At 39.3% G+C, this 72,089-nt stretch overlaps 2 long non-coding RNA genes across 2 annotated transcripts; one reads left to right on the top strand and one right to left on the bottom strand.

The window, feature by feature from the left end:
- Positions 1–31,588: 31,588 nt before the first annotated feature.
- On the bottom strand, positions 31,589–36,458 carry LOC132659614 (uncharacterized). Its single transcript, XR_009600202.1, has 2 exons — positions 36,203–36,458; positions 31,589–33,605 (listed from the first exon to the last, which is right to left on the bottom strand). It is a non-coding gene; the product is annotated as an uncharacterized LOC132659614 (long non-coding RNA).
- Positions 33,828–49,586, top strand: LOC105610274 (uncharacterized). Its single transcript, XR_001039052.5, has 2 exons — positions 33,828–34,139; positions 49,412–49,586. It is a non-coding gene; the product is annotated as an uncharacterized LOC105610274 (long non-coding RNA).
- Positions 49,587–72,089: the final 22,503 nt, after the last annotated feature.

Below are 72,089 nucleotides of genomic sequence, written 5' to 3'. Positions count from 1 at the left end.
AGGGCAGGGAAGCCTGGCATGCTGCAGTCCATGGGTCGCAAAGAGTCAGACATGACTGAGTGACTGAACAATAACAATGAGGTTTGTCATAACTTTTCTTCCAAGGAGCAAGTGTCTTTTAATTTCATGGCTGCAGTCACCATCTGCAGGGATTTTGGAGTCTAAGAAAATAAAGTAAGTCACTGTTTCCATATCTCTCCCCATCCAGTTGCCATGAAGTGATAGGACTGGATGCCATGATTTTAGTTTTTTAAATGTTGAGTTTTAAGCCAGCTTTTTCACTCTCCTCTTTCTCCCTCATCAAGAGGGTCTTTAGTTCCTCTTGCTTTCTGCTGTTAGGGTAGTGTCATCTGCATATCTGAGGTTATCTAATTATATGTTTCTTGTTCTTAGACAATGAAAGCATTGCTACAGGAGACTTTTTAAAAGTTCGTATACTCAGAATTGTAAATAAATTAGCTTTTTGAATATTACCGTTCTCTCTGAACTTCAATCCTGATAGTCTGTGTTATGGCTTTTGCAGATTTGACTTTGTTTTTCATCTTAAACCCATTTTGATGACAGGGGTGCCAATCAATAGTCAAAATGCTTCTGAGGAATTTCTTCTCAGATGTAACCTGGAAGAGAATGTGTCATACTATTGCCAAATAAATATTTTGGAGTTTGTTTTGGCAATAGAATTTTCATGACATCATTACATACATCAGAATTATAACAATTAAAAAAATAGCAAATTCGCTTAGTGTCTTTCTATATTTTTGTTTATCTGCATTCTGTTATCTGCTTACTTGTTGGCCCCTATTTGTGTGTCTGTTTTTCACCAACTACCTTTGAAGTATCCTCACCGCTGCTATTGGGAATGTACTTAGTAAGTGGATGTGATGCTCACAGAGATAGAAGTGAAGCTCTTAAAAGTCCCTTTGTTCACCAGCATGTTAAAACTGAGATATATTTGAACATTTCACTCCTCTCAGCGTGTCCCTGTGTCTCACAATAAACCTCACATGGATATTTGTTGAGTGGTCATATGCCAATGCATATTTTCAGCTTTGTCTCTGTAATTAAGGGAAGACTGGCTTCACCTCCTTCCTATATTTCATCCTTTGGAGGAGCTTCTCAGAGGGTGAGAAGCTCATCTTTCTCAAAGCTTCGCAAACAGCTTCTCTCTGTTTCTTGTATCTTCAAATCTTTTTCCTTACTGTTTTCAACCAATGAGTCACTAAGTTCTGTCTTTCAACCTCTTAAACATCTCATGGGGCATAACCCCTCTCGCGTGACCTATACCCAGTTCACGGCGAAGTCCGCCATGAGGATGGAGCCCTAGTCAGGAGGCTCTCTCACTGCCTTGGATAGGGAGTCTCCCCATCTGCCTGTCTCTATGATAGGTCCTGGTGCACTGAAAGTGAAAAGTGAAGAGGTTAGGTGCTCAGTCTTGTCTGGTATTTCGCGACCCTATGGACTGTAGCCTGCCTGGCTCCTCTGTCCATGGACTTCTTCAGGAAAGAATACTGGAGTGGGTAGCCATTCCTTTCTCCAAGGGATCTTCCCAACTCAGGGACTGAACCCGGGTTTCCTGCATTGCAGGCAGACTCCTTACCATCTGAGCCACCAGGGAAGCCCATGTAATAAGCAACTGAGTAATGCTTGTACTTTTATGAAAAGTGAGATACTCGCCTCAAACCATATTGACAAATAGTCATTGAACATTTATGCTGTGTGGAGTTCTGGGCAAGATATTATGGGTACTATGAGGAGGTCTTAGACACTAGAGATTCTTAAAATGTAAACGATGAAGCAAGTTAACAATGAGATCAGTTAAGTTCAGTTCAGTCTCAGTCATGTCCGACTCTTTGGGACCCCGTGAATTACAGCATGCCAGGCCTCCCTGTCCATCACCAACTCCCGGAGTTCACCCAAACTCATGGGCATCGAGTCGGTGATGCCATCCAGCCATCTCATCTTCTGTCATCCCTTTCTCCTCCTGCCCCCAATCCCTTCCAGCATCAGGGTCTTTTCCAATTAGACAGAGTTACCTAATAACCAGATACACAAAAATCCAAGCAATGCCACCAGGGTGATATATTATTAATTACTATATTTGTTACATAGGACATGAGCGCTAACAGTTTAGAGGAGAATTTGGTTTTTAATGATCTACAAAAACTGTGTAGAGGAAGAGAGATTGGGAGCTGGTATTGAGAGAAAGTTTAACTTTGTGTGAGTGAAATATTGGAGGCAGAGAAGGAGCAGAGTGGGAGAGAGTAAGTAGTCTGATTCTAGAGCTGGGTTTTCCTAGAGAGTAGTGTTCTTTTAAGAATTTGATAAATAATTGGAATTCTCCCCCATCCGCAAATGACCATATAAAAATACAACATTTTGTATATGTGTTTAGAGGTTTATGTACAAGCAACCTACCTATGGATACCAGGAGAGGTTCCAGTGGAGTTCATAAACCCCTCTACTTAAGAACCACATTTCCAGAGAGATGAATGGGAAGACAGCTTTGGAGTGTGTAGTTTTTAAAGTTCCTTTGATAATAACCTAAACAGAAGTAAGGGGGAAAAGTGGAAAGACACTCAGTTTTGATTCAGGAAATTTTTCCCCTTTGGTCTTGTTCCCTGCAGAACAGGGACAATGATTAAACTCTCTAGATTGTTGAGATAATTAGTGGGGATAATGAGGTAGGAAGTAGACTACACAGCATGCATGTTTTTATTTCATGAGGAAGAAAAATTGGCTGAAGGGTTTTGATTAATGAATAATACAAGCAAAATAGGATTTTAGAAGAGAAACTTGGCAGCATGAATGGCGGAAGGAAAAGGAAAAGAAACTTTAACTGTTGAATGCAGAAGTGGGGGAAATACTGACGTACAGGCCTGAGATTAGACCATAAACAGCACACACAGTATGGGTGAGAGAAAGACTTTTTTTTTTTTTATAGGGAAGAAGTGTCGCACGAGGAGGAGTTAGCATTTAAAAATATTTCTTCTTTTAAGAGGTCACTTTTCACAGGAACTTACTCCCACTAAGTAATTTGGAAATGTGTGATTGCATTCATCATAAATGTTCACTTAAAATAGTCAAGAAGTAGCTGTGACTGCAGTGGGTAGACAGCATGATAAATTTGTTGAGGTAACAGAAACCTGTTTTGGAGAGTTTCTCAGTAGATTATGTAGAAAGGGGAGTTGGGATGACGTTCTCAAGGGTAACACCATATGTTTGATTTCTATGCAGAGCAACTGGCTTCTTACTGTTCCTCTCCCTCATGGCTCATAGGGAAGGTGAGTCCCCATTGGACTACACATCCTATACAACTCAAGGATCCATCTTCTTCCTGTTTCTACTATACTTATTTCAGACCTTCTGTCTTCCTACATGACTTCCATCAGCTTCTTAAAAGGACTCTGCCTCCAGGATGGTCTCTGTTTCATGTATCCTTTGTAGTACAGCCAGAATGCTCTCTAAAATTCAAGAATCGTGTTTCTTTCCTGTTAACTCTCCTCTAACTCCTGCCGGATCTGTTTCAGAGTCTTTAGCATGCCTTATAATCGAGTCCAACCTACATCCCCAGACTTATCTCCAATCATTTCCATCCACGCCCTCAACCTCTACATACCTGGCTGTCCCAGAGGCTGGCATCTCTGCTGCGAGGCCATTGCTCTTTTTCTTTGCATGTAAGATTTTCAATCTATGTATATTACATGTATTATAACGTATACATAAACATAGGTTAATCATGCAAACCATACTACAAGTTCATTTCTGCTTTGCCCCTCATGGCAAGCTCCAGGGACCACCAGATTCAACTTTTAGTATCTCTGGTGCTCCTCTTTGCTTATTTATCTATAGCTAGCTAGTAAGGTATCACTTTTCTGATTTTAAAAATTTAGATATTATCTCAAAGTACTATTGTTGAAAGTTCGTATTTCATGCCCTTGGCCTCCCTTTCTCCAATGTTGATTTATTTAGCCTCTGTATTGAGTATAGGTCTTATCTGGCTCCTCAGTTACCCCTGATGCTGTCCACCTCCCAAAGTGCAGTGCTGCTCCCGGGAGATAACCAGTCATTTGCTCTGGGAATCTTGGGCTGTTCCTCTTGGCTGCCAGCAGCACAGCTGGGCCGACTAACTAATGCTCAACATTGCTAGCTCTTGTTGCCACATATGGATTTTGATGCAGCTCCAATCTACAGAATATGAGATTCAGTATCTCTACCGGCTGCTGGAGGGGCCAGATGACCCAACTCAGAAATGAAGGAGAGGACTTCCCTGGGGGTTCAGGGGTTTAGAATCTGCCTGCCAATGCAGGGGACATGGGTTTGATCCCTGGTCTGGGAAGATCCCACATGCTGTGGGGAGAAACTGAGCCTGAGTGCCGCAATTACCGAAGCCTGTGTGCCTACGCTCAAACTGCCGCACGACTGCACTCATCTCACACGCTAGTAAGGAATGCTCAGAATTCTCCAAGCCAGGCTTCAGCAGTATGTGAACCGTGAACTTCCAGATGTTCAAGCTGGTTTTAGAAAAGGCAGAGGAACCAGAGATCAAATTGCGATATCTGTTGGATTATCAAAAAAGCAAGAGAGTTCCAGAAAAACATCTATTTCTGCTTTATTGACTATGCCAAAGCCTTTGACTGTGTTATCACTACAAACTGTGGGAAATTCTGAAAGAGATGGGAATACAGACCACCTGACCTGCCTCTTGAGAAATCTGTATGCAGGTCAGGAAGCAACAGTTAGAACTGGACATGGAAAAACAGACGGGTTCCATATTGGAAAAGGAGTACGTCAAGGCTGTATATTGTCACCCTGCTTATTTAACTTATATGCAGAGTACATCATGAGAAATGTGAGCTGGAAGAAGCACAAGCTGGAATCAATATTGCCGGGGGAAATATCAAGAACCTCAGATATGCAGATGACACCACCCTTATGGCAGAAAGTGAAGAGGAACTAAAAAGCCTCTTGATGAAAGTGAAAGAGGAGAGTGAAAAAGTTGGCTTAAAATTCAACATTCAGAAAACTAAGATCATGGCATCTGGTCCCATCACTTCATGGGAAATAGATGGGAAACAGTGGAAACAGTAACAGACTTCATTTTTTTGGGCTCCAAAATCACTGCAGATGGTAAGTGCAGCCATGAAATTAAAAGATGCTTGCTCCTTGGAAGGAAAGTTATGACCAATCTAGACAGCATATTAAAAGGCAGAGACATTACTTTGCCAACAAAGGTCCATCTAGTCAAGGCTATGGTTTTTCCAGTAGTCATGTATGGATGTGAGAGTTGGACTATAAAGTAAGCTGAGTGCCGAAGAATTGATGCTTTTGAACTGTCGTGTTGGAGAAGACTCTTGAGAGTCCCTTGGCCTGCAAGGAGATCCAACCAGTCCATCCTAAAGGAAACTAGTCCTGAATATTCATTGGAAGAACTGATGCTGAAGCTGAAACTCCAATACTTTGGCCACCTGATGTGAAGAACTGACTCACTGGAAAAGACCCTGATGCTGGGAAAGTTTGAAGGCAGGAGGAGAAGGGAATAACAGAGGATGAGATGGCTGGATGGCATTTCACCAACTTCAGGAGCTGGTAATGGACAGGGAGGCCTGGCGTGCTGCAGTCCATGGGGTCACAGAGTCTGACATGACTGAGCGACTGAACTGAACTGTGAGCCTAGATTCTGCTCCACAACAAAAGAAGCCACCACAATGATAAGCCCATGCCCTAGAATGAAGAGTAGCACCCACTCGCTGCAACTAGAGAAAGTTTGCAGAGCAAGGACGACTCAGTGCAATGAAGAAGAAAGAAAGAGGGGAAGAAAGAGATAAAGGAGGATCATATCTATGAGTGACTTTGATCAACGATGAGACAGCATGTAACATAATGTTATTTGTTATTCTTACTGCTTTCCTTTATTTATGTCTCTCATTGACCTGGATTTATACCTCCCCAATAAAGCCTCAGTATTTTAATCTTTTTTATCAGACCCTATTTTTCTAGAGTGCTTAGAGCTAGATACTTCCCCTCTCTAGTGTATATGTGACAAGTTTTGGTTAATTCAATAATCAGAATTTAAATGATCATGATTCTATAAATGCTACATGTCCCAGCAAGATTAGTAAGAATGATGTTCTCTTCTCCCTCTGAAAGCTTTTTGTTTTTCCTGGAATTTCAAATTGGATGAATTTGTTATTGTTCACTTAATTTCCGATGCCAAGATGGAAATCTTCTCAAAGTATGAGAAGTTCTCATAATATGAGAAAAAAGTGTTAGGAAATCTAACAGTTCTCCTTTTCCTTTGAGATTCCTATTGCAGCCTTGTGTTCTCTTTTCCAATGTGAACTAGCTGTCTCTTAGATCTGATATTAAACACTATTCTCTGAATTCTCTCTGTGTGTTTCCTATTCACATTCTCCATATCCTGGAACCAATTCCTTCCTTTCTCTTGCTGCAAAACCTGATGTGGGTAAAGCACATTCTCCAGTAGCTTCCTGAGAAAAAGTACAGGAAGGTACTTTATTTTTAAACCTTAAATGTCTGAGAGGTTTTTTATTTAAACTTCATGTTTAAAGGAGAACTTATTTGGTTATGGAATTTTTGATTGGAAACAACATTTTATCAGAATTTGAAAAGCATTCCACCTTTTTTATTTCTAGTATATTGCATTGTTATTGAGAAGTTTAACAGCAATCTAATTCCCAGTTCTTTGTACAGATTTTTTTGGATCACAGTGGGATTGTACAGTGATGTAAATAAAAAATAACAAGTCAAAAAATGCATTTAATAAGCCTAACCTACTGAACATTATAGTTTAGCCTAGCCTACCTTAAACATACTCAGAATAACTTGCATTAGCTTATGGTCAGGCAAAATCATGTAACTCAAAGCTTATTTTATAATAAAGTGTTGATATATTATGTAATTAATTGAATACTACACTGATAGTGTAACACAGACTATTTGTATGGATACAGTATGGTTATAAGCGTATTGCTTGTTTATGTTCAGAACCACATGGCTGACTGGGAGCTCCGTTCTACTTCTGTTGCCCAGCATCACAAGAGAGAATTGTACCAAACGTCCTCAGCCCAGGAAAAGATCAAAATTCAAACTTTGAAGTATGACTTATACTGAATGTATATTGCTTTTGCACCATTGTAAAGTCAAAAAATTGTCAGTTGAACATCATAACATAGGCACAGCTATTTTCTCACACAAAGCTTTTATGTCTTTTTCTAAATCCCTAACATTTTGGATTTCAACATGTGTCCTATTTGGGTCTTATTTTATTTATCAACAAGATATCAGGTGGCAATTTGTAAATTGAGGTTCTTAAGTTCTAATAAATTTTCTTGAATTATTTTTTTGACTACTTCATGCTTACTATTTTTTTTTCATTATTTCATTCATCAATAAGCATCTTTGTTATGTTTGTGAGTTTTTCTAAGTTTGGGGGCTATAGTGGTATACACAACGACTGAAAATCTTATTTTCATGGATTGTACATTATAATGATGGAGATGCTGCTAAGTCGCTTCAGTTGTGTCCGACTCTGTGCGACCCCATAGACGGCAGCCCACTAGGCTCCTCTGTCTCTGGGACTCTCCAGGCAAGAACACTGGAGTGGGTTGCCATTTCCTTCTCCAATGCATGAAAGTGAAAAGGGAAAGTGAAGTCATTCAGTTGTGCCCGACTCTTTAGCGATCCCCTGGACTGCAGCCTACCAGGCTCCTCCATCGATGGGATTTTCCAGGCAAGAGTACAGGAGTGGGGTGCCATTGCCTTCTCCGAATGATGGAGATAGATAAGTTAAATAAGTGAAATAAAAATTATGTTAGGTAGTGATAAATGCTAGAGGAAAAAATTAAGTTTCTTTTTACCTTTTCTTTTTTTGGGGGAAGAAAGGATAGTGTAAGTTAGAAGTATGGACTGAGCACTGGAAAAATAAGATGCCTGTTACACATACAAATTGAGATGTAAAGTGTCAGTGAGGAGAGCTATGATTTCAGGCATGTGTGTGTGAGAGAGAGAGAGGGAAAGAGAGAGAGGGAAAGAGAGAGAGAGATGTGATTTTAGATGTAGTGAGCAGAAAAGAGTTCATTGAGAGAGAGCTTTGAGTAAAGACTATTAGTTCAGTTCAGTTCAGTAGCTCAGTCGTGTCCAACTCTTTGCGACCCTATGAATCGCAGCACACCAGGCCTCCCTGTCCATCACCATCTCCTGGAGTTCACTCAAACTCACATCCATTGAGTCTGCGATGCCATCCAGCCATCTCATCCTCTGTCGTCCCCTTCTCCTCTTGCCCCCAATCCCTCCAAGCATCAGAGTCTTTTCCAATGAGTCAACTCTTCCCATGAGGTGGCCAAAGTACTGGAGCTTCAGCTTTAGTATCATTCCTTCCAAAGAAATCCCCGGGCTGATCTCCTTCAGAATGGACTGGTTGGATCTCCATGCAGCCCAAGGGACTCTCAAGCGTCTTCTCCAACACCACAGTTCAAAAGCATAGGACTTAAAAGAATTAACCCAGTAGATCTCTAGCAGGACAACATTTCAGGTTTAAAGTTCAGATGCATTTAAAGAACAGTGAGAAAGCTAGAGTGACTCTAGTGAAGCAAGCAAATAGGAAAAGTAGGGAAGGGGTAGCAACTGGGGCTTAAAACCTGGCAGAACCTTGTGGGTAGAAAGAGGGTCACTGAAGTGTTTGGAGCAGAGGAGTAATATGATCTGACATAGGTCTTCACAGGATCACTTTGGCATGCTGAGATAATCTGAAGGAGGGCAAAGGCAGAAGTGAGCATAACATTTAGGAGGCTGATTAACAGATCAGGAGAGAAGAAACAGTGGCTTCTACTGGAGTAGGGGCAGTGAGGATCATGAGATGTGGCTGATTCTTTCTATGTTTTGAAGGTAGAGGTGTCATGATTTGCTGACAGACCATATCTGAGGTGTGAGATAAAAAGGAAGGAAGATGACTCAGGGTTTTGGCATGAGCCTAAAAAAAGAAGTTGCCAAGGACTGAAAAGGGGAAAAAGTACAGGAGGAGAAGTTCGTTTTTTCTCTTTGTATTTTGGGAGAGAGAGCAGCGTGCAAGTTAGAAGTCTGGATTGAACATGGGAACTATGAGATGCCTATTATACATCCAAGTCGAGATGTAAACTGGCAATTTGATATTTAGGTCTTCATGTTGAGGTGAGGTCCATGGGCTGGAGGTACAGATGTAGATGACAGCAGCATCTTGATGGTCCCTGTGACTGTGAGACTGGACAGACTAGGGGGTGAGTACAGATTATAAAGGGAAGAGATCAAAGGATTGAGTCTCGAGGCACTGCCTATGCTTAGAGATCAGCAAGATGAGTGAAAAACAGCAGCAGAGATTGAGAAGAAGGGGCCAGAAACACTGGAGGAAAAGCAGGTTTACACGGAATTCCACAAGCCAAGCAAAGACAGTTTTCCAAGGAGAAGATGCTCTCTGGTCTAGCTGTTGCTAAGGAAACCCTATGCGGACTGAAAAATGACCTTCTTTGGGGGTGATCTTGTGAAGAACAGTTTTAGTTAGCAGTTGGAGTGAAATAATTTCAGAGTAGGTTAAGACGAGAGAGAAGGAATTGATAATACAGGATTCCTCGCTGTTTGAAAGTTTCACTTTTTTTGCTATTTGGCTTCTATGAAAGACATGCATTAGTACATGTTTTCACCAACGGAAAGAATCAGAAGGGAATTTTTGCTTTTACCAGAAAAAAGGTGAAAAGTGGAAAACAGCTTGGCATCTGTTTTGCAGTGAGCAGTTTTAGAGGCAGTTGGCCCTAAGCAGACAGTGGCACCAACAAATTTTTTCCCAGGAATTGCACTCAGTGTCTCGGCATCAAGCTGCAGTGGCTTTGACCTGGGTCTGTGAGCATCTGTGCTCCATCTTAGTGTATTCTGTACATCCGTTAGTAAGATGTGTCCTAAGATAATTGCTTCTTCACTTTATATCATTTCAGCTTACAAAAGTTTTCACAGGAATGCTCTGCTTTAAGGAGCTTTGCTTAAAAGGAAAGAAGAAAAATAATGTTGTGGTTTGGCTGCTAAGTCACGTCCAACTCTTTGTGACCCCGTGGACTGCAACAAGCCAGGCTTCTTTGTTTTTCACCATCTCCCAGAGTTTGCTCAAACGCATGTCCATTGAGTCAGTCAGTGATGCCATCCAACCATCTGTCGTCCCCTTCTCCTGCCTTCAGTCTTTCCCAGCACCAGGGTCTTCTTCAATGAGTTGGCTCAGGTGGCCAAAATATTGGAGTTTAAGCTTCAGCTCAGTCCTTCCAATGAATATTCAGGGTTGGTTTCCTTTAGGATTGACTGGTTTGATCTCCTTGTTGTCCAAGGGACTCTCAAGAGTCTTCTCCAGCACTATAGTTCTAGCTGGAACTTGTCTGTATTTTGGAAACTCATTCAGGTGTTGAATATTATTGATTCTTTTCTTTTCCATTTTCCAATTCTTCATTTTCTTGTTCTACCTACAGGGAGAGTCTTTAATTTTGTCTTAAAACACTTCTGTTGACTTTTTTCTATTAACATTTTAATTTGAAGAACTCTTCTGTATTTTCTGATGGTTCATTTTTTTCATTTGAATTATGAACTCGGCTTATCCTCATTCTTAATTTATCATAAGTTCTGTTGAAGAATATAAAAAATAATATCTATTTTGCTAATAATAAAGTTTTCAAGTTAGTCATTTGCTTTTCTCACTCTCTTTTCTTAAAAATTAAAGAGTATGTAAATATGATAGAAAGTATACTACAACAAAATCCTTGTGCTTAAAGTACAAATTTTTTTAGGTTTTCAGTGTTGTTTCATATTATCTTTCCATTTTCCTAAAATTAAAGTCCCCCCACCTCCCGAAGTTTTTTCCTGCTCACTGCATTGATCTCTATTTCTCCTAAGTTTAAACCATTCTCCCACATTTTTTTTGTCTTCTTCGGTTTGTTTTTCTTGTTAGAAGTCTGCATGAAATACTTGGAGATCCTTGACTGCATGGATAGTGAAGAGGGCAGGCCACAGAAGCTCCTTAGAAGCGTGGTGTGCCAGAGCAACACTGCCCTTCCTTAGGCTAGAAACTCCCTCTTCCTTTGCAGACCTTCCTTTGTAGACAACATCTATATATCTCTTCTCTTGGACCATCCTGCTTTCCTCAAGAAAAATCTTGCAGTTCCCAGCCTGTGATTGGTAACTCTGGACTTAGAAAAAGGGCTCAAAAGCCTCACCACACAGTATATTGATTTTCACTTAACCTCTCATTTCCTATATGGTACCTTGCCACTGCCATTAGCTGTGCTTGGGGCTTGACAGAAGAGCCCATCAGGTTCAGCTTTTTCTGGGAGTAAAAACTCTCTTTTGCTTGGAGATGGGAAGGAATAGTTCACTGGCTCTCCAGACTGTTAGGGGGCATCTAAAAGCTCCATATAGATTTTTTTTTTTCATTTAAAACTTTTGTTTTTTCCTCCATATATATTTTCACAGAATTTTTAAAGGTTGCACTCTATTTATAGTTACTATAAAATATTAGCTGTATTCTCTGTGTTCTATAATAGAGTCTTGTAACTTACCTTACACCAATAGTTTGTACCTCCCACTACCGGCATTTAGCCAGCCCTGCTCTCATCTCCAGTCTGTCCATTGGCTCTGAGAGATGCATGGTGGTTCCAGTATCTGAGGCTTTTTGGTGTTGTCTGGAGCAGATCCTCCCAACTCACACTGGTGTACCCCTGCTATAGACTTCAGCCTTCTTCAGGCTTCTTCCCTCTGCTCATCACCTCTGCAGCTTCCTTTTTACCTCTCATTTCCTCACCAATTCTCTTTGTACTGTGGGTTTCAAATTTGGGAGCTAAATATTTACTTTATGTAATGTTAAAGGGGTTACTCAGTGGTGAATATGTGTAGTCAAATATGTATGCTTCATATTTACCCATGATGTCATTTATTAATCACTACATTGCTCACCATTCAGATGGGACTTTCCCTGAAAAGATGTCCCCAGACTGAGGGTGAGTTTCTCCTTGGAGCTCTGATACAATTCAGAATAAGTCTGCTATGTGTTATCTATTGCTTTTTTTAAATATATATATTATAAGCTCTAAGTCGGCAAGGACAATGATTTATTTATCCTTGAATCGCCAAAGCCCAGCATAGTGTTGAATGAAGGAATATTTGCAAAATTTACCCAATTCGTCTTCCTGAAAACATCTGATGTGGATTACAAGGGCAACATGGTACAAGAGTGGATAAGTAAAATTTTATTATAGAAAAATAGCTGTATTTATTAACACTTCTACGAGGCTAAACAAGCTCTTTACCTTCTTTGGGCTTCATTTCCTCAGACTCGAGAGAGTGGTAATCCCTGGTGGCTCAGTGGTAAAGAATTTACCTGCAATGTAGGTGACGCAGGAAATAAGGGTTTGGTCCCTAGGCTGATCCCAGGGATCAACCCTTTGAGAAGGAAATGGCAACCCACTCCAGCATTCTTGCCTGGAGAATCCCCTGGACAGAGGACCCTGGCAGACTACTGCCTATAGGCTCACAAAGGGCTGGCTATGACGACTGACTGAGTACATGAGAGTAACAATGACTACCGCTTAGGGCTTATGATGAAGAATTGAATTCTTTAATATATGTTAAGCACGTAGCAAAATGACTAGTTCATTTTAAGCACTCAATTCATTACTATTATTTTAATTAAAAAATAATCTTGGGGTACATTTTTAGAGAAGGTACAAGGTTTTTCTTGCTTATTTGTCCAACGGAATTGTTATAACCTGTGGATATTTTGATAAAATATTGAATTAGCCTGGGAGAGGGAAGAGCCTACATTTGCAGCCTTGGGAATAGGGGCCACTCTGGAGGCCAGACTCAACGTCCGAAGTGGGATGCCTATTCCCAAGACTCCTTGATCGGTTAAAAGGGAGATGTGGCTCTGTGGGAGAGGGAGAGGGTGGGATGATTTGGGAGAATGGCATTGAAACATGTATACTATCATGTAAGAAATGAATCGCTAGTCTAGGTTCGATACAGGATACAGGATGCTTGGGGCTGGTGTGCTGAGATGACCCAGAGAGATGATATGGAGAGAGTGGTGGGAGGGGGGTTTCAGGGTTGGGAACTCATGTACACCTGTGGCGGATTCATGTCAATGTATGGCAAAACCAATCCAGTACTGTAAAGGAGAAAAAAAAAAAAGGGGGAGGTGTGAAATGCCGGGCTGGATGAAGCACAAGCTGGAATCAAGACTGATGGGAGAAATATCAATAACCTCAGATATGCAGATAACACCACTCTTATGGAAAAAAGTGAAGAGGAACTAAAGAGCCTTTTAATGAAGCTGAAAGAGAAGAACGAAAAAGTTGGCTTAAAACTCAACATTCAAAAAACTAAGATCATGGCATCCAGTCCCATTACTTCATAGCATCTAGATGAGGAAACAATGGAAACAGTGACAGATTTATTTTCTTGGGCTCCAAAATCACTATGGACAGTGACTGCAACCATGAAATTAAAATGTGTTTGCCCCTTGGAAGAAAAGCTATGACAAACCTAAGCAGCATATTAAAAATCAGAGACATTACTTTGCTACAAAGGTCTGCATAATCAAAGCTATACTTTTTCCAGTAGTCATGTGTGGATGTGAGAGTTGGACTATGAAGAAGGCTGTGCACCAAAGAATTGATGCTTTCAAACTATGGTCCTGGAGAAGACTATTGGAAGTCCCTTGGACTGCAAAGAGATCAAACCAGTCAATCCTAAAGGAAATCGACCCTGAATATTCATTGGAAGGACTGATGCTGAAGCTCCAATACTTTGGCCACCTGATGCAAAGAGCCGACTCATTAGAAAAGACCCTTATGCTGCGTAAGATTGAAGGCAGGAAGAGAAGGGGATGACAGAGGATGAGATGGTTGGATGGCATCACTGACTCAATGGACACAAATTGAACAAGCTCTGGGAGATGGTAAAGGACAGGGAAGCCTGGCGTGCTGCAGTCCATGGGGTCACAAAGAGTTGGACAGGACTGAGCGCCTGAAGAACAGTTCTAATAAGCAAAGATGAAGAACATTCAAAATATTTGTTTCTAAGTCCCTGAATTCACTGCCCCTCATATGAATTAGTGATGCTTGTTGCATTTTGAAGAACATGGTGATGGAGGGGGCTGAGAACTTGTGAAAATACACACACGATGTGGTTCCAGGGAGGATATGGAAAGTGCTGCATCCGCAGGGGCCAAAAAACCCTCTCTCAAATGATGTCCATAATAGCACAACCCATAATCTCCACCTTCTAGGCCACATATTAATGGCAAAAGTAGGACAGGGCACGCTAATCCTGTGTCTTTTTGATGGACTCTCTTTCCAACTGTTCTTTCCTTTTGGATGGTTCTCCAAGTAGCGCGTTACAGATTCATTTGCCCACCACCCTTTGGAAAGGTTTAAGTGAGGGTAGGAACGAGAGATTTCACTGCTATCACTTATCTGTAAGTTTCTGCTGCTATTATTAATCACACTTAGCTGCTTGCTAATGTGAGCATTTATGTAGAAATAAAAGACTTATTTATTGAGCTGCCACCCAAGTGCCACAGGGAGCAGATGATAGCTGGGGCACGGGCACCTGGAGTCTCTGTTGGCACCCAGCAGTCCCTGCCCCCTGCTTAGCTGGTAAAGAATCTGCCTGTACTGGAGGAGACCTGGGTTTGATCCCTGGGTTGGGAAGATCCCCTGAAGAAGGGAAAGGTTACCCACTCCAGTATTCTGGCCTGGAGAATTCCATGGACTGTATAGTCCATGGGGTCACAAAGAGTCGGACACGACTGAGCGACTTTCCCTTTCATTTAATGTATGGCAGGATCTGGACTAGGCTGCTTTGAAGACATAGATATGAAAACAAACAAATAAAACCTGTTTCTGAGGAACCTGCAGTGTCAAAATTGGCTGTGTATATAGGCATAGAGCTTTTTATTATGAAAATAGAGATTTTTTTTTTTTTTTTCCCTAAGGAAGGGTTGAATACCTGCGGTTAAGCCTTTAGAATCAGGAAGATCTGGATTAGCAGTTTGGCTTCTCCACATTATAGCTACATGATCTTGGGCAGATACTTAATTTCTCCAAGCCTTATTTGCATTCAGTTCAGTTCAGTCACTTAGTCGTGTCCGACTCTTTGCAACCCCATAAATCACAGCACGCCAGGCCTCCCTATCCATCACCAACTCCCGGAGTTCACTCAGATTCACATCGATCGAGTCAGTGATGCCATCCAGCCATCTCATCCTCTGTCCTCCCCTTCTCCTCCTGCCCCCAATCTCTCCCAGCATCAGAGTCTTTTCCAATGAGTCAACTCTTCACATGAGGTGGCCAAGTACTGAGTTTCAGCTTTAGCAGCTTTCCTTCCAAAGAAATCCCAGGGCTGATCTCCTTCTGAATGGACTGGTTGGATCTCCTTGCAGTGCAAGGGACTCTCAAGAGTCTTCTCCAACACCATAGTTCAAAAGCATCAATTCTTCGGAGCTCAGCCTTCTTCACAGTCCAACTCTCACATCCATACATGACCACAGGAAAAACCATAGCCTTGACTAGACAGACCTTAGTCAGCAAAGTAATGTCTCTGCTTTTGAATATGCTGTCTAGGTTGATCATAGCTTTCCTTCCAAGGAGTAAGCGTCTTTTAATTTCATGGCTGCAATCACCATCTGCAGTGATTTTGGAGCCCCCAAAATAAAGTCTGACACTGTTTCCACTGTTTCCCCATCTATTTCCCATGAAGTGATGGGACCAGATGCCATGATCTTAGTTTTCTGAACGTTGAACTTTAAGCCAACTTTTTCGCTCTCCTCTTTTACTTTCATCAAGAGGCTTTTTAGTTCCTCTTCACTGTCTGCCATAAGGGTGGTGTCATCTGCCCATCTGAGGTTATTGATATTTCTCCCGGCAATCTTGATTCCAGCTTGTGTTTCTTCCAGTCCAGCGTTTCTCATGATGTACTCTGCATATAAGTTAAATAAGTAGGGTGACGATATACAGCCTTGACGTACTCCTTTTCCTATTTGGAACCAGTCTGCTGTTCCATGTCCAGTTCTAACTGTTGCTTCCTGACCTGCATACAGATTTCTCAAGAGGCAGGTCAGCTGGTCTGGTATTCCCATCTCTCACAGAATAGTCCACAGTTTATTGTGATCCACACAGTCAAAGGCTTTGGCATAGTCAATAAAACAGAAATAGATGTTTTTCTGGAACTCTCTTGCTTTTCCATGATCCAGCAGATGTTGGCAATTTGATCTCTGGTTCCTCTGCCTTTTCTAAAACAGCTTAGTACTGAACTAAATATTATGATCCCTAGTAACTCAGATCTTTCCTGGTAGTTCAGATGGTAAAGCGTCTGCCTACAATGTGGGAGACCCAGGTTCGATCCCTGGGTCAGAAAGATCCCCTGGAGAAGGATATGACAACCCACTTCAGTACTCTTGCCTGGAGAATCCCATGGACCGAGGAGCCTGGTGGGCTACAGTCCATGGGGTCGCAGAGTCGCACACGACTAAGTGACTTCACTTTCACTTTCAGTAGCTCAGATGGTGAAGAATCCACCTGCAATGTGGGAGACCTGGGTTCAACCGCTGGGTTGGGAAGACCCTCTGGAGGAAGGTATGGCAACCCACTCCAGTATTCTTGCCTGGAAAATCCCCATGGACAGAGGATCCTGGGGTCTGCGGTCCATGGGGTCACAAAGAGTTGGACACAACTGAGTGACTAAACACAGCACAAAGATAATGGTACCTTTATTCTAGGGTTGTTGTTAAAACTAAATGAGAAAATATATCCAAAGCTCCTAGTATATGTATTATATATTATGAGTATTTCATAAACTATATGCATATATGTAAACCTCAAGATCTGTTCCACTTGTCCAACAAGTGCTTGCATATTCATTTGTGGCTCCAACTTTTCCTTTGCAAAGACAAAGTTGATGATAGTGATCTGTTTCCTGGGGCTGAATCAGACCAGTTGGCCCAAGGACCCACTGTTTTTTCAGAGTCCATGGAGCGTCCTTCCAGGGTTTAGCCTCCCACCCACTCCACCCTTCCCTCTCCCATCCGCCCTCGCAGGACTTTCCCTTTCTCCTACTCCAAAGGATTATGCAAGAGTCAGGTTGCTCTTGAGACGATACACTTATAAAAGCAAACTTAAGAATAAATACTTGGTTATTTCAAAGCGTGGAATGAGGCAACTTGTCTCTCATTTCATTCATGAGTCAAGAAAGGTATAAGCAATGACTTTTGATATCGTCTTCTTTACTGGTTTGAAATAAACCTGACGAGTTGTTCCCTGTTTCTTGGCTTCAGCTTTCGTGTTTGTAAAACATAATTGTGAAATGAGAATGTTGGGTTGCCTTTGATAACTGGAGCTGTGTTATGGTGAAGCATCACTGGGCAAGTGTTTATTGGAAAGATCGCTGTCAGAGAAATCAAGACATCTGGAGTCTTGACCTCTCCAACAGAGTCATTTGGATTGGAGATTAAACTGTGAGAAGTGGAAGAACAGATTCTTCCAAAATATCCTGACCCAATTCTATCTTATACTAGTGATGTTTTCTCTTCTCTCTCATTTGGTCTGAAGATGAGGAAGAATAAAATGATGATCTGGGAGAAAAGTGGGAAGAATGAATATAGAATATTGGGGTGTTCGTGTTGGGGATGGAGTGGTCAGAGTCACCATTCAAATGGGCACCAAAGGACATTGTTTTCCTAGTTTGTCTCCAAGAAAACAATTTTCCAAAGGGAAAAGCATTTATTTAATGATTCACTAGATCTACTGTGAAAGAGTCTAACTAACCATATTCTCAGACAGACTTAAGTTTTCTACTAATATATTTTTAGTGATAATTTTCATAAAGTAGGAATTTTATAAATTTCAAGACAGGATAGAGAACATATGTCTCTGAGAGGAGGTAAATACCACTCTGAAGATGTTCTTCTTCTCAACACGTCCTTCCCACCCAAATGTAATATAAATTACTCAGCATAAGTATCTTAGACTTGAAAATAAGAATGAAGACTCTTCCTTGTACCTTTCTAATCACTGTCGCCAGGAGATAGCACTGCCTTGACACCCAGAACGAGAAGAGGATATTATAAATAACCCCAGGTTCCTTACACTGGCCTCTTTTCTCATAAACAACAATCCATGGTGCTGTAATGCCTCCTACACTGCTATTCCACTCACTTAAAAATAAGCACTGACTTTTTGTCCCTATCACTATGAGAGGCTTAACATAGTTCCTACCTGTAGAAATTAGAAAAAGCATTTCTTGAACATTAAAAGATTTTTCTATAAAATGGTACTCATTAGGCAATCTTCACGTGCATGGAGGAAAATGAAAGGATGATATGACAGTGAGTGAGCATTTGGAGAAGGGAGTCAGAAGAAACCCAGTATTCAGAGGACGTCTGTCTGTGTGGGGAAGCGATTCTTGAGCTGAGAACGAACGGGCAGAGTGACAACCCAAACAATAGTCTCTAATGATTGAGCACTTAATTATATTCTAGTCATTTACATACATGAGTTCACCGTGTCCTGGGATTCCGGCTCCCAACTCTCCACTTTAAAAAGTCCCTGCTTTTGTGGTTAAGTCCTATGAAGAACTGGGGCGGGGGGAAACCATTTCCAAAGAAGGAATGGCAGGTAGGGAGTCTCTAAGCAGGCACAAACTCAAGTATGTTGAAGATCAAGAAGCCCAGAGTGGCTTGTGTGGAATGAGCGAGGGAGAAAAGGTTTTTAAGTGTGAGGAAGTGTGTTGGAGGCCACAGGAAAGAGTTTTGATTTTATTCTTGCCTTAGGACTTGTTATCTAGCTCGCTACAACATTTTACATATCCGAGGGGAAACTTGCTTCCAATTTGTGCTCTGTTTATGCAATGAACTTGAGAATACCTGGTGAACAGACATAGGACAGTTTTTCTAAAAATATGCAGTGTTTTATCCTCAATACTATACAGATAATTACTGAGTGTGACAGAATTTAGCCACCAAATATTTCCGCTTCTTGAAACATCCAAGTCTAAATAATTCACAAGATTGAATAATATCATCCGCCGTAGTTGAAACCAGGTCTATTGACTACTCTGGCAGATTGTTCTATTAGCCGCATTTTCCTCTTTCGACTTCCAAGAAAGTATAAATATTTAACATCTTTGAGCAATCTGAGTGATTGTAGTTTGCTCTGATATTAAAAATGCAGTAGCGATGGAAAAAATATCTTTCTAACAGAATACAGACTTAGATATAGATAAATAAAACTTTCTTGTCTGTAAACTTCTTTCAGGAAACCATGTCTATCTTCTACAGCATTGTTTCAGCTTGGATTTGTCTTTTTAACATGTTAAATCTCCCTAGGAAATTGGATCCAGAGTTTGATCACTGTTAAGAAGTAACGTCTTCTGTGTTCGCGAAGACAAAGTTCTTTGCTGGTACAAAGGAAGTTAACATCCTAAAATACCACAGTGGGTAGAAATGACAGAATGACTTTCCTACTCCTGTGGAGAATTAGAGACTGGGTGCTTTCAGGATGATGGAGTAAATGTATCAAAGTTCCAAATGTTATGAAAATCTTTCCTATGGAACAAAACTAAAGCAAAAATAAAAAAATAGGGAGTAACTTGCAACTACTGATTATCGTACAAAGTGAAGTAAGTCAAAAAGAGAAAGACAAATATCATATGATATCATGTATAGGTGGAATCTAAAATATGACATGAATGAACTTATCTATGAAACACAATCAGATTCACAGACATAGAGAACAGACGAGTGGTTGCCACGGTGGAGGGAGGTAGGGGAGAGATGGAGTGGGTGCTTGGGGTTAACAGATATAAGCTTTTACATATAGAATGAATAAACAACAAGGTCCTATTGTACAGCACAGAGAACTATGTTCCATATCCTATGACAAACCATAATGGGAAAGAATATTACTAAAAGAGTGTATATATATCTAAAGCAGAATCGCTTTGCTCTACAGCAGAAATGAACACAACATTGTAAATTAACCATGCTTCAACAAAAATACTGATTATTAAAAAACAGCAAGGAACTTAGTGCTTAAGGTATTAAGAACACATGAAAAAAAATTGACCCATTAGTTTGGTGAGGATTGTTTTATGGGAGTTACTAAGGAAGAGGACGGAAAATGTTTATTTCAGATGTAAGTGCTAAATGTTTATCATTTGAGTCCAGAAATGGATGGGAATGAGTTAAAGGGGACGTTCCCTCAGAAGGTTGATGTTTTTGGCAACAGTACAACCGATGTTGCAAGAAGGGAAACAGTCTCAAGATGAAAATCTCTTACAGGTTGGCGTTTACCCAGAACTGTAATGTTGACAGGGAAGTGTGGGCACACCCAAAAACATCCTGGCTAAATTGCAGGTGTTGTGCAAAAGCAGCAAGTGGGAAGAGCAAATAATTTATAACTAGTAAGCAAATTCTGGCAGTTGCCTTTTATAGGATGTGTATAGTGTGTGATATTATAAACTCTTAGGACACAAGAGTTGCATTTACTTGTTTTTATTTGTTAGTGTTTATTTCTGTTGTAAAACAGAACTATGCTCTGAAAACCATGCATTATTTGATGTAGAAAAGATTTTTCAGGTCATCTCTTCCAATGGATATTTTTTTTCAGCAGGAAGAATTCCTTTTAAATAAAATCTTAAATGGAACTCTGCTATATAAAATCATGATATTTTATTAGTAAAAAGAACTTTATAAGTTCAAATCAAACATATTTACTCTTTATACAGTAAGTAAGTGAAACTCATGGAGTTGTTTTGATTAATACAAACACTTGGAATCAGAGCTACTATGTGATACTTGTGATCTCATATAATCCTTAGCAGCTCTTTTATTTTGGTATTTTTGTATGTTGGCACATTATTAAAGAAATTCCTGATTATACCAAAAAGTAGTTGCAAATAAGAGGTCTTTAGCAGCTCACCTTGTAATTTCATGATATTCTTGTAGTCGTTATTCCGAGGCCCATTTGAAAATGAGTCAAACCAGAAGCAGGAGTTCATGCACTGGTGGTTTCCTATGTGCTAACATCTGGCATATAACTCCTTGGAGCTTTTTAAATATTATGCTATTTTAAATGTTTCCAAAACCCTGAAAATGCAAATTGAGTCCATTATCTGTTAAACCCTATCCCCAGAAGCTCTTTCACCAAAATTTAGTTTTCTAGTGGTGGTATAGTAACTATTTCAGGCTTCTCGAGAATTGAAGTATGTGCAATCCAGCAAAATAAACAAGTTTAACACTGTTAAATAAAATAATTTACATTCTAGCTGGGAAAGTCACAGTTGGGACAGGATCCTGGGCCTCTTGACTTCTTTCCTGTTTGATTTTCATGGGTAATGACTTCAACACAATATGGTAATGGTTCACTTGCTGTCACTTTGATTCTTTTGGCATGTCCTAATAAAAGGACATGCCTTGTGGGCTCCCATTCTTTTGAATATGTGTATCACCAGCTAGATGTAAAGTCTCTTATCTCAAGGAACAGAGCAATACTTTTTTCTATAGCTTCTAGTACAGTGTGCACACAGTAGGATACTATGGATGCTATATTAGTAACATACTGATTATACTTCTAAAAAATGTGTGAACTTATTCTCATGGAAACATACATTATTGATAGTTTACTTGGTATAAAGTGTTCTGTTGATGCTTCCAACTACATCATTTTCAGGGTGGAGATGATTCTATCCACTCTTTGTTTAAAATTTCATAAAAAGTTTTAATTAAAAGGATATATATTGACCATCCACTATGTCCCTGACATGGGTATAACTCCATGGATACAATGGTAAGCCTTTTGTGTGACCATTTCATGTATTATAAATATTAATACAAGTAGTTATTCAGTAGAAACAGTCATGTCAAAATGGGAAGGCATCATTGCTGAGTTTGTCATTAAGCTGGGCTTTTAATTGGGATGGTTCGTATTTTCTCCTTCCTTCACTTAGAGTGGTAGCATTGTAAAATAAAATACTGTTAGGTCTGCTTTGTGTTGTGGGGAGATTAAAATTCCTTCTTCAGAAATATCCTGGCTTTGCTTAACAATATTTCATGTTCCACTTCTATATGCAAGAGTTTATTACCCATCCAAGTAAAAGACTTGTATAGCTCTTTCACTTTGATAACAAGATTTTAATCTTACTTTTTTTCCTAAAGTGTTAGATTGAACTATATAAAATTGATGTTTTACAGATAAAAATTGAAAATTAACAGTTTCATATGGTTCTGCCTAGTGTATGAATCCAATTCAAATCAACAAGTCATTTTCTATCTAACTCTTATTAAATGCTCCATGGATAAAAGTGATAATAATGGAGATATGGTTTAAAGCAAAGGTCCACAAACTTTTTGTAAAAGGGCTAGATAGTAAATACTTTAGGCTCTGTGGGCCATACTGTCTGTAACAAGTATTCAACTTTCCTGTAGCAGGAAAACAGCCATAGACACTAAGGAAGTGAATGGTCATATTTGTGTTCCAATAAAACTTTATTAACAAGAATAGCCAATGGACTGAATTTGGCTAGAGGTCCATAGTTTGCTCACCTTTGGCTTGAAGGATAGAGAAATATTTCCTGGAACTACATTGTCTTTGTATGAACTGTTAATTAATTGCCTTTGCAATTACCTTGTGAATACCTTGTGGTGTTTAGCTCTGGACTTTCATGGGGCAGAAGTTGAGAAATAACTTCATAAAAATTTTTATTACATTTTCTTTGGGAACACTACTCAGGAAAGTTATTTATATGATTAATCAGTGTTCTATTTAAAGTATTTCTTCCAGAGCTAAGATCTAGGTAAGTATTTGTTTCTTCTCCTGCCTAATTGATTTTTATGAAAATAAAAACTATAACTGTGTCCTTTTTTTTTACTTTTGCTTATGAGAATATCACCAAATCTGAGCTTCACAGCAACTATGTAGCCATTTAATTCCTTTCTTTCTTATAATTATCCTTACTATGACTGTACATTCAAATTAAATTTTCCCTTGCTTCAAACATTTTGAATTGGAATTCACTATTCTATTTCGTGATTCTTGATTGTAAACTAACTGAAATTCTTACAGATCATGTTTGAAAGTAAATATACAAAATAAATAGATGATATATTTTTACATCTGAAAATACAGTTTTTTGCAAATGTCAGTCTCTACGATGCTTTAATCTCAAGTATAGACTATTAACTAATTTTAGTTCAACAAATAACTTATCCATTCTCCTGCCCTCAAAGAGTTTATAGTCTGATAAGGGATATAGACACATAAACAAGTAATGGCAAAACTACAACGTAATTGTTATATTGGAGGTACCTACCCCATGTAGGTAATTGTTATACTGGGGGTACCTACCCCATTCAGCCTGGACCTTTTTGAGGAATGATGCTGTGTATCATCATCCTCATTAGCAAGATGAGATCAACTATGCAGAAACAAATCTTTTGTTAATAGTCATTACCCTCTATGGAAAAGCTTGAAGGTATGTAAGCTAGATGATGCTATGGTTCCTCTATGTTAAGGCTCAGAAACTTTCCTAAGAGATCAATTCATACTTTAAAATCTTCATTCTGGAGACTATGTGTAACTGAAGATCCCTCATGCCACAACAAAGATTGAAGATCCCACATATCACAACAAATACCCAGCACAGCCAAATAGATAAATAAACTTTTTTTTTTAAATCTACATTTTGGAAAAACATGCTAATATCAACTGAGATTTATTATCTAATTGTTAAGGTCATCAGTTTTAGCCTTATGTCTGTTAGTCTGAGCATTTCAAGAGTTTACGTTAGAGTCCACTAGCTTTTTTAATCAGAAAAACCAAGTTGTCCTTTCATGTTATTTAATACATATTAGCAAGATTAGGCTAAATGATTAAAAATTCATAGACACTATTTTAATGATATTAAAATAAATGATAATATAAGGAAAAATGTTAATCATAATTATTCTTCCTCAGTAAATTAAGCTCTAGTAATCATTTAATTAATATGCAAAATATCTTAACAGTAATAATCATAGTTTATATTGTTTATGTTTAAGCAATTGTAACACAAGATTTTTTTCATCAAGCTATGCATTTTTACGTTTATAATTTTTAATATCTGAAATTTATTCACTCAGTAAATATTTATTGAGTACCTATTATGTGACATGTTCTGTCCATATACAAGAGATACTGCAGTGAACAAGATGTATATAGTCCTTGACCTCATAGAAGCCACATTTTGATGGGAGAAGACAGATGATAAACATAGAGACAAATTCTTAACAAGATATATTTAAATGGTGATTCCCCTTCATGATCACAACCTTATCGTGGCAAAGAGGCTTTAGTAACTCAATGAAGCTATGAGCCATGCCATGCATGGCCACTTAAGATGATCACAGTGAAGAGTTCTGACAAAACATTGTCTACGAGAGGAGGAAATGGCAACCCACTGCAGTATTCTTGCTGTGAGGACCCAGTAAGCAGTATGAAAAAGCAAAAAATATGACACTGAAAGATAAGCCAATATGTACATAGCTTATAGAAGTCCAATATGCTACTGGGGAAGAGTGGAAGGCAATTACTAATAGCACCAGAAAGAATGAAGTGGCTGGACAAAAGCAGAAATGATGATCAGTTATGGATGTGTCTGGTGATGAAAGTCTGATGTTGTAAAGAACACTATTGCTTAGGAATATTGTATGTTAGGTCCATGCGTCAAGGTAAATTGTATGTGGTCAAGCAGGAGATGGCAAGACTGAACATCCACATCTTAGGAATCAATGAACTAAAATGAACAGGAATTGGTGATTTTAATTCAGATGATCATTGTATCTACTAATGTGGGCAAGAATCCCTTAGGGGAAAATGAAATAGCCCTCATAGTCAACAAAAGAGTCCAAAATGCAGTACTTGGGTGCAATCTCAGAAAGAACAGAATGATCTCAGTTGGTTTCCAAGGTAAACCATTCAGTATCACAGTAATCCAAGTCTGTGCCCCAACCACTAATGTCAAAGAAGCTGAAGTTGACTGTTTCTATAAAGACCTACCAGATCTTTTAGAACTAACACCAAAAAGAGATGTCCTTTTCATCACAGGGAATTGGAATGCAAAAGAGATACCTGGAGTAATAGGCAAGTTTGGTCTTAGAGTACAAAATGAAGCAGGGCAAAACTTAGCAGAGTTTTGTCAAGAAAACACACTGGTTATAGCAAATACCCTCTTCCAACAACACAAGAGAGAACTCTACACATAGACATCATCAGGTGGTCAATGCCGAAGTCAGATTGGTTATGTTCTTTGCAGCCAAAAATGGAGAAGCTCTCTAGAGTTAGCAGAAACAAGACCTGGAGCTGGCTGTGGCTCAGATCATCAGCTTCTTACAGCAAAATACCAGCTGAAATTGAAGAAAGTAAAGGAAATTGAAGAAAGTAAAGTAAAGAAAACTAGGCCATTCAGGTATGACCTAAATCAAATCCCTTATGATTATTCAGTGGTGGTGATGAATAGATTCAAGGGATTAGATCTGGTAGATAGAGTGACTGAGAACCATGGATGGAGGTTCATAACACTGTACAGGAGCCAGGGACCAAAACCATCCCAAAGAAAAAGAAATGCAAGAATGCAAAGTGGTTGTCTGAGGAGGCTTTACAAATAGCTGAGGAAAGAAGAGAAGCAGAAGGCAAGGGAGAAAGGGAAAGATAAACAGAGTTCCAGAGAAAAGCAAGGAGAGATAAGAAGGCCATCTTGAACGAACAATGCAAAGAAATAGAGGAAAACAATAGAATGGGAAAGACTAGAGATCTCTTCCAGAAAACTGGAGACCTCAAGGGAACATATCATGTGAGGATGGGCCAATAAAGGACAGAAAAGGTCAGGACCTAACAGAAGCAGAAGAAATTAAGAAGTGTGGCAAGAATACACAGAACTATACAAGAAAGTTCTTATTGACCTGGATAAGCATGATCATGTTGTCACTAACCTAGAGCCAGATATCCTGGAGTGTGAAGTCAAGTGGGCCTTAGGGAGCATCACTATGAACAAAGCTAGTGGAAGTGATGGAATTCCAGTTGAGCTATTTCAAATCCTAAAAAATGATCCTGTGAAAGTGAAGCAGTCAATATGCCAGCAAATTTGGAAAACTCAGCAGTGGCCACAGGACTGGAAAAGGTCAGTTTTCATTCCAATCCCAAAGAAAGGCAATGCCAAAGAATGCTCAAACTACTGCACAGCGGCACTCATTTCACATGCTAGTAAGGTTATGCTCAAAATCCTTCAAGCTAGGCTTCAGCAGTTTGTGAGCTGAGAACTTCCAGATGTACAAGCTGGGTTTAGAAAAGACAGAGGAACCAGAGATCAAATTGCCAACTTTGCTGGATCAAAGAGAAAGCAAGGGGGTTCCAGAAAAACATCTGCTTCATTGACTATGCTAAAGCCTTCAACTGTGTTGATCACAACAAACTGTGGAAAATTCTTAAACAGATGGGATTACCTGACCACTTTACCTGTCTCCTGAGAAACCTGTATGCAGGTCAAAAAGCAACATTTAGAACTGAACGTTGAACAACAAACTGCTTCCAAATTTAGAGAAGAGTACAAGGCTCTATATTGTCACCCTGCTTATTTAACTTATATGCAAAATACATCATATGAAAGGCCAGGCTGGATGAATCACAAGTTGGAAAACAAGACTGCCAGACAAATATCAATAACCTCATATAGGCAGGTGATACCACCCTAATTTATTTGAATTGATGCTTTTGAACTGTGGTGTTGGGGAAGACTCTTAAGAGTCCCTTGGACAGTCTGGTGATCCAACCAGTCAATCTTAAAGGAAATCAATCCTGAATATTCACTGGAAAGACTGATGCTGAAGCTCTAATATTTTGGCCACCTGATTTGAAGAACTGACTCATTGGAAAAGACTCTAATGCTGGGAAAGATTGAAAGCAGGAGGAGAAGGGGACAACAGAAGATGAGATGGTTGAATGGCATCACCAACTCGATGGATATGAGTCTGAACAAGCTCCAGGAGTTGGTGATGGATAGGGAAACCTGGCACGCTGCAGTCCATGGGGTCGCAAAGAATTGGACACGACTGAGTGACTGAACTGAACTCAGACACCTTAATGGCAGGAAGCAAAGAGGAACTAAAGAGTCTCTTGAATTTGAGACTGATTATTTAACTGGCCATCTGCTAAGTCTGGATAAAAACACATGGTGAGTACCCTCATGGATGATCCAGTCTAAAACCCACAGTAGACTGGGAGACTTTCTCCCTTGGGGTAGCCCCCTGCCCGTGCGGCTTTTCGGCTAATCTATGGATCCTTTATCTATCATGAAGGCCAGACTCTAGCTCCTAGGTACCATTGACCACTCTCTGGAGACCTTCTCTCTACTATCACTTCCATTGAGCCCTTGATTATTCCCTTGGTGACTGCAGGAGGAAATCTGGAATTAAGAGAGTATCGATTATCTATTGTTATGAGTTACCTAACAACTCAGTGGCTTGAAACAACAAGCACATATTTAACTCATGAGTTAATAGGGGCAGTCATTTAAAATGGATAATTATTCTGGTCTCTGTAAAATTTGTGTCAGTTGGCTATTAGCTGGGGGCATTTGGGCATCTGGGCTAGTTTCAGTTTCTAGCAGGCTACCCCAGGTCTGTTTGCATTGTATGGAATATGTATAGAAAATAAGTGGACCTTCACAAGAACTTTGGTGGCTGGGATAAATGTAACCTGGTATTGAAGACTTTGTATGGTTGATGAACAAAAAGATGTCTCCCGTTTTTTAAGGGGACTTTTTAGTGTGCTCATTAAAAGCCAAGACCTTGACAACAGTCCATGGATTCAAATAGTTCTACTAGTTGCTAACTGTGTGTCCTTGGCCAAGTTACTTAACCTCTCTGTGCTTTAGTTTTATAATCTGTAATGTGGGGATAGTAACAGACTCTCCCATTGGGTTGTTAGGGGTTTCCAGGTGGTGCTAGTGGTAAAGAATCTTCCTGCCGATGCAGGAGACATAAGAGATGTGGGTTTGATCCCTGGATTGGGAAGATTCTCTGGAGGAGGAAACAGCAACCTACTCCAGTATTCTTGCCTGGAGAATCCCATGGACAGAGGAGCCTGATGGACTATAGTCCATAGGGTTGCAAAGAGTCGGACACAACTGAAGTGACTTAGCTTGCCTGCATGGGTTGTTGTGAAGATTAAATTGATGGATAAATGTAATGTGCTCAGTTCAGTGCCTGGCAGATAAAAATGCTAAGAAAAATATTATATGAAAAATATCTTAGAGATAGCATTTCTCTTGTGGGTCACTTTGGTTTCTTCAGCGGTCTACTGCTGGGAAAGTCAACTCCATTTCTGTTGATTTAGGCAAGGCCCTTCAACTGGCTGTTTCTGACTTAGCCTCAATCTTCTGCTTCCCCTTGAGACATTTGCTCCTGCCCAACATGTTCGTGGAGACCTTTGGTCCATGCCAATAGGGCCTTGACATTTGGTCTGTCCAAAACTATTTGGCATGGACCAAATACATCCATGGATGCTCTAAACAAGACCAAATGTCAAGGACACTTTGGTGTGGACCAAATGCATTATGGATCTAACATCTTATGGACATTTTGAACAGGATTAAATGTCTGCTGACTCTCAGCTTCTTTCGAGTCAGCACTTCCTATGTATATGCTGTGTCTGAAGTTTGTAAATAGATATTTACATTTTTATAGTTTTAAAAGCTTTTCATAGAGTATCAAACAGTATGCTAATTTCCACTCTTAAATAAAACTTTTTTCCACTCATCTTAGTTTTTTTAAATTTTATTTTTGTTTTTAATTGAAGGATACTTGCTTTGCAGTGTTGTGTTGGTTTCTGCTATGCAACAATGTGAATCGGCTATAAGTGTACATATATTCACTCCCTTTTGAGCTTAGTTTTTTTCCTTTTATTTATATAATATGATTTTTAAAATAGATTTTATTTTTCAGAATAGTTTTAGCTTTACAGCAGAAGGTATGGGAATTTCCCATATTCCCCTGCTTCCATGTATGTATAACCACTCCAATTATCAACATCCCCTATCAGAGAGGTACACTTGTTACAACCGATAAATCAACGGAGATGCTTTATCATCACCCAAACCCCATGGTTTATGTTAGGGTTCACTCTTGATGTACATTCTACAGGTTTGGACAAATTTATAATATATATATCCACCATTATAGTATTGTAGAGTATTTCCATTGCTTTAGAAATCCTCTGTGCCCTGCCTGTTCATCCCTCCCTTCCCCTAACCCCTGATGACTACCCATCTTTTTACTGTTTTTTTAGTTTTGTCTTGTTGTGTGTGTTGGCTTCTTCTATCACTTAGTAACATGCATTCAAGTTCCCGCCATGTCTTTTCATGGCTTTATAGCTCATTTCTTTATAATGCTGAATAATATTCCATTGTACAATGTACCACACTTTATTTACCCATCAACCTACTGAAGGATGCCTTGTTTGCTTCCAAGCACAAGATAATTTTCATGTGTGTGTTCTCTTTCTTATTCCACATCCTCCTCAAGCACAGTTATTCACCTTTTACTTTCAATCTGCCTCTTTTTTGCTTTTCTATACTGCTGCCATTTCACTCTCTGGTTATGCTATTCAAACAAGCCTTCCAGCCCTGGCACCCACCAATATAATCCTTGGTCACGATAATAATGAAATACAGGGCAGCTTGTGTTCAGAATATGGAATCTTCATCTCAAAATCAATTCACAGGGAAATGTAAAGGCCAAAGCCCAGATCTGGGTTGAGGGTGATTCATGAAGGCCTGAAATAGTGTGGATGAACAGGGCCTGAAGGATGCCCCTCTGTTATATCCTGGGGAAATTAGCTCGCCCAGGAGTTCTTGGCTGACAACCTACTGTCCATATATCCTTGCCATCTGTGCAAAATTATGTTTGATAACCTTGAACTCTTCTTCCTGGTCAGTGCAAACTTCCCCTTTTGAGCTTAGTTTTTAATTTACTTTGTCTCTCTTTATTAAATCCTTAAGGTCTTTCAACTTAATAAGGAAAGTGACAACTTTAAGTTGCTCTTATTTTCCCTACGTGTCTTCCCTATGCTCTATCCGGATTGAAGGTTTTGCAGTTTTTATTCAGGGACTGATTTTGGGGGTGGGGGTTGATGAGTCCCTCATTTCTGGCTTGAAGTTCTCTTTTCTTTGTTTCCTCCCTTGTTTTCCTGGAAAACATCCTTAAGTAAGTTTCTAAGACATGATGAGGGCAGGGGGGAAAGGTGAATAAACATTCTGAGTCTTTGTATATCTGAAATGCTTTTATTCTCTAATATATTTCTTAATTTGGCCAGATATAGAACTATATAGGCTTAAAATTATTTTCCCTAATATTAAAGCCATTTTTTTTTCCATTGTGACTACTGTTTTCTAAAGTCTCTTTTTAACTGTTGGCTTGTTAATATATTCACATGTGTAACTTGGCAATTATTGTTTAAGTAGAAAATAAAAATCAACATTTATATTAATGTTAGGAGGAAAATCAGTCTAAGGACAACAGAATGAAGGAAATAAAGTCGGAGCTGATCATGTGAAATCTGATAGCAGGCCAACTTCCACTTGCATTTTTCTCTATCTAGAAACTTTTAAGATTTTTCTTTATATTTTGTGTTATAAAATTTTATAATGCTGTGTCTAAGCTGGAGTGTTTTTTCTTCATTGTCCAAGGCACTTAGCAGTACTCTTTCATCAAAATATCAATGTTCTTTAGTCTCAGAAAATTCTTTTTGAGTCTTTTCTGAGAAATCATTTTATCCTCTCTCTTTTTTATCTTTTTATGGTTTCAGCTTATAGTATTAATGGAAGCTGCAATTTTGAATGTCAGTTAGAGTGCTCAACTTTCATAAAATTGAGTCTAGGAAAGCACTCAGGTCTACTTTTTCATAATTGTTTTCTTCTTTTAACTTTATTTTTTTTTCATTCTGTGCAAGTTATAGATGTAAATTGATTTAAAAGCAAACAGCTAATAAAACTTACTTTTAAAAAGAGCAGAAACCTCCTCAACTCTTCTCTATCCTGTTTTTATTTCTATTTTAAATTCTTCTTGTTTCTGCTAGTGTTGCTTCCACGTTTCTAAATAACATGCTTACTCTGACTTTTTTCCCACTTTGGATACTATAATATCTATTAATTTCTTACTCTGAAGCCAAGGATTTAATTTTGTAATACATGCCTCTCTTTCCTCTTGACCAAAACACTTTTCCTTTCCCATTTCCCAGATATAGTCTTATCATTCCGTTTGATTAATTCAAAATTCAGTGTTTATAACTATACAGATTTTATTTGCAGATGAACTATTTAGCATACTCTAATCTCCTTTCCTATATATATATATATATATATATTTTTTTTTTTTTTTTTTCCCCCCTTGGAGTATCCTTGTCTAGCTCTTTTTCTTTTGTTTAATTTTCTAAATACCTATCACAGCTCAATGCAAAACTTTTGGCAGGAATCTCTTCCAATGCATTCAAACATATCAAATGATTTATTAAATTATCACTTGGCTGTACATTTGAAACTAATATAATACTGCAAATCAACTATTTTTCCATTAAAAATATAGCATTGGAGTTATCCCTCCTGGATGGGTAGACTTGATGCTTTCTAGTCCAGCTTTGCTGTTGTTTTTTGGGCTCTCCCTTCATCATCATGATGGAAATTCCCTTTAACTCTATCCTGTGTTAAAGACTGCTTCCTGGTTTCCATCTCCTAATTTCTCTTTCTGGTTTGCCCTTCTCTACTACTTCCAGAGAAAAGGATCATGGGAGAACATTAAAAAATATTTATTTATTTTCTTATTTTTGGCTGCATCAGGGCCTTCATTGTGGCTCATGGGATCTTCCGATTTGGTGTGAGTGGTCAGTAGTTGCAATGCATGGGCTTCAGTTAAGTTCAGTCGCTCCGTGTCCGACTCTTTGCGATCCCATGGACTGCAGCACACCAGGCCTCCTTCTCCATCACCCACTCCAGGAGTTTACCCAAACTCATGTCCACTGAGTTGGCGATGCCATCCAACCATCTCATCCTCTGTTGTTCCCTTCTCCTCCTGCCTTCAATCTTCCCCAGCACCAGGGTCTTTGCAAATGAGTCAGTTCTTCAAATCAAGTGGCCAAAATATTGGAGTTTCAGCTTCAGCATCAGTTCTTCCAATGAACGGTCAGGACTGATCTCCTTTAGGATGGACTGGTTGGATCTCCTTGCAGTCCAAGGGACTCTCAAGAGTCTTTTCCAACACCATAGTTCAAAAGCATCAGTTCTTCGGTGCTCAGCTTTCTTTATAGTCCAACTCTCACATCCATACATGACCACTGGAAAAACCATAGCCTTGACTAGACGGACCTTTGTTGGCAAAGTAATGTAATATGCTTAGTTTCTGTATAACGTGAGATCCCAGTTCCCTGACCAGGGATTCAACACACGTCCCCTGCACTGGAAGACAATTTTCAACCAGTGAACCACCAGGGAAGTCCCAGGAGCGCTTTTTTTTTTTTTTTTTTTTAGACTTTTCATGTCCGAAATATTTTTAGTCTATTCCCACTCTTGATGGATAATTTGTCTGGATACAGATTGTAATATTGGGTGCCATTTTTCTCAGAATTTTCAAAGCATTATTTTACCACCAGGATTGCCACTGGGAAATTAAGTATGACATAATTTTGATTCTTGGCTTCTGATCTACTTTTTTTTTTTTAATGATCTGAGAAGACCTAAAATATTTTCATTTTTGGTATTTTGAGAGTTCATGATCTTACACCTTGATGTGTATTTTTCTTCATTCATTATATTAAGAATCTGGTAGGCACTTTCAAGTTCAGTTTTTGGAAACGTTTCTTGGATTATTTCTTAGATAAAATCTTGCTGTTTGTTTTTTTCTACTCTTTTTATCTAGAGCTTCTGTTGGTTAAATGTTGGACATTCTATTTGGTTTTTCCTGTTTTCTAACTCTTTGACTTTTGTTTTGCTTGCAGATGACAATCTCTAGTTGACTCTCCACTCTTTCTATTACATTTAAATTTCTGATATAACATTTTTAATTTCAAAGACTCTTTCTTGTATTCTTAATGTTCCATTAAAAATAACATGTATTAAAATTTGGATTTTGTCCTGTAGCTGGATTTTGTTCCGTATCTGGATTATCTTCTCCCGTCTCTCTGGAGATAGCAATTTATTTGGAGAAGAAATTTTCTGTTTCTACCCTGTCTCATCCCTCCCAGTTTCTTTTAGTGTTGTTTTAGTTACTATCCCTCTTACTCAAGGTCTTCCTTAAATGTCTTATGTCCTCTGGACATCCACTCATACTTAAATTTGATGCGCTAAATGGCTGTCTGTGAGCTCCTAAGGGCTTTATTCCAGCATGATTGGATTAGGTTGTTTCACTGGGGCATCCACAACCATCAGTATCTGTAGGTCTTTTCTGGAAGACTGGTGATCTTCAGATTTCCTCCCAGGGGTCTAGGCTGACTTTCAGTGCATTCTGGGAGCTGAGTGAGGAAAAAGGGAGGGATCTCATTATTTAGTATGTCTGTTGTGACTTAAATGTTTCATTTTCAGTGCATCATTTTTGCCTTCAGTGTTCAGGATATGAGATGCCCCTGTTTTGGGGGGGAAAATGCTTTTTTTTTCCCCCCCTTGTTGGGTGAGGAAGAGAAAGTTCTCTGGCCGAGTATGTTGGAAGCAGTGAATCTGGGCAAGCTGCATGTGTGCTCAGCTGTGTCCAACTCTCTGCAGCCTGATGGACTGTAGCCTGCCAGATTCCTCTGTCCATGGAATTTTCCAGGCAAGAATACTGGAATGGGTTGCCGTTTCCTTCTCCAGGGGATCTTTGCCACCCAAGGATTGAACCCAAGTCTCCTGCCTTGGCAGGCTTCACCACTGTGACACAATGCAAAGTCCTTGAATCTGGGCAAGGAATGGGTCTAATTGCTTCTGGCTTTTGATCCCAGAATTGCTTTCAAGTATGAACCTGTTTCAGGCACATTCTTTTCGATGTAAGGGATATCACATCTCTTTTAGAGGTAAGTGATGTCTTCAATTTTGAAGCATTCCAGAGCTCTCTGATGTAAATAGCCTTATCCCTGATCTTACTACATTGTTGGGGTATGTTTACTTTTCCCCCTTTTTGATAGTTAGATATCCTCGTTTGTTGGCTTTATAGATTCCAAAATTTTGATGCTGTCATTTCCTTCTGTTTTCATTTTCCTTGTAGATTTATATCTTTTTTTCATATCTTCAGTCTTTTTAGTCAAGTGTGGGAAAGGAATGAAAATCAAGATATATGTCCAAATTGCCATGTTTAAACACAAGTCTCTGTTTTATTTTTAATTCAACATTTACTTAATAGGATATTAAAATTTGGGAGGACTTTAAAATAACAAAATCACTCAAAAGTCCATTACTTTAGTACAACTAACTTGAAAATTGTATATATTTTGTCATAATGTTATCCATATCATAAAGTTTCTTTCTGATTTCATTTAATGTTTCATCATAGGTATTTTAGTTTTTCCTATTGGATAACTGTAGTTATGGCTTTATAATGTATCATTGTGTTGATGTCACATTATTAACTCAGCCTCTAATGCTGGATTCTAATTTTTTCCTGTCATTCACAAAATCAAAATAAACATTTGCTTACTTTTTTTTGCCTTTCTTGATTTTTTTTCCTAGAAAATATATTCCTCACAGCTCAATAACTGAATCCAAGAGGAATGACATCTTTGTGGGTCCTGGTACACATTTCCATATTGGTTTTCCAAAAATTTTCTGCCAAATTTTAAAACCCTCACAGTGACTGAAGATTATTTTGCCACAACTATTTTTATTAACAACTTGTCCCCTTAGAGCTCTTTCCTAAAACAGAGATCTTGTCCAAGAGAGGTGCTCTTTAAACATCTTTGCTGTACATATGTTTCTGAGAATCTGATGAAGGCTATGGATCTTTTCCTCATTAAAGCAAATTCCTCCAGCCAAGTGAAGTGATATGGGCATGCATTCCCCCCCCCCCCGCCACCCCCCCCCCCCCCCCCCCCCCCCCCCCCCCCCCCCCCACCACCCCGCCCACACACAGAATTTCAGGCACTTGATGAGGACCTCTGAAGATCATTCTATGGACTCTTGTGCAAGATGCCAATCTCCAGGGAAAGTACTTTTCAGAGCTCTGAGCACCAAATTCTTTTGCTGTTGAGAAATCCAAGCAGATAAAATCTGCTTGGAATCACAGAATCACTGAGGACACTAGTTAGGGATTTATGTTGCTCTTTTCCTAAACCATCATAATTATGGTGCTAAAATCTAGGGCCATGGAGAGCGATGAGAAGCAGAGTTTTCTAATCATTGCCCAATTCCTGTCCCTGAACTTTGCTCCACTGCTTTGAATTTATTGGCTAGAAACATGATCACTCTATAGTTGGCTACATAAACTTTATCTAGTCAAAAAATGAGCAAAACAGGAAGCTTAAATGGGGACTGGGTGTGAGAAACTTGGAGAAAAATAACAGACAAAGCACGTGGAACTAAGAGTGGTCTATTCTGAAGCATTGTACAATCTTACATGATAAAATGCATATTGAGGAACTGAAATTAGAACTCTTGGTAACCATGGGAACAGCACTGTTATGGCTCAATTGTTAGAAAAACAGTGCTGGGATTTCTGTGAAATGGAAATGATTGTTTAGATAATGATACATCTCCAGTGTGGGGACAGATACTGAAGTTCCAGCATAATTGGAGATAGTTGGCCAGAATCTGAGGATTTTCTGAAATCCAGCTTTCCAAAATATCTCTCCATGAAATAAATAAAATTAAGCTTTATAGGAAATTCTGGCATTTGGCACTTTGCAATGTGACATTGAAATTTTATGGCCATAATTTCCTATATGTCCATAATTTTCCACATCCTCCTCTTTGTATTTTCTATATTTAGCAGTTTTTCAGTAGCTTGCTCCTGGAAAAATGTCATGTGAGATTTCTATTATTCTAGTCTCCAGATCCCAGAGTTAATTTTAGAAAGAGAATTTAGAAGTTAAATGCAGAGTAATCTTAGAAGAGGAAATTTATCTACATATAAGGAAGTACTTACATCTTACATCTGTGGTATCTTTGCCATGGAGAAACTTTATAATAATAAAATAATTAACTGCTGTTAAGTCACTTCAGTCATGTCCGACTCTATGCGACCCCATGGATGGCAGCCCACCAGGCTCCCCCATCCTTGGGATTCTCCAGGCAAGAACACTGGAGTGGGTTGCCAGTTCCTTCTCCAATGCATGAAAGTGAGAAGTGAAAGTGAAGTCACTCAGTCGTGTCCAACTCTTCGCGACCCCATGGACTGCAGCCTACCAGGCTCCTCTGTCCATGGGATTTTCCAGGCAAGAGTACTGGAGTGGGTTGCCATTGCCTTCTCTGAAATAATTAACATTTCATTTCAAATGTGAGATGTTCTCTCAGGAGCTAGGGTTCTTGCTTACAAATACAAACAATGCTGCCAACTTATTTTTTTTTCTTTGAATGTTTATAAAGTATTAAAGTGAAGCTCCAGAAGGTTAAGTGATATCTCTAAGGTAATAAAATTGTAAGTGCCCACCTGGTGACTGGACTTTATGCCTCAATTTCCTTGTCTTTTTATGTCCAAACCTTGTGCTCTTCCTACTACTCTACGTGCTCATTGCAATCTGTATCTGCTAACTTTGCAACAAATAAGGGCTGGTGTGTTGTTTCTGATTCTCCGCAAAATTGAGAATTCATATCACTGATGCTAATGACTAGTATACCCTTCTTCTCAATCATCACAGTCTCCTGACTGGTTATGGCTCAGGTCCAACACCACATCCTTGTATTAAACTTTCCTATTTCTACCCAGGTGGACCGTGCCTCCTTCCTTGACATTTCCACAGCATTTTATTTTACATTTTATATGCTTTTTTACAATCTTCCTCTTTTATTGTGTCCACGTTTAGTTTGGCTACTTGAAGGTATTTTATATAGGATAAAAGTCCACGTACTCATTCACTGTAGGTGGCGAGTTTTGTCAAATGATCAGACTGTGCTGTTTTCTCTATGTCTTCAGGTGACCTGACAGAAGAGAAGATGAAAAGTTGTGGAAATACAGATGAGAATTAGAAAGTGTAATGTTTTAGTCCTTTCCTTCCTTCTGAGGGAAGTTTCTATAGAATTAATAGTTTCTGTAGAATGGTTGAAAGGTTGCCTGGAAAGAAAGCTTTGGAAGAAGACGCAAAAGTATCCTTTTAGTGCTCAAAAAGGCATGAGGCATAAGCTGAATATTTTATAAAGTGGGCTTATTTTCAGTGGCTGTAAGATCTCAAAAAAGTGCAGCTCTATCAATATACATGACATTAGTGATAATCAAAAGTATCCTAAACCCCAAACACTTAATTTCTCCAAAATAATTCCTAGACATGCTCACTGCCAGATATATTGCTTCTTTCAGTATATCTGGAACATTGTTTTGTGGAGTGATCTAACTTCTGGGTAATCCTATATTGAAAAACTTATTTGAGATAAGGTGATCATAGGCAATATGGATGTGTTCTCTTTGAATTATAGTTGATCATTGAACACCTTTTCTGAAAATTCTAGTAATAAGAGATGGCTAAAAAGAATAATAGTAATAATCCTTATTATAAGGATTCAAATTTAGATAATAATGTTCTTGAAAACTAAAAAAAACAAACAAAAAGCCCCCAATACAAAAAACAAGTACTCTAGCAAAAAAAAAAAAAGCACAAAACTCAAGCAATATACACATTAATGTGTATAATAATGGTGTAATTAAGGCATTTAGACACATAATTTATAGCAAGTGTTATTCTTACCAGTAAATATTATCCTGGTAGACTAGAATCTCTGCATATGTTACCTTACATGGTAAGTGGGTCCAGTTTAATCACATGAATTCATGAAAGTGGAGGACACTTCCAGGTTGGATGGGAAGGGATGATGGACACATGGTCAAGGAGATGCTAGATTGCTGGCTTTGAAGATGGGAAAAGGGAGCCAGGAGTCAAAGAATGCAAGCCATTTCTAGAAGCTGGAGAATGAAAGGAAAGAGATTCTTCCTCAGAGTCTCCAAAAAAGAAATAGCCTCTAACACCTTGATTTTAGCCCAGTGAGAGCCATGATGAGTTTCTGACCCACAGAAATACAAGGTAACAAGCTTGTGTGGTTTTAAGCCACAAAATGTTCATTGTAATTTGTTATGGCAGCAATAAAAAAGTCACCTAATAGCTGAGACAAACTTTCTCATAAACAGCTTATCTCTTTGGATGGGGAGAAAACAATGTAATCTTTTTAAATACAAGTATCTCAACCCCTTCTGATTTAAAAACAGTTGTATGTTGAGGTCACTGATTTTCTTCTGGGTAAATGGTTGCTCTCCCAGATTTCCTCTTTTTTTATCTGTTTTTCCCAAGGTGACTCTAGGCCAGTGGAGTAGAAGGAGGCTCATGTATCTTCTTGGGAATGGGGGACAGGTGGCTTCCCCAGGAGAAGCCTTTCATTATGGATCAGTCCCCATGAATCTTTGCTTGTTGGCCTCTGCTAAATGTGCTGGTGCTATTGCTGGCCCTCCCAGACTTTGGGCATTCCCTGGGAGAATGGTGATTTGGGGGAAAGAAAAATCAGATTCAGAGAGAATCCTTTTCAGAGAGGAAAAAGAAGTAAAAATATAGTTTCTTCCTTTGCTGCCTACCCTAGACACTGCCATTGCCTCCGTCATTGAAATCTCATCCTTAATCAGCCCTGGGCTCGGCTGACCAAGTGATCTTCTTAGCAGTTCTGCAACTTATGGGGGCCGTGTGAGAACTTTTGTATCTTCTGTAAACTGTGCTCAATACATTGGGGGGCTATAAACCATATTTCAGGCTCCTTTAACCAGTGTCGTGCTATCAGTCTTGGACGATTTTGGTCCAAATGGCTCAAAATTTCTTTCAGAGGCTTTGAAACCTCCAGGCAGTTGGGTGACCAGTTCTGAAGTTCTTGGGATTCTTGTGCTTATCTGGATGTGTTTTCCCCCATCTCTATGTACAGTGTTTGGCTAAGGGTTGTGGAATTGGGTCATCTAATCTCACACTGACTCCCTTTATTCTTCTTTGGACAAATTTATGCTTCCTTGGATAAATTTTCCTTGGGCAAAAGGATCTGGATTTTTCTTTCTTCTCAACTCCAGAAAGGACTTTTCCTACATCTTATTTTCCTTTCCCCAAAGCACCAACCTCATTAAAAAAAAAAAATTAAAAAAATAATAATGGGGAAGGGTATTCCCTTCACACCACAGAAGAAACTCTGATCTATACTGGCCATGCTTGTCTCTTGATAGGGTAGCTATAGGACGATGGGATATTTGAAGTCAGAAAGATTGAAAATCCATGGATTTTTTGCAGAGGTTGGCACATTAGAGCCTACTCACTGGCTGATTGCTTATTATAGGAGTATAGCGCTGTATTGGATAGAGTATCAGAGTAGTTCAGTCATGTCTGATTCTTTGCTACCCCATGAATTGTAGCCCATGGGGGTCCTCTATCCATGGAATTTTCCAGACCAGGATACTGGAGTGTGTTGCCACTCCTTTCTCCAGCAGATCTTCCTGACAGAGGGATCAACCCCACATCTCTTGCATCTCCTGCATTGGCAGGTGGACTCTTAGGAAGCCACAGTGCTGTGTGCACTCATTTACACATTGTCTCAACTCCTTTTGGGCTACCTTGGCAGCGCTGTGTGGCCTGCACATTCCCAAATGTTTTCTATCTGGCCCTTAAGATATTATTTGTGTTCTTTGCTGGCAGTCCAGCAGTTAAGACTCTAGGCTTCCACTGCAGGGGCTGCAGGTTTGATCCCTGGTCAGGGAACTAGGATCCTACATGCCAAATGGTGTGGTCACAAAACAAAGAAACCAAGAAAGTATTTACGGACCCACATTCAATGTATTAGTAATCTGTTCTATGTAACAGATAAGCTCAAAACCTGGGAGCTTAAAACAGTAAACATATACACGGTGGCAGAGATCTGGCTGCCATAGCTGGGTGATTTTAGCTCAAGGTCGCCTATACAGATTGCAGTCAAGCTATTGACGAGGAGCACAGTCATCTGCAGATTCTACTTCCAAGCTCGCCCAGGGGGTTGCTGGTTTCTTAGTATTCTTTAGCGGCTTTTGATTTGGAGGCCTTAGTTCTTTGCCACAGGGGCTTCTTCACTGAGCTGGTCCACATGAAGCTGGCTTCCCCCAGAGCAGGTGATTTAACAGAGAGAGAGAGAAATCAGCAGTCTTTTATAACTAAATCTTGAAAGGGATATATCAGTTCTGTAGTATTCAACTTGTTAGAAGCATGCTCTAAGGGCAGAGGACACTGGGAGATGTTTGGAGGCATGCTATGACATTTAATAACCCTTCACATTTTCACTCATTTACCTCATTGTGCTATGCATGGATCTCTGCCAATGTAGCTCTGGAATTTAGGACTGCAAGAGCTAAGATAAGCCAGGTAGTGAAGTGTTGAAGTCATTTTAATTCTTATTCCAAGACAACTGTAAAGTTGCTGGTCTGCTTGGTGCCTGTGGGGCCAAATCCAGGCTAAAACTCCAAAGGTTTGAAATACATGGGAGCCTGAGTGAGTGAAGTCGCTCAGTCGTGTCCGACTCTTTGCGGCCCCGTGGACTGTAGCCCACCAGGCTCCTCCGTCCATGGGATTCTCCCCAGGCAAGAATATGGGAGTGGGTTGCCATTTCCTTCTCCAGGGGATCTTCCCAACCCAGGGATTGAACCCAGGTCTCCTGCATTGCAGGCAGACGCTTTAACCTCTGAGCCACCAGGGAGCCTAAAAGGAAGCAAATGGCAGAGATTCAGGGTACAGAGACTGGTGATAAGACTGATTTGTGGCAAGGTTAAAAGTTTCTGTGTGGTGGCTCAGTGGTAAAGAATCCGCCTGCCAAGCAGGAGACGCCTGCTAAGCAGGAGATGTGGATTTGATCCCTGGGTCCAGAAGGTTCCATGGGATAAGGAAAGGGCAACCCACTCCAGTATTCTTGCCTGGGAAATCCCCACGGACAGAGGAGCCTGGTGGGCTACAGTACATGGGTCGCAGAGACTAGGATACAACTTAGTAACGAAACAGCAGCCGCAGCAGCAGGCAGTTAAAAGGACAACAATGAGAGCTTTTGATTCGTTAATTCATTTGATATTCAACAAATAGTGAATTCCTACTAAGCTCCAGGTGCTAAGGCTTTGTGGATATAGCAGCAAACTTGGAAGCAAGGATGGCCTCGAGCAGGAAACATCTTACAGCAGGTGTTTCCTTTGTATGTTGACAGAGACAACACGTGACTTCCCAGGATTTGACCCTTTGGGGCTTTGTGGGCAGAAGAAGATATTTATATTAAAAGAGTATTTATATTAAATATTTATTTTAAAAGATAGGTTGAATAGAGCCTGTATTCAGGGATAGGAGGCAGGCCCTTAGAAACTTTTTCATGCTTCATTTATGGTCCTTCCTAGTTTAACTGAACGCTTTAAAAAATGCTTGTTGCCCCCCAAGTTTAGGATTCCAGGCACAGGTGTGGAATCAACAGAAGAGTCAATAGAAGCTATGGACTATTGAATGTATTAACACACCACCTCCTTTTTCTTACCTGTTTTGTTTAGCCATTGTAAGCACAGTCATCTCTTTCATTAGGCTCAGACCATATATATTTGTTTAACAATTAGATCTACAATTCCGCTCCAGAAACCTCCGTCAAAACCCAAACCGTTTTTCTTCCTGTAGAGATGGAGGTAGAGGAGAGAAACGGGGACAGGAGGAAACAAAATTTTCTTGGCTCATCCAAGGAAAGTCAGGTTGACTTGGGGATAGATTATAAAGACTCCAGTCCTGTGTTGGCTGGGGGAGAGCCAGGAACTGCGGTGTCCCTACCTCAAGGACACTTGTATCAACTTTTGACCTACAAATGAAGTTAATTTCCTCTATCTGTGTGACTGAAATTCCATTTTAGGATTCCATTAGCCCCAAATATTCCATCACCTATACCCACATCAATGGTTTATTGGTGTGGAATTTTTTTTACGGGTCTCAGCAGAAACTGATAGTAGGAGCTCTGTGGCACTCATAAGGTTTCTGCAGTCATGCACATTTCAAAAGGAAGGGACATGGAGGAAAAGGCAGCCATGGAAATTTGTTATTTGGAAACTGACTCTCTGAGAAAAATAGAAATGAACTTTTAAAATGAAATAATGGCAAAGCAAAATATTAAGGCATAATAGGTAGCCTTGGCTATCTCTGTGACCGTGAATCCTTTTTCTTGGAGATTGTCATATCTGATGCCAGACACACAAATGTTTTGCACTTACTCAGCAGTTAAAGGTAAGAGGTTGTGAAACTCTAAATGAGCTAGGGAAAAAAAAAAAAGAGGCAAAGGGCTGAGTTTGAGTGAGTGAAGGAAGATAAATCAGTTGAGATTGCATGTTGATGACACTCACCAGGGTTGCTCAACAGTAATATCTGACGAACAGCAAGAGAAAAAGGAAACATTTTGGCAGAGTCAGCCACCCTCAGCATCTCTCTTCAAAACCCTACTAAGAAATCCCCACTGCTGGATGAGTTATTTCCTCTTTCTGCTGTAGGAGTACAATGGGAAAAAAATAGACCCTAGAGCTGAAAGACTGAGGTTAGGAAATAGTACCATGAGTAATAACAAAATAATGAATTGGACCTGGAGGTATGGATCTTCCATCTAAAGGCTTGAATTTAGTCAGGTTCATTCTGGTACAGTGGATATTTTGCCTGACTCTTTAGGCTGTTTCGTATGGTCTTTTGTTTATAGCTATTTTTGGTTTTGTTCATTCCTTCATCTTGCCTGGAATCCAGTGGAATTGCACCTCCTCCTCTTTCTTCTTTGTCCCTGTCAAATCCACTCTCACATTCCTATGCTTTCTTTAAAAATCTAACTTAAATCCATCTTTCTTCCAAGAAAACTCAGCTCTCCCAGCCCAACTTTCACTTTTTTCTCCTTTCTCCTCCAAATATTGTTAGCCCTTTATTAAACTGGTCACAGTGTCCTTTTTCACATGAGTTACTTGTATATTTTCTGTTGTCTTTATTGAATTGAAGTCTCCAGAGGGCAAAAGTTTTGCCATGAACAACCTTATTTTTCCTATAATATTGACTCAGTGATATGAGCAATATAAAAAGCCAATATAACATGTCAATGCTTATTACAAAGTATAAACTAACTCTTAATAACTTTAACAGAGATACAAGATCCTAGACAAAATTTCTGTAACTTTCTTAAAGTTAAATTTAATTAACCTCTATCATCTTTTTTTTGGCTACACAATTTGTAAGATTTCAGTTCCCCAACTGGAGATCGAACCTGTGTCCTTGGCAGTGAAAGCTCATGGAGTCCTAACCTCAAGGAATCCCCAACCTCTGTCTTCTTTTGCTTTGCTGTGTAGAACGCTAGTGGAAGAGACAAGGTTATTTATTTTTTGGAAAAAAATTTTGGAAATGCTATGTTTATTTCAGAATCTTTTGATTAAAAAGGAAAAAAGAAAAAGAAAGTGATCTACCTGGCTTTGAGTTCCTTGGAGGCACAAGGCCATGGGGTTGTCTTGCTGGCTTCATATTAGGGCTGTGGGAGATTCTAGAATTTTTAAATTTTTTTCCCCCTTTCGTGGCGAAATCTTTTGAACAGAACTTTGTGTTGTAAAAAAGAAACAGAACGCCCATCACTAGATCCTATGGTTTTCTCTCTTCCTTTTCCCACCCAAATCTCTCAAAGGTGTTGTTTATGGCTATTGGCTACACTTTTGAGATATGCCTTCATTTCCTAACTGCTTGCAGTTAACCGACTTTGATCTTCATCACACTCCTAAAACAGTTCTCCAAAAGGTCAGTTGTGACTTCCTTTTTGTCAGAATATCTCAGCAGCATTTGCTGTTGATGACCTCCTCTTTGTGACACTCTGTTGCCTTGCCTTTGACATATTTTCTTTCCTAGATTTTCTTCTAGGGGGAGGGAAAAATTAATTTGTTAAACACACACGTTCCTCAGGTACTTCCTACACATCACTATATTTGAGCTTCATGACAACTCTCTGGGGCAGGAGGCACTCTTGCATGCTGTCACTTGAGGAGAGATATTTTTGTTTTGTCCCATTGGCCAGTTGTCACTTGGGGGTGGGGTAGGGTGGGAGTAGGTCTCCTGTGCCTGAGCTGGTTACAAGTTCCTTGAGAGTGAAATCCACACCCTCCACTTCTTCTCTGTCTCACAGTGTCTGACACAGCAAATATTCTCAGGGTTTAATAAATATTTGTTGACCAATTACAGATCAACAAATATTTATAGAAAGAGCTCAGACGTTGAGGATGAAGAGGAACTAACTCTAAAACTGACCAGTTTTTGCTAAATATTTGTTTTTCCAAGGGCTAGAAGAGACCTCCTTTCATAAGACATCTTCAGAAATACAGCAATACCCCCAAAACCTCACTCATGAAAAGATCACGTCTGACACGAAGATTAGAAAAAGATTAGCAACAGTCACATGTTGCCCAGAGTGGGTTTCCTTCCAACCGCAAGAGAACCTCTCAGCCTGGAGCGATTGAAGCCGGAGGTTTCTGGATTAGATCAGGATGATTATACTTATTATCTGCTCTGGGCAGCTTTGTCCAGCTTCTGAGTCAGATGCAGTGAATTTGTACTTTCTGTCTGATACGCTGATATCTTATCCCTCGTTTCCACGTGAGACCGGGCCGGGCCTGGTGAAACGGGAGGGGATGGGGGTGGTGCTGGCCGAGATGGGCCGCGTCACCCTCTCCATTTCCTCTTACGCTCCCTCCATGCCTTTCAGTTCCTCATTTCCCACCAGGTGCCCGAGGGCTTATGCTTCCCCGTGATCTTCTTTGTCATGGGGGAAGTGGTGGGAACCAACAGATTTTTGAAAGTGTGCCTACTCCGAAGCTTGCGCATAACCGGGCAGTCAGCGTCCTTGTTTCGTTTGCAGTCTCTTGGCAACGCCATGAAGTCGCTGTTACGAATTTTATAGCAGAGAGGTTGAAACTGAGGCTTTGAAAGGAGAGGAAGCTTGTCCAAATTCTACAGCTTGTATATACAAATATGGAATTTAAAGTTCAGCTTGTTAGACTTCAAAACATCTGGGTTTCTTGTATCGTTCAAGGTTACCTCCTATGAAGGAGAGGGATGATGGAAACTTGTTTCCCATGGAAGGCTTTGTAGCTTACCGTACACAGAGACCAGTGATTTTCCTACAGCGCCCCAGCAAATGTGCCATGCTCAGAGGACCAGGGCACGTGAAGTGGAGGAGGCTGTGCTTTCTCTCTGGGCAGGATCTTCTCATCCTTCTCTGTGCTTCCTAGCACTGCTCCTGACCTCTTCAACGAAGCATTCTTAGGCATTTGAGGTCAATAACCTGGAGTTGAACATTTAGAGACCCTTTTATTTGATGGGTGTTCTTTCATTAGTCCTGGGAAAGTGAATTGAGTGTACTAGGCCCTTCTTTTTAATGAAAGAAAACGCTTCGGTTAGAATAAAAGGCAAAACCCTTCCATCAGCACTAAGTTAATTGACCGTGGCAGTGTGTGCGCAACATTCAGATGAAGCCCTCTGCACAGGTTGATGCCGGAGTGCTCACCTGTGACTTGATGGCTAATGCAGCCTCACAGGATTCTAGAAGCTTCTTCAGGGCAAAGGTCATGGCTGGAACAGTGAATGGGTCTTCATTATGCTAGGAGTGAACATCCAAGGAATGAATATGTATAATGCTCCTGAAAATGAATCCGCTTACCCTTCAATTTTTTGATAATTAAAAAAACCCATGGATTGGGTGGCCTGTGTCTTCAAAGGGAAATTAAATCTCATTTTGATAATTTCTTTATTCTTATGTACAGTTAAATAAATTTAAGTTAAATTGTAATTAGCACTTTAAGAAAACAAAGATGAATCAAATACTGATAATTCTTTTCACCTTAATTTTTCTAATAAAATTGTAGGGTAGCAATATTGAAATCTTCACTTAATATATATATATATATATGACTTTTGCAGTGTTAGCACAGAGATTTTGCCCCTAAGTGAGAGCTTTACCATTTTTCCTAATGTCCTCTCTGAATTTTTTAAAATCAAATAGTTCTTTTTTTTTACCATGCTTATCATATCTGTATCCTTGTTGATATCCTCTTCATTAATTTTTAATAGCTCCACCTTTGCCAGTTCAGGTGTGTGTATGTGTGTGTGTGTATGTGTGTGTATGCATGTGTATGTGTGTGCATGTGTGTATGTGTGTGTATGCATGTGTGTATGTGTGTGTATGTGTGTATGTGTGTATGTGTGTATGTGTGTGTATGTGTGTATGTGTGTGTATGTGTGTGTGTGCATGTGTATGTGTGCATGTGTGTATGTGTGTGTATGCGTGTGTGCATGTGTGTGTATGTGTGTATGTGTGTGTGCATGTGTATGTGTGTGCATGTGTGTGCATATGTGTGTATGTGTGTGCATGTGCATGTGTGTATGTGTATGTGTGTATACATGTGTATGTGTGTGTATGTGTGTGTATGTGTGTGCATGTGTATGTGTGTGTATGTGTGTGTGCATGTGTGTGTATGTGTGTGTGTATGTGTGTGTGTAATCCAGGAAGTTTTCTGATGTTACTTTCATCAGTCTTATGAAATCCTACGACTTCTGCCATGTTTGTCATTTGCTCGGCAATCATTGCATCGCACTTGCCTTGTCTGGTTAAATGTCTATAGCATCTACACCATCAGTCAGAGTCAGTATTGATATCATGAGGGGACGAATAAGCTAGGGGTTAAGTAGAGTGGGGTAAGTGGTGACTTAGTATTTCAAGAGATTGATCAGCCCCTTTATGAATATTTTTGTGTTATGGTGCTCCTTTGCTTCCCTAAGCAGCTGTATAATTGTGGGATGGGGCATAATGCATGTTTTAATAATTAGGACTCGCTGGGCTCAAATAATTGTTGAATGGAATGGAACTGAACCTGTCTGGATGTTTGAAGCCTTCAGGCTTGGGTTGCACAGAGATGAACTAAATCCTCTTCCAGCTCTTTCAGTGTGCATAATGGAGCTGAACATATTCCATAACTACTGGAATGTTAAATCTCAAATCTGGAGACCTGCTTGAAGGCCCATAATTATCTCTATTGTGATGCTTTTCAAGAAGGCTAAGAAATTGAGTAGTTTTGATTCAAGGTAGGCTAAGGGGATGGTGAAACAGAATGACACCGAGGTTCCAGACCTGTCCTGTCCTTGTTAAAGTGTGCTCTTTGAAGTGTAGGGGAGTAGGGGAGGAACATCAGCTTCAGTAGACTTCAATGCTGTGCTCTTTGCTTCTTTAAACCTCATTTGTAGCTATATTCTATGTTGATATAACAACAAATAAGAATGTTTTCCCTTTTTTAAGTACTAAGGTATAATAGATCAGTGGGAGAGGGTGAGCATGCTTGCTATCCACTCTCTTCTAACTGCATATGTATGACTGCATGTTTGAATAGTATTCTTTGCAAAATATCAGTCAGTTCAGTTGCTTAGTCATGTCCGACTCTTTTTTTTGCGACCCCATAGACTGAAGCATGCCAGGCTTCCCTGTCCATCACCAACTCCCAGAGCTTACTCAAACTCATGTCCATCACGTCAGTGATGCCATCCAATCATCTCATCCTCTCTCATCCCCTTCTCCAGCCTTCAATCCCTCCCAGCATCAGTGTCTTTTCAAATGAGTCAGCTCTTCGCATCAGGTGGCCAAGGTATTGGAGTTTCAGCTCCAGCATCAGTCCTTCCAATGAATATTCAGGACTGAGTTCCTTTAGGATGGACTGGTTTGATCTCCTTGCTGTCCAAGGGACTCTCAAGAGTCTTCTCCAACACCACAGTTCAAAAACATAAAAGTATAAAAAGCAAAGTATAAAAACACTTAAAAATAATAATGTATTTTTTTCATAGGTAGGGAGAGTAATGACTCTTCCTTTTTGCTTCTTTAATATACTGCTAAGGTGACTTTTTTTTTTCCTTTTTGCTCCTATTATAATTGGATATGGAATTTTTGATTAATACTATATTTTTATTCCTGCTGAATCACAAACTTCTTGAGGGCAAAATCCATTTCTTATTGTTTCACGTGCTCAGGATCTGACATAGGACTCCATAAATATCTTTTACATTGTTCTTTAAGTTAGAAATTAATAACCTGACTTAGGGTGGAAATGGTAAAATGTTGTGGTGGAAGTGAAGTGGGTTGTACTAACTTTGCAAGGGCAGGAAATAAAACAAGGTTAACATGTGGCAAGTAGGGCAGAGGGTAGGTTCTCTGTGGCCTGTTATGAAAGGATCAGAGGCCAAAGTACAATGACTAGTTTACTGAAAAGAAAAAAAAACAAAAAACCAAATAAACAAGCTGGAACACTTTTGCCTGGGCACTTCTAAACTTGGCGTCAGTGAATAGTTAGCTCCTCTATGCTAGTGACAAGGTATAAAGTCATCTGTGTAGTCTCTTAGTCTTTCCAATTTTCACTCTTTCAAAAGTGCTTCCCTATAGGAAATGAAATCTTTTAATAACGTATCTATGAAATTTAGCCAGTGCTTATACAAGGTGATAAGTTTTTCCACTACATCAAAACTTCCCAGTGAGTGACAGACATCAAAACTTCCCAGTGAGTGACAGAAAAAGGGCACAAAGGTTTTCTGGAAGCCATATGTCTGCTGAATGTATCCACAGACCTGTGAAGACAGAAGAGTTTAATTAGAAAGATGAGCAATTTCCTGAAAAGGCCTATGCAGGCATTGGATTACATCTCATTTCCTCTAAAAGAGGCATGAAAACCATGATGATTAACAGTTCACTGTTTTGGAGCTTAGCCATTTTCCAGTTTGTCTTCACTTGGTGAGAAAGAAGGAAGGTGATGCTACTGCTGTGGAGTTGAGTTCTCTTAGTCATGAATGTTGGATTTCTTTTACACAGAATGTGTGTTAAATTGAGGCCCAGATTACTAGAGAGTGGGATTCCACTTTGCAGCTTGCCCTTGGTGAAGCTGCAATCATTTTAGCCAGGAGAATGTTCTAATCCATCCCTCCCCATTTTCAGTGGCTCAGGAAATAGAAACTAATTTTTATTTCAACTAATCCAAACTTGATGAAGAAAGGAAATATAATGCTACACATGAAAGCAGAGAGTTCCTGCCAAATCCAACATGGACTTCAAAAAATATTCTACTGATATTTGATTTACTCATATGACCTCAATCTTTTCATTTCAGAGCATATGACTGAGAACTGACTGTACTGGAAATTAAGACATGATTTCATCAGTATCAAAATGCTACCGCTGGTTTGGATGATTGGAATTGAAAGTCCTCTTTGGATAGTGTAGCCCTTAGCTTCCATTGCTCAGTGTTTTTGCTTCTTTGAAATAAAGGAAATGTGTAACCCTCATTTAGTTTCCTTGTGCTCACTTGTCTTGGTTTTTCTTCCTTCTTTGTTTTGCAAAACTGAGTCATTGAAAGCTCTCCCATTTCACCATCATGCAGACTTAGTATAATTATCAAGAAAAGAAACCTTCTTATTCTGTGTAAAGTATCAGAAATCTTAGTTATTACATCTCATTACAGATCATTGATTTGAGATAATTTTGATTTATTTTTTTAAAACAGTTGGCCAGATATTCTTGATAGTGTTGTTTTTATAGTAGTCAAGTTTAGGTAACAATTGAACCAACCACAATGTAAAAGAAAGATAAGCTGAGTGCCTGGTTTCACTTAAATATATTTGTATGAAAAAAATTATGAGCATATTCCTTTAAAAAATAAATTAAAGATTTAAAAAATATTATGGTGGGAATGAAACTTTGATGAAGATGAGATTTTGGTGTCTACTACATGAGGCAAGATAGGGAGATAGGAAACCAGCAAACTTCCTGGGTTGCTCATTCAGAGTTAATTTGGTCTGCAACATTTTTGCTTTAGTTCAGAGAAGGACCTATATCAGTGTATTATCAGGGTTCTCCAGAGAAACTGAACCAACAGAATATTTACTTATTTATGGCCTGTGTGATTATGGAGGCTGAGAAACCCCATGATCTGCCTTCTGTGAGCTGGAGACCCAGGATAACTAGTGATAAGATTCAGTCTGAATCAGAAGGCCTGAGACCCAGGTGAGCCAATGACAGCTATGAGAGTCCAAGGGGAGAAGATGAGATCAGATGTCTCAGTTCAATTGATGAAGCAGGGAAAAAAGGAACATATTCCTGCTTCCTCCTCCTTTGTTCTGTTCAGGCCCTGAGTGAATTGGATGATGTCCACCTATATTGGGGAGGGTTATTTACTCAGTCCACCAAATTCTAGTGCTAATCTCATCAAAATACCCAAATCTGTACTAGTCTGGGTTTTCCAAAGAAATAGAACTGATAGGAGATTTGTTTATTTTGTTGTTTGCTTGAGGGAATTGGCTTATGGGGTTGGCTACCCATATTAGTGAGCGTGATCTTATTTATTCCATCTTTTGTTTCAAATTCTAATCTCTTCTAGAGACACCCTCATAGACACAAAAGAAATAATATTTTACCAGCTGTCTGGGCATCCCTTAGCTTGGTCAAGTGAATACATTAAAATGTAACCATCAGAGAGCTCTCTTTACCAAGTAAGCAGTTAGGCTTGGCATCAGAACTGGAATATACAGAAGTGATTTTGGAAGGTTCTTCTGGTGATTTTGAGAAGTTTAAAACCATCTTAAATATCATTTAGTAAATCAGTGCAATTCACAGAGCAGATTTCATAAAGAGAAATTACTGTAATAGTTCCAAGTGAAGTGTTAGTTGCTCAGTCACGTCTGACTCTTTGCAACTCTGTGGGCTATATAGCCCAGCTGGCTCTTGTGTCCATGGCTTTCTCCAGGCAAGAATACTGGGATGGGTAGCCATCCCCTACTCCAGGGGATCTTCCTAATCCAGGGATCAAACCCTGGTCTCCTGCATTACAGGCAGATTATTTACCATCTGAGCCATGATCTCATTTAATTTGTAATTAAAGGTTCATATAAAGAAGCAAGGAAGAGTGTAAACTCAAACTTTAGTATAGCTAAATTTTAACATTATTCTCTTTTCTACTTTTTCTCCACTCCACATTACATTACGGCATTGATTTGTTCACCACAACCACCACCCTTGCACGCATAGATGCATACAAAATCATTTTAGCATAGATGTTCAACCAAGAGCACACAGGACATGTTTGACCATAGATGTATTTTGTTTACCTCAGCTGAGTGTTTAAAACTTAAAATTTATATTTTACTCTAAGGCATAAATATAAATTTCTGGGTTGTCTTGATAAGTGGAAAGACTTGTTATTGTTGAACATGTAATATCCATGTGGCCCTGAGAAACTGGGGCTAATTCCAAGGGCCATTTTCTTAAAGTTACAAAAAAGTGAAATTAAAAAAAAATTCAGTAGTTTTTAAAAAGCAGTCCAATGACAGGTACATTGCGAAGAGTATGTGTTTCAGGAAAAGGAGGAGGGAGTCAGCATATTATTTACACATACAAAGATTATCCTTAAATGTTTAAATTTCTGTCAAAATGAACCTGGCCCATCACACCAATGTTACCTGACTGATCTACCTTGGGAGTTTATATATTTGTATGTCTCTTTTAGGAACTCAAAAATAATGTAAAGTAATACTTTGCCAAATGAAAAAGATTTATTTCTGGGGCCTGTTTCGTGGCACTGACCTTTGTCATCATGAAGTAATAATTATGTAGGATGCACTAAGCTGGGTCTTTCATATTTTCCTCTTCCTTATGAACCCACTGACTGGGGCTCCCTAGCTCTTTGTATGCATGCCCATCTTTATCTGGGTAATTCTGTACTTGCTGACACAAAAGACTCCTGTTTCTGGGATTTGGGCTCTGCTTTCCTAGTTTGGGGTTGTTTATGTGCGTTTCTATGTATGCGTGTTGGGGAGCATTGAATGAGAAGCAGGTAGGGTGAGTGCTGGTGATGGGAGCTGGTCTATTTTTCAGCGGGATTTCAGCTCAGATCGATCGGTCAAAGACATGAAGCAAACAGCACTGTGGTTACTTTCTCAGATACTACTTCTACTCTCGGCATTAAGAAGCCTGAATTGTCAAGTTCTTTTCTTCCCCTGTTACTGTTGTGAAAGAACACTTGGTTCACAGAAGACTTATTAAGCACTGTATAATTGTATTTTCATATTTAAGATTTTTTTTTTTACAGATAGATCAAAATTTAGACCTAGAGTCTTATTATTTTAATTAAATCGAGACTTCAGAATTCAGTTAATAAGCCTCACAGGGACTGTCCAGGCTCTTAAAGGACCAAAGTCTGAGGTTTTTGACAAGGAATCCCTTCCAGTATTCTTGCCTGCAGAATCCCATGGACAGAGGAGACTGGCAGGCTGCAGTCCATGAGCTCATAAAGAGTTGGACACGACTGAAGAACTAACACTATGCTACCGCTACACGAATGCTCTTCCACCCATTTCTTTGAAATAGTGATCACACGGACACCTATATGTATCTTGCAGCTGTTTAGATGCTTACAGTGTTCATAAATTGAGGTTTTACTGAGTTAATTCCTTGCTCTGTTCTACACACTGTGAGACAGCAGAGGACCCCAACCAGATCCTGGGCAGACTAGCAAACATAAAATGGTTTGATAAAACAAAAATTTATGGCACTGAATGACTATGTCAACTTGAGGGGCCAAGGCAGGGAATGTCAGATTCTATTGCAGTTGCAGAGAAGACTATTGGAGATAATTCCTCCCATATCACATCAGCCTGAATTAGCAAATTTAGCCAGTATGGGAAGAACAATAGGGCATGGATTATACTGACTGTTCATGAAGGATCAAAGCAGTCATCAAAACATGAGAAAAATAAATAACTTAAAAATTTTTACATCATCCAAATAATTTCTTTCACCTAAATCTTTTTTTTATTTTGAATGGAAATTGTGAGCAGACACAGAGAGAGTAGAAGCCCTTTCTAGTTGTACATTTTATTCTATAATTTAGTTTTTATCCTTAATATATTTTGCAGCATGTTTTCATGTCAGACATATGTATCCATATCATTTAAAAAAGGTTCATTTCTTACTAAATTTCATTTTATGTTGTTGTTGGTGTTCAGTTACTAAATCGTGTCTGGCTCTTTGTGACCCCATGAACTGTAGTCCACCAGGCTCCTGTGTTCACGGGATTTCATAGGCAAGGATACTGGCATGGATTGCCATTTCCTTCTCCAGGGGATCTTACTGACCCAGGGATTGAACCCAGGTCTCTTGCATTGACACGCAAGTTCTTTACCACTGAGCCACCAGGAAAGCCCAAACTAATGTTTATATTAATAAAAAAAAATTTTAAAGGAACTTATAGATTGTATATTGATATTTTCATATGTATATCCGTAGAATAAATTCCCAGAAGTGGAAGTGCTTGGCCAGAGTATGCACATTTTCAGTATTTATAACCATTATCAACTTGGACTCCATGAATTTTACATGAATTTACATTCTCAAGTACACTCTAAAAGAATTTAAAATTTACCATCACTCTTACAAAAGTGTGGGCTTCCCTGATGGCTCAATCGGTAAAGAATCTGCCTGAAACGTAGGAGACCCCAGTTCAATTCCTAGGTCGGGAAGATCTGCTGGAGAAAGGATAGACTACCCACTCCAGTATTCTTGGGCTTCCCTTGTGGCTTAGCTGGTAAAGAATCTGCCTGCAATGCAGGAGACCTGGGTTCAGTCCCTGGATTGGGAAGATCCCCTGGAGAAGGGAAAGGCTATCCACTCCAGTATGCTGTCTAGAAAATTCCATCGACTCCACAGTCTGTGGGATCACAAAAAATCAGACACGACTGAGTGAATTTCACTTCACTTTACAAAAGTGTATATTGTTAATCTGATCCTCATGCTTTAAAATGTAGTAATTATTAGTGAGAGTTGAACATCTTTGATCATATATTGTTCTGCTATGAATTGCCTGTTCCAGTCTGTTCTTTTTTTTGGTTTTCTTTTGGGTTGTCTTCTTTTTACTTCTTTAACTCTATTTATTATGAATGTCAATGTTTCTACATTTGGCAAATACATCATTTAATGTGTCACTTGTTAGTACCCTTCACTATTTCTGAAACTCCTGCATGTTTTGATCATGTCAAACTGCAGAGATGAAGTTGTTTTCACCAATATTTGTGTCAAATTAATAGTAAAAATAAAAACACAGTCAAATAAGTGAGGTCAATTAAAAGAAAGGTTATAAAACCTTGACTTTTATATTGACTCCACTGATTTTTAGATTACCTAAATTCTTTTGTACTGTTAGATAAGTAATACGAGGTTGGTATAAGGTAGTGTAGATTTTTGGTCTTTCTCTCATTTCTATTTCATTTCTGCTTTCTCAACCCCCCCCCCTTTTTTTTTTGGTATTTTTAAAAACTGAAGTACAGTTGATATACAATATTAAGTTACAAGTGTACAGTAAATTAAATGATTTACAATTAAATGCTATATGTCATTTATAGTTAATATAAAATATTCACTGTATTTCCCATGTTGTACATTATACCTTTGTAGCTTGTTTTATAATGGTTTGCACATCTTAATCCTCACCACTATATTGCCTCTCCACCTCCCCTCTCCCTACTGATAACCTCTAATTTGTTCTCTTTTCCTGTGAGTCTGCTTCTTTTTGTTATATTTACTAGTTTGTCTTAGTTTTCGGATTACACATTAAAAAAGTTTTTTGTGTGTGATATCATGCAGTATTTGTCTTTCTCTGTCTGACTTACCTCACTTAACATAACACACTCCAAGCCCATCCATGTTGTTGCCAAAGGCAAAGCTTCATTCATTTTTATGGTTGAGAAGTATTCCACTGTATATCTACTCATTTATCTATCTATACTGGGCTTCCCAGGTAGCTCAGCTGGTAAATAATCCACTCGCAATGCAGGAGAGCCTAATTTGATTCCTAGGTAGGGAAGATCCCCTGGATATGGGATAGGCTACCCACTCCAGTATTCTTGGGCTTCCCTGGTGGTTCAGATGGTAAAGAATCCACCTGCAATCCGGGAGACCTGGGTTCAATCCCTGCATTGGGAAGATCCCCTGGAGAAGGGCGTGACAACCCACTCCAGTATTCTTGCCTGGAGAATCCTCATGGACAAAGGAACCTGGCAGGCTACAGTCCATGGGCTTGCAAAGAGCTGGACATGACTGAGTGACTAAGCACAACACACGTCTATCTATACTACATCTTTACGTGTTCCTCTTTTTTTTTTTTTTTTTTTTTAGTTTTTATTTTTTAAATTTTCCCAAACATGAACCCCCTCCCACCTCCCTCCCCATAACATCTTTCTGGGTCATCCCCATGCACCAGCCCCAAGCATGCTGCATCCTGCGTCAGACATAGACTGGCGATTCAATTCACATGATTGTATACATGTTAGAATGTCATTCTCCCAAATCATCCCACCCTCTCCCTCTCCCTCTGAGTCCAAAAGTCCGTTATACACATCTGTGTCTCTTTCCCTGTCTTGCATACAGAGTCGTCATTGCCATCTTCCTAAATTCCATATATATGTGTTAGTATACTGTATTGGTGTTTTTCTTTCTGGCTTACTTCACTCTGTATAATCGGCTCCAGTTTCATCCATCTCATCAGAACTGATTCAAATGAATTCTCGTGTTCCTCTTTTGATGGACACTTAGGTTGCTTCCATATTTTGGCAATTGTAAACACTGCTGCTGTGAACATTGGTGTGCATGTATCTTTTCAAATAATTATGTGTGTGTGTGTTTTTTGGATATATAACAAGAGGTGGAATTGCTGGGTCCTATGGTAGTTCAATTTTTAGGTTTTTTTTGAGAAACCTCCATACTGTTTTCCAGATGGCTGTACCAATTCACATGACCACTACCACCAACAGTGTATGAGAGTTCCCTTTCCTCCATCCTTGCCAATATTTGTCATTTGTGCTCTTTTTCATGATAGCCACTCTGACAGGTGTGAGGTGATATACACTGTAGTTTTGCTTTGCATTTCCCAGATGATCAGGAATGTTGAGCATCTTTTCTTGTGCCTCTTGGGCATCCATCTGCATGGAAAACTATCTATTAGGGTCTCCTGCCCATAAGGAAATGCTAGTCTTAAATAACACATTAGACCAGATAAATGTAATTGATATATAAAGAACATTTCATTTGAAAGGAACAGAATACTTGTTCAAGTGTGCACATGGAACATTCTCTAGGATAGAACACATGCTGGATCACAAAACAAGCCTCTGTAAATGTAAGAAAACTGAAATCATATCAAGCATCTTTTCCAACTTCAACACTATGAGGCTATAAGTCAACTATACGAAAAAAAAGCTGCAAAAAACACACACACACACAAAAACACATGGAGGCTAAACAATATGCTAGCAAGCAACCAAGTGGATCACTAAAGAAAGCAAACAGGAAATAAAAAATAAAATACCTAGGGACAAATGAAAACACAAACTCTATGGTCCAAACCTAGGGGATGCAGCAAAAGCAGTTCTAAGAGGGAAGTTTATAGTAATACAAACTTACCACAGGAGACAAGAACAGTCTCAAATAACATCAATGTAGTGTAGGTGCTCAGTCATGTCCAACTCTTTGCAACCCCATGGACTGTAGCCCACCAGGCTCCTCTGTCCATAGGGATTCTCCAGGCACGAATACTAGAGCGGGTTGCCATTCTCTTCTCCAGGGGATCTTCCCGACCCAGGTACTGAACCTGGGTCTCTTGCACTGTGGGCAGATTTACCATCTGAGCCACCAGGGAAGCCACACACCTAAAAAGACTAGAAAAGGGAAAACAAACAAAACCCAAAGTTAGTAGAATGAAAGAAATCATAAAAATTAGAGCAGAAATAAGTGAAATAGAGAATAAAAAAGCAATAAAAAGATGAATTAAACTAAAAGCTAGTTCTTTGAGAAGATAAATAAATTGAATAAATGTTTAGCTAGACTCATCTGGAAAAAAGAGAGAGAGGGCCCAATAAAATCAGAAATGAAAAAGTATACCACAGTTGTCTCTTACAGTCCTTTGTATTTGAACAATAATATGCCAATAAAATGAACAATATACCAATAAAATGAACAATAATATACCAATAAAATGGACAACCTAAAAGAAATGGATAAATTCTCAGAAATGTATAATCTGCCAAAACTGAACCAGGAAGAAACAGAAAATATGAATAGACCAATTACCAGTAATAAAATTAAACCAGTAATTTTAAATTCCCAACAAACAAAAGTCTAAGACCAGATGGCTTCAAAGGTGAATTCTATCAAACATTTAGAGAAGAGTTAACACCAGTCCTTCTCAAACTATTCTAAAGAATTCCCGATGAAGGAACACTTCTGAATTTATTCTATGAGGCCAGCATCAACTTGATACCAAATCAGATAAAATATCCTTTGCCAATCTTCTTTCTTTTTTTCCTGTGCACTAAAGGACTCTGGGGGCACTTTTGTTTCACTCTCAAGGTGACAATTAGTGGTAAGGAAGTTGTTATGAACAGTTTAATAAACAAAACACAGAAGGATAAATCTGAACACATAGGTAATAGATCTGTTATAAATTATCCCAAAAGTGTAGATTATGATACCTGTTCCCTGATTTTGAGGGACCTCAAAATAATTAACTATGTCATAAATATGTAAATATCTTGACCTTTCTCATGTCTTACTGAGAATCACTTATTGTTTGCAGGAGAAGGGGGAATAGTTGACAAGAGCTGATCTATATTATGGTCTACCATGGATTGCTGTTCATTCGCTAAGTTGTGTCTGGCTCTTTGTGACCTGATCGTCTACAGCACACCTGGCTTCCTTATTCTTCACTGTCTCCTGGAGTTTGCTCAAACTCATGTACACTGAGTCAGTGATCCCTCCAACCATCTCATTCTCTGTTGCCCCCTTCTCCTCCTGCCCTCAATCTTTCCCAGCATCAGGGTCTTTTCCAGTAAGTTGGCTCTTCATGTCAGGGGCCAAAGTACTGGATCTTCAGCATCAGCATCAGTGCTTCCAGTGAATATTCAGGGTTGGTTTCCTTTGGGATTGTTACTGTATGTTCACTGCCATGTTTCATCCTTCTAGTAACCTATTAAGAAAAATGGGCAAACAGTTTCTAACCTTTACAGGTGAGAAAGTTGAGGCTTTGGGATCTTAAATAATTTGTACATATGGTAAGAATGAGATCTCAACATAGGAGTAGATGTGTTCACCCTCCCCTCCTCACCACCCTCCAACGAGTGTAAGATTGACAGACTGTTTTTGGGGTTTGGGGGGTTTGTTTTTCTTATATTTTCTAATTTAAAAAAAAAAGTCTTTTTGGACACAGTATCTGACATAGATTCTCAAAAGATATTTGTTGAACAACCATGAGTGGGGTTAATGGCCATGTTCTTTCCATTATACCCTATTGGAACTGAGTAGGATGCAATATTTGCCCTCTTCTGATGTTGTCATAAAGACTTTTTATCCCCTCAAACAAATTCTAAAAAGGGTTTAGTCTCTGTTTTCATAATTTAAAGCTTACTGGTTGGATTTTTGAAGCTCATGCTGGCTGCTGGAGAGAAAGAGTTTGAGGGATTCTATTGCTTTGCATTTAGAGTCATTTGACTACAAAGCTTTAACCTGCCTAAACTGGAGATTTCATGTGTCAGTATTTAAAATGGATAAGCGTACCTTATTTTCAAATTAAACCTTCAAAATGAAATCAATTGTAGGCCACACACACACATACATAAGGTAAATTGCAGGCCACATTACTTATTCATCAAACACTGGAGTGTTGACCCAGTATTTACCACTGTGCTGAGTATTAGGGGTATTATATTGAATACATTATCTCATGTAAATATAAAATGCTTTTTAACAGAAAGAGAATGTTTTAGCATATTGAGACATAAAACTGAGTAAAGTTTGCTTGTTAGAAGTATCTTTTAGAAAACTAGGAACAGTTACCCATTTAGGAAAATTGCCCCATGCATACACCTCTGATAAAGAGTCAGTGTGGTAACACACTTAGGCAATTCTACTTCTCTTATATGGTTTGTGACAATATTAAGGCAATGGCCAGATAAAGCAACTGTACTGACTAAATTTGTTATTCATTTCAGCTAAACAGTTGATTTTGTTTTCATCTGATTGCAATTGGTTAGCTGTTTATACGTAGCATTTCACACAAGTTATTTTTCCGTTGTATTTTGAATTTAGTGCTTGCGGGCAAGTCTCATATATATTTTGAAAAGGAGAGTAAAAAAGCAAAATAAACAAAAAGGCTCAGGAAGATGTATGCCTTGAATGCTTTCTTTGCTGTTTGTGCAGTTACGCATTTGGAATAGTTTTCCATTCATTTGTATTCTCTGTAGTTATACACTTAAGAAGTATACTTATTTTGTGAGTAAGTCTTGGAAATATTTTTTTTTACAATATAGAAAAGAAGTAGAAACTGGGTATACATTAAAGAATTGGAGAAAAGATGAAGAGTTTCATTTAAGCTTATATCCAACAAAATTAGCAGTTAAAATGTGCTTTATAAAAATATTTTCCAGTTTTTTAATGAAAATATTTTCTTTTTTATTTGCAATAGAAAGACAGCAAAATCAGAAGATAGTAAACCAATGATCCAAGAGGATTAAAAGATTAATGCCAGGCAGAGGGAGTTTCTTTGTTCTGCACAGCAAGGTTATGCAGAGCAGGTTACCTTTCTGCCAAATAGAGACTCTGTCCAAAAATGCTCTTTATCATTGAGATTGTAGCTTGCCCTTCATCATTTGGGGTATGTGAGAGGCATAGTTAAAGAATGCCTCTATAAGAAACATAATAGCATGTTACTCATACGCTGAAATTCTAGGGCTCTTTCAGTTAGAAGAGAGAATCCTTGTGTTACCCTAAATATCAAAGTCTGTAATTCCACTCAGAAAATAGACCAATTCAATAAACAGTAGCTTATTATAATGCCTTGCATTGATGGATCTTAAGTCCTCAATTTCTGTACCAAACAGGCTTCTTTTTGTGGCAGAAAAAAACTCAAGTTCCATCTTTTATCTTGCACAACTTCACTGTGATTGGCTTAAGGACTAGATATAGGCTGAGATTTTAAATATTGCTTTAAAACATGAAGCAATAGATTTAACAAACTTCCATCTTTTGTGGGTATTTCCATGACTGATGAGAATTAAGGCAGAGTTGATAATCACACTTTCATAATCACATAGATGAAATCATTCCAAATTGACTAAAAAATGGTCAAGCTACTTTCTGTATGTGAATCTGGTGAGCAAAGATGAACTCAGTGAGATGTTTATTATTAAATTAAGAAATAGTGGAGGTCAGTGGACATAGAGAAAGGTGCTTAACTTCAACAATGAACAACAAACCCTCATTAGCAATTAGAAAAATAAAAATTGAAATGGTGATGACCTATTGACCAGATTGGCTAAAATTAGGGGGTAAGAGTCACATTGAAAGGAAGCTACTAATGTTATTAAGAAAAGTTGAAAATATATATACCATATGGCTCAGAAATTCAAGGAATGCACTTTAAAGACATGCTTGCACGTGTGCCCCAGAATCTATGCATGGTGGAAAAAAAGACTAGAATACTAAACAGTAATGTAAATAAACAAAAGACAGTTATAGGCAACACCTAGAAATTATGGAAGTTGTCACAACTGAAAGTTTCAACAAAGAAATTATCACGTGTTGTTGTTGTTTAGTCACTAAGTCATGTCTGACTCTTTGCAACTCCATGGACTGTAGCCCACCAGCATTCCCAGGTAAGAATACTGCAGTGGGTTGCCATTTCCTTCTCCAGGAGATCTTCCCTGGAAGATCACATAAAAAGACCCTTCAATAAAATCCTGTTTGAGTCTATTAACTTCGTTCATTCCTATAACCATCCATTTAGTCTTAACTTGATTTAGGGATAAAAAAAATTAGACATTCTTTTAAATTAAATGAGAATTGGTTGGGAATCTGAGAACTGTTCTGGGCTCCTTCATTTCCATTCCAGCTCTGTTGTCTTTCTAAACAACTTGCAAATTTGTTTTTGTCAATCTCCTTTTGCCTCAAGTGACACAGCCTGTGTTCCATAGATAGCAAAGGAGAAAATATATTCAACATTTTTTTTTTATCATCTCCAAACACATGAACAAAGGACTATCTGAAAGATGGTTTCATCTGGCTAATTAGGTTAGAAATCTCAGGGAAACTGTCCTATTTGCTATATTTCTGATGGAGATGCTTCTGTCTCTGGTTGAGAATCTTGCAGGAACAGATTTCTCCTTTGACACTTCCTGCTGGAGCTTCAGTAGGTAAAAAAGAAAGCAACTTTTTCTTTCTCATCAACTGGGAAAGATAAACTTGGATTGTCCCACACGGTCCCATCACTTCTTGGCAAATAGATGGGGAAAAAATGGAAACAGTGAGAGTATTATTTTCTTGGGCTCCAAAATCACTGCAGATGCTGACTGCAGCCATGAAATTAAAAGATGCTTACTCCTTGGAAGGAAAGTTATGACCAACCTAAATAGCATATTGAAAAGCAGAGACATTACTTTACTGACAAAGGTCCCTCTAGTCAAAGCTATGGTTTTTCCAGTAGTCATGTATGGATGTGAGAGTCGGATCATAAAGAAAGCTGAGTACTGAAGAACTGATGCTTTTGAACTGCAGTGTTGGAGAAGACTCTTGAGAGTCCCTTGGACTGCAAGAAAATCCAACCAGTGAACCCTAAAGGAAATCAGCCCTGAATATTCATTGGAAGGACTGATGCTGAAGCTGAAACTCCAATACTTTGACCACCTGACGTGAAGAACTGATTCATTGGAAAAGACCCTAATGTTGGGAAAGATTGAAGGTAGGAGGAGAAAGGGGACGACAGAAGATGAGATGGTTGAATGGCATCACTGACTTGATGAACATGAGTTTGAGTAAACTTCGGGAGTTGGTGATGGATAGGGAAGCCTGGTGTGGTGCAGTCAATGGGGTTGCAAATAGCCGGACATGATTGAGCGACTGAAGTGAACTGAACTGAACTGAACTGAACTGAAACTTGTATTGTAGATAACTTCAGAACAAGGGCCATGACTTTTTAATTTTCTAAGTAAATATTTTATAGCATGGAATTGTGCAGAGTGCCAGGAAACAAATGCTTTTTGGTGAATGTTGACATATCTCCCCCACTGCCCTCCACCCCCGGAATTTTTGTATTTCAGTGCAATACTCTTAGAGTCCTTAGTTTTTAGTATATGCAAGTCAGGTGGTGAAATATAAAACAGTTCTCTATTTGAAATATTTTTTATGGTTTATGAATGTGAATACTTAGGAACAATTATCCTCTCATTCTTTCATTACCTTTCGTTCATCAGTTGATAGTGAGTTCTCTAAAGGAAGCAGATAGTTTTTCTTTGTGTTCTCCATGGCATTTAAATATCATGCTGAGAATACATATATGCTTAATAAACTCTTGCCACCTTTGAGTTCATCCCTTAAAAAAAGATAGGCTTTTTGCAAAGTGTTTAAAAAATAGATTCAATGGTGGCTCCGTGGTAAAGAATCTTCCTGCCAATGCAGGAGACAGGGTTCCATCTCTGATCTGGGAAGATCCCACATGACCTGGAGCGACTAAACTCATGCGCCACAACTGCTGAGACTGTGCTCTACAGCTTGGGAGCTGCAACTGCTGAAGTCCATGCACCCTAGAGCCTGTGCCCAACAACAGGAGATGTCACTGCAAATGAGAATCCCATGCACCGCAGGTAGAGATTAGCCTCCTCTCACCACAGCTAGAGAAAAGCCCTAGAACAACCAAAACTAGCTAAATAAATAGATGAGTTTTTAAAAATACATACAAAACCTTGTCTTGAGATTCTTTACACAGTCCAGGGCAAGTAACATATGTTATTGGAAATGCAATGTCAAAAATACACAAGGAAAGAAGAACATTGTGTATGATAAGTGGGGAAAAAATCCACAGAGAGAAACCAAAGACAATGAAAATATAAAGTAATCATGACTTCTGTCTGCTAAGGTCTTCCCTCCATTGTCCAGTGTCATTTGCTTCCCTCTAGAAGCTGTTGTAGGTTCTAGTCAAAGAAATTAAGGACCCCTGTATTTGTGATAGTAAAAGATGAACTCTTTAGAGCATCTCTAAAATCCTAGTATTTAGTTTTCAATGTTAAATTTCACTGAAATACTCTAATAGACGGCAAAGCAGAGTATAGGCCAAGGATTCTTAAATGAAGTCCATAGAAGGGATTCCAAGGCCCTTGGGAACCTTGATGTTGTATATAAAATTGAGTCTGTGCACACTTACACTCTTCTGAGTTTTCTCATTTTTCATCTGGGATTTTTATCCTTTACTTCCTCCTGTTAAAAATCACCGCTTCGAAGTAACCCTGCATTTATCCTATGTCCTACAGCCATCCATCTGAGGCTGACTGGACAAGAGGATCTGAGAAAGATCCTTCCCACAAAGACTCAGATGGCATTTTACAAAGAAGACAGTCCTCAACATGTTTCGGTTTAGGACTGTTCAGGGAATCCCTTTCCGGAATTTAAGTATCATGCTGAAAATACCAGAGGCTATTAATACTGCATGTATATTTATTTTCATGACTTGGCAAGGGTGTGAACTGCGACACACAATCTTTGCACAGAGGATACTGTGAAAGTTGGCTAGCAACCAGACAGATGTCTGGGGTTTGGCATAATGTTGTCCTCCTCCTCCTTCTATGCTGCAGAATGGTCCACAGAGTGCATTTGTATTTCCATAGCCTAGCCTCTTCTATTAAAAACAATATTTTGGAGTGTAATAGATATACTATGAATTCAATTTTTCGTGTATAATTCAATTGTTTTTCTAGTCTATTCACTGAATTATGCAACCATCACCAGTATCTAATTTTAAGACTTTCTATTTTTAAGACTCCCTTCTAAGCATGTTCTTCTAATATCTCTGAAACAACATTGTGTTTCATTTATTTTTTAAAAGAAGATCTGTGTTCTGAAATTACCCCTGTAGATGATCGGCAGCCACATGTTTTAAGGGGAGAGGAGTCTTGTCTTGATAACATGTGTTGGAGCCACCCCTTCCAGTGTCATGATTAACTCTTTGTTACTCAGTGTTTTCAAAGAGAGAACTAATCAGTTTTTTAAATGTAGGTAATGTGTCCTAGACAAGAAAAAAATGGATTATTAGAATATGCCATTTTTAAAAATAATAAGCAGTGAATATTTGTAATTTCAGAAGGCCCAACACAATGAAAATTGCATGAAATTTTCATGCTCATCCCACTGACTTTGTAAAACTCTGAAAGAAAATACTATAGTTTAGGCTTTTTAAAAGTAAGATAACTTGCTCTTGCTTGAAACCAAAAGTTATAATAGTGTGAGTGTTTTTGGAGATTATATACAAAGAGTTAAAAATATTCTCAGTCTCAAACTTCATTCATCTAATCTCAAATATACTAAGTACTTATTATCTGCCAAGAAAGGTAGTGGGGAGGAAGACACAGTCTCAACTGTAAGGAATACATATATTTGCTACACCTTTTTCTACCCTCTTCATTAATTTACTACTTTATAGCTTTGCAAAGTGTTTTCATTTCCATCTTCAGCAAATTTATTAACTGGTTAATTCTTGGTCTCTATATTTTTGGTGGTAGTTTAGTCCCTAAGTGAAGTCTGACTCTTGTGACCCTATGAACTGTAGCCCACCATGCTTCTCTGTCCATGGGATTCTCCAGACAAGAATAGTAGAGTGGGTTGCCATTTTCTTATCCAGGGGATCTTCCCTACCCAGGGATCGAACCTGTGTCTCCTTCATTGACAGGTGAGTTCTTTACCACTGAGCCCGCAGGGAAGCCTCTATTTCTCTACAGTTCACACCCTTGCCAAGTCCTCCTTTCCTCCTTCCAAAAATCTTCAGTTACACAGAGAACCTTTTTCCCCCTATGGTTCCCATGTTTACTGAGTGGACACAACCTCCTGTCAATGTTGCAATGTTTCTACATTGTTAAGAGATGTCATTTGTGGTTTTTGCAAGAGTAATTACTACCTGCCTCAATAAAAATCATCAATAATATGGAAGACACATACAAGTAATTTGTTCACATTTCTAGTATATTGGTTATTTCCAGTATGTTTTAAATATTACATTGGCCTTTCAGATGTCTAGTGGATTTTATCAGTCCTGAATTAAGCTGAAGTATACTCCTGGACTACTGACTTGGGGTGAAGAACTACATGTATCTTTTGTTAATTTTCCTCCTGGTACTGCTCCTGAGTACAAAAATATGAATAAAATGCTAGGAACTTTCTATCATCAGGTTTATATTGGAAAGGTCATGATGCTCAGGAAGTAATAGGAAGCTAATCAAGGATAACAGTGTTAATTTTGTCCAGAACAGAGAGAAGACAGAAGTTGTGAGTGTTGGAGAACATCTCATCCCATTATTTCATTTTACAAATTAGGAAATGGAATTCTAGAAAACTCAAATAACTAACTAGTTCAAAGTTACCTATTAATTAAAAATCCAAAATTCAAGCCCATTGATTCAAATTCCCAGCACAATATTCTTTCTAGTCGAGCTTTTTACATTTTATATGGGAAAGGGATTAAATTTATATTCTATTTCCCACATGCGCTTCCTTTAAATCCAAGACCCATTTATTCAATTGTCTCTTCTCTTTCCTGACCTGCCACTATTTTTCTTAAAGTCCATTTAAGCTCAGTTAGGGTTGGATGGTGAGTGGTTCTCACCAACTACATGAGTGGTTCTCAGGCTTAAGCATATATTAGAATCTTCTGGTTAAAACAGATTCCTGGGTTCAACCCTGAGTTCTTTTAAAACAAATTTTTAATTTATTTACTTTTGGCTGTGCTGGGGTTTTGCTGCTGTGCATGGGCTTTCTTTAGCTGTAGAGAGTTGGGGTTTCTCTTGCTGCAGAGCCCAAGCTTTAGGGTGCATAGGCTCAGTAGCGGTGGCCCACAGACTTAGTTCCTCTGAGACCTCTTCCTGGAGTAGGGATCGAACCTGAGTTCCTTGCCTTGGCAGGTATATTCTTAACCCCTGGACCACTAGGGAAGTCCCAATCCTGAGCTTCTGATTAAGCAAGTTGGGTTTGTACAGAGTGTGAGAATTTGCGTTTCTAAGGAGTTTCCAGGTGACGCTGAAGTTGCTGGTTGGGCATCACACTTTCAGGAAAACAAACCTACATAAAGCAGGCTTGACAGTTCCTCTAAGGATTGTTAGAGAGTCTCTAACTCTTGTTGATCACTCTTTTGACCTCTAAAGGTACAATAAATCATTGAAACACTCTATCCAAAAGCTTAGTTGCTCTCTGGTCTCCCAGCATTGGCTTCCGCATCAAGATTGGTGTGAAAATGACTGTGTCTTTGAAGACGGCTAGTGAGTAAGTCTGGAATAAGAAAGTAGCTATTTAGCACTTCTGATTAGCACTCAGAGCTCCCAAGACCCACCTCCTAACTAGTGCTTCCTTTTCTTTCCCTCAACAAAATAATGTTAAAATTGCCGATGATAAAAAGATACCTGTCAAAAAATATGTCCCATGAACCTCCTTACATCTTCAATCTTTAAAGAAGGAGAGACTTAAAATAGCACGTAGTAGTCAGGGTTCTTAGTTACAGAAATAGAATTGAGGTTAGCCAGTATAAACAGGAAGAGGTGTCAGGTAGCCTGCAGAATGTGATTTGGCTGAGAAGGACCCGAGTCCCACATGGAACCCTCAGGGGAACGTGGGGTTTAGCTTTCCAGTCTTTACTCCACAGGAAGGCATGCTAGAAGGAGATTGGGTGGTTGTTGAGTGAACCACACTGCAGCATTTGCCACAATTACCGTGACTAAGCTTTATTCTCAAGTTGGATGCTGATATAATATCAGATCTTGCTTTTACATGCTCACATAATTATTTATGTTTTAGCCTAGTATTAAAGAAGAGATTGTAGGGAACTGACAAATACAGTGAAATTTTTGTAAATAATTCTGCTGGTACACTGGCAGAAAGGTTAGCGATTTCTGGTCCTTGGGCTTCAGGATTCACAAAGATCTTTTATCTGAAGAAACACATTTTGAAAGACAATCTGGTGGCTGTTATAACCCAATACTGAGTACTTTGTTGACTTGTATTTTATACGGTGTTTATAGATTATACTAGGTTTCTGTACTGTGAGAGTATTTATTGAAATTGACATTTTTTGAAAGCATATTGGCTATAGTATGTTAAGGATAGGGGATAAGGACTCATTCTACCATTATTTTACAGGATATATTAGATGAAAAACATCATTGGCCTTAGTAATCAGCAGGTGTTATGAACTATGAAATTTGAGATGTCTTAGTTTATAATTATGGAGAAGGTGATGGCACCCCACTCCAGTACTCTTGCCTGGAGACTCCCATGGACAGAGGGGCCTGGTGGGCTGCAGTCCATGGGGTCACGAAGAGTCGGACGCGACTGAGCAACTTCACTTTCACTTTCCACTTTCATGCATTGGAGAAGGAAATGGCAACCCACTCCAGTGTTCTTGCCTGGACAATCCCAGGGACAGGGGAGCCTGGTGGGCTGCCATCTCTGGGGTCACACAGAGTCGGACACGACTGAAGCAACTTAGCAGCAGCAGCAGCAGCAGTTTATAATTCAGACAATTTTTTTGATAAATTAAACCTTAATACTGTGGGCTAAGACACTGCTAAACATGGAACAACTGACTGGTTCAAAATTGGGAAAGGAGTAAGACAGGGCTGTATATTGTCACCCTGTTTATTTAACTCATACGCAGAGTACATCATGTGAAATGCCAGGCTGGATAAATCAAAAGCTAGAACCTTGCCAGAAGAAATATCAACAGCCTCAGATATGCAGGTGATACCACCTTAATGGCAGAAAGTGAAGAGAAACTAAAGAGCCTCTTGAGGAGGATGAAAGAAGAGACTGAAAAAGCTGGCTTCAAGCTTAACATTCAAAAAACTAGGACCATGGCATCCAGTCCCATCACTTCATGGCAAACAGAGGGGGAAAAAGTGGAAGCAGTGACAGATTTTATTTTGTGGGGCTCAAAAATCACTGTGGATAGTGATTGCAGCCATGAAATTAAAAGACTATTGCTGAGTAATACTCCATAGTGTATATGTACCACAGTTTTCTTATCCATTCATCTGCTGATGGACATCTAGGTTGCTTCCATGTCCTGGCTATTATAAACAGTGCTGTGATGATTGTGAGACAGCAAAAGAGACACAGATGTATAGAACAGTCTTTTGGACTCTGTGGGAGAGGGCGAGGGTGGGATGATTTGGGAGAATGGCATTGAAACATGTATAATATCATATATGAAACGAGTCGCCAGTCCAGGTTCGATATATGATACTGGATGCTTGGGGCTGGTGCACTGAGACGACCCAGAGGGATGGTAGGGTGAGGGAGGAGGGAGGGGGGTTCAGGATGGGGAACATGTGTATACCTGTGGCGGGTATAAGTTCTCACTATTGATGCATGGCAAAACCAATACAATATTGTACAGTAATTAACCTCCAGACTCACAATGCAGTGAGAGTTTATTTTTCTCTTATGTCTAGAAGCAGGTAATGCAGAGCTGGTTGATGTATTAACTCTGTTATAGTTAACATATAGCTTCCATTTCTGTGTCCATGTTGGCTATAACAACTCTCCTCCTGACAGGGGAAGAGGAAATGGGAGGCATTTCCCTTTTAATTAAGAATAAAACCTACAAATTATATATACCACTCATGGCTCACATGTCAATAGTGAGAACTTGGGCACAAAGCCACACCTAGTTGCAATGGAGGTTAGAAATTGTCATTTGTAGTCGGAAGATCTTGCGCCCACTGAAAATCTGGGTTGGGAGGTTTAATATCAGAGAAAAGAAGCAAATGGAATTGATCGATGGATAGCAGTCTTTGCTACAATGGCTTACTCAGAACTGTTGGTTGGTTTTCTGCCTATGGGGTTGGATTCTACTGTGGCCATCTGTGCTGGAAGTGAAACTCCTTGAAAGGGTCAATAAAAGAGAGTGTATTAAACTGATTTCCTGGTAAACAGATCAGGAAATAATAGAGCTTCAGTGTTGAAAACAATCTCAATCACCGTGTAGTCCAACCACTCACCTGAGACACTCAACAGAAGCACCTTTTTTTTAGACATGCCCAATACTACATGTGAAAGCTAAGGACTTTATCCAAAGTCACAGAATTGTTGGTGACAATCAAGACTAGAATCTAGAGAACCTGGTAAGTTTAATTTTCCTTCTACTGCCCCTGAATGGACCTTTTGTGAGCTTGGTTTCTACCATGCCACAGTCAGAGAAGAGATATTTGTGTTTATTATAAGCTGTAAGAATCTATGTATTTTTAGAGAACTGTGGCATGCTGTAGAATAATTGAGCTAGTATATTGAATTGTAATGCCTCCTTTCAGTTATTGAAACAGTGGAGTCTTGTTAGAACACAGTTCGTGATTACACATCTTTGGATGACCATACAAGTTAGTGAAAAGGGCATTGAAGTGGAATTCAATGACAGGACCTAGTCTTGACTATCTACTGTCTATATGACTCTGATGAAATCATTTAATGTCCTTGAGCTCTGACTTCTTCTTAATATAGGACTACAGTTGAACTTGATGGTACATTACTTGACCACTGGCATAACACAGGTTCTGACCAATCAGAACAAATACCAGTCATGAAAAACTCAATTAGGGCAATTGGTGCATTCTAGGAAAGCATCAGCCAGCTTTTAGCTCTATGAATTTTCTCTTGAAACTGAATGGTACACTGTAAAAGCTGCCACGTTAACCTGCATCCTTAGTGTTCATCCTCACCTTTGGTATTTATGTGATAGAAGAGTATATTGAAATTTCTGCCCAACGACTGGATGTTATTTTTAGGCCTCGATTTTCAAATAAAGTTTTAAAAGTAACAAATTTCTGTTAAGATTGTTCTGGAACAATGAGCAAGTATCATCTGATTAAAAGAGTTTCCCAGGTCACCTGTAAAATAAAGTATAAAAGGACGTAGAGACTGGGTTCTAAAATGACAAGAAGTCCATTTGGCTGTAAAAGGATAGAGTTTACTTCAGAAGCCTGTCACATTTCATTACTTGTCTAAAGACTTCAGCTTCAAAGAGAGGACAATTGTGGGCCTTTAGGTAAGCCTGAAAATAATCTTTAGTAAGGTAGAGATAAATGTCGCAATGAGAAGAGAATCCATTTAGGATAAATTACGCAGAATAATTCTAAATTGTGGCCTTGAGTTCCCACTTTACTTATAGGAATGAGATAAGGCAAAGTACTCCAGTTAATGGAACAGGAGCTACTAATTTCCTGAAAAAGACAAAAGTAGGGGAGTGTATTGCCCTTACATGGAACGAACAATTTTCCTGTCTCCACACAGGTAATAAGACACTGTGTCCAGGAAGAAAGTGATAGGAGAGGCAAACTCAGATCGAAATAAAGATAAAGCAAAGCCGAACAATGGCTCTTATCGATTCCCAAGGTGAGTTCACCTTCCTGGCTTTCAGCTGTCCTGTTCATCGTAAGACCCCATGCCCACGAGGTTGAGCCTGTTCTCTGCTCCTCTGCTTGCCTGTGTATGTGTGTGCACACATTTCAATCCTTTGTCAACAGCGTTTCCTATAGGGTATTTTTCTCCTGGATCCTGAAAAAACAGTGCCTCTCTTCCATAAACACGGAACTATCACCACCATCTCATCTCATTTCCTCGTGGACTTTGGACAGAAGAAGAGCACTAGCTTTTCCAGAACTGAAAAGAAGCATTCTTCTATGATATGAAAGCGTTAAGGATCAGATGATCTGCAGAGCTGGGGAAGGTGCTAAGTTCCCAGAATCCCACTGATTAGGGTGGTTCTCCTGGGAGATGGGGCCCTGGTCACCCCAGCTCACCTTCTGGCTTTCCTAGCAATCCTAGCTCCACCCCTACTCCTTTCCAAGGCTCTACCTGACCTGCGCTTCTGCAGCCTGTGGAAGAAGAGGAACGTTCAAATTGGGCAAGGAAAGAGAGGTGAAGCTCTTCAACGGCCTCTGGCAGCACTTTATAGATCTTTTTTATAGAACATCTATGAAAGAGTCTCGGTACCTTCACTAATAGGCCTGATTCCCTGAGGCTGTCCCCCTCTGTCCTGGATAAAGAAAACAGGAGAAAGAAGGGATTTTTGTTACTGCGTTTCCAGGGTATCTGGCCTTGTTCATCTAGGCTTCCTGAACCTACCATCTCCTCTCCCCATATCCTCTGGATGCACATGTAGATAAGAGGGGTCTTGTGTTTCCCTTTCAATTCTTTTGGGGTGAAATGAATTCTCTCTCTCATGCTCTTCTGCTCTCCCTCCCTCCCTCCCTCTCTCTTTCTTCCTTCCTCTCTTTCTGGGCAGTTCCCCCCCCTCCCTCCCCTCCCCCCCCAGATTTTTCCTTGTATTTCTCTTGCAAGTGCCACTGGGAAAAAGTCTTGACTCTCTTGTTGAGTTCCTTCCACATTTCAAAACAGTCTTGGGAAGCTGTGTTTGAGTGCAGCAACTTGGGGACTTCAGCTATCTGCAAGGCCCTCTCCTCCTGTAGTTGTTTTTGCTCAGTTGCTAAGTTGTGTCTCTTTGAAACCCCATGGACTGCATCATAGCAGGCCTCCCTATCCCTCACCATCTCCCAGAGTTCACCAAAGTTCATGTTCATTGAATTGGCAATGCCATCCAATCATCTCAGTCTCTGTTGCCCTCTTCTCCTTTTGCCTTGAATCTTTCCCAGCATCAGGGTCTTTTCCAATGAGTCAGCTCTTTGGATCAAGTGGCCAAAGTACTGGAGCTTCAGCTTCAACATCAGTCC

Source organism: Ovis aries, chromosome 3 (genome assembly GCF_016772045.2).
Source record: "Ovis aries strain OAR_USU_Benz2616 breed Rambouillet chromosome 3, ARS-UI_Ramb_v3.0, whole genome shotgun sequence".
NCBI lineage: Eukaryota > Metazoa > Chordata > Mammalia > Artiodactyla > Bovidae > Ovis > Ovis aries.
The sequence above is the reverse complement of the archived record's forward strand: the minus strand, read 5'-3'. Positions and strand labels throughout refer to the sequence as shown.